General features: G+C 50.3%; 4 protein-coding genes across 21 annotated transcripts; 2 read left to right on the top strand and 2 right to left on the bottom strand.

The window, feature by feature from the left end:
- Positions 1 to 5,927: 5,927 nt before the first annotated feature.
- APOBEC2 (apolipoprotein B mRNA editing enzyme catalytic subunit 2) lies at positions 5,928 to 22,314 on the top strand. Its single transcript, XM_030965976.1, has 6 exons — positions 5,928 to 6,042; positions 7,446 to 7,654; positions 8,622 to 8,760; positions 17,252 to 17,409; positions 20,749 to 21,296; positions 21,692 to 22,314. Exons 2-5 carry the CDS (start codon positions 7,482 to 7,484, stop codon positions 21,287 to 21,289), a joined length of 1,011 nt encoding a protein of 336 aa, XP_030821836.1. The 5' UTR covers positions 5,928 to 6,042; positions 7,446 to 7,481; the 3' UTR covers positions 21,290 to 21,296; positions 21,692 to 22,314.
- A 683-nt stretch (positions 22,315 to 22,997) lies between these two features.
- OARD1 (O-acyl-ADP-ribose deacylase 1) lies at positions 22,998 to 26,564 on the bottom strand. 8 transcript variants are annotated; one of them, XM_030965970.1, is made up of 6 exons: positions 26,354 to 26,564; positions 25,846 to 25,910; positions 25,008 to 25,197; positions 24,841 to 24,899; positions 24,047 to 24,159; positions 22,998 to 23,753 (listed from the first exon to the last, which is right to left on the bottom strand). In XM_030965970.1, the coding sequence occupies exons 2-6, from the start codon at positions 25,876 to 25,878 to the stop codon at positions 23,651 to 23,653; spliced, it is 498 nt and encodes a 165-aa protein (XP_030821830.1). In that variant the 5' UTR covers positions 25,879 to 25,910; positions 26,354 to 26,564; the 3' UTR covers positions 22,998 to 23,650. The 8 variants fall into 8 exon arrangements, with proteins under 8 accessions (XP_030821830.1, XP_030821832.1, XP_030821831.1 ...); XM_030965972.1 differs by having other exon boundaries at positions 25,008 to 25,152; XM_030965971.1 differs by having other exon boundaries at positions 26,429 to 26,562.
- A 199-nt stretch (positions 26,565 to 26,763) lies between these two features.
- On the top strand, positions 26,764 to 43,459 carry NFYA (nuclear transcription factor Y subunit alpha). 11 transcript variants are annotated; one of them, XM_030965893.1, is made up of 10 exons: positions 26,764 to 26,882; positions 29,216 to 29,302; positions 31,397 to 31,477; positions 33,723 to 33,869; positions 35,609 to 35,740; positions 36,422 to 36,527; positions 36,972 to 37,138; positions 38,644 to 38,817; positions 39,523 to 39,624; positions 40,406 to 43,459. In XM_030965893.1, the coding sequence occupies exons 2-10, from the start codon at positions 29,228 to 29,230 to the stop codon at positions 40,457 to 40,459; spliced, it is 1,038 nt and encodes a 345-aa protein (XP_030821753.1). In that variant the 5' UTR covers positions 26,764 to 26,882; positions 29,216 to 29,227; the 3' UTR covers positions 40,460 to 43,459. The 11 variants fall into 11 exon arrangements, with proteins under 11 accessions (XP_030821753.1, XP_030821750.1, XP_030821751.1 ...); XM_030965890.1 differs by having other exon boundaries at positions 31,397 to 31,480; XM_030965891.1 differs by having other exon boundaries at positions 31,394 to 31,477.
- A 2,609-nt stretch (positions 43,460 to 46,068) lies between these two features.
- On the bottom strand, positions 46,069 to 50,494 carry LOC115913724 (triggering receptor expressed on myeloid cells 2-like). Its single transcript, XM_030965915.1, is given in 5 exon segments — positions 46,069 to 46,488; positions 46,610 to 46,667; positions 47,526 to 47,864; positions 50,288 to 50,443; positions 50,446 to 50,494. Coding segments are annotated over 5 exon segments (816 nt in total). The 3' UTR covers positions 46,069 to 46,274.
- Between the last annotated feature and the right edge of the window lie 14,157 nt (positions 50,495 to 64,651).

The following is a 64,651-nucleotide window of genomic DNA, read 5'->3' as shown; positions in this document are numbered from 1 at the left end:
AAATAATTAAGGGCACACTGTCACTGCAGTGTTTGCCTTTGGCCATTCAGATTTGGGATTGACCCCAAAGAGAAACCAGGGCCGGGTGCCAAGGGAGGTCTGGAGATGGAATTTGAGTCAAGTGTCTCCAAAACTGGGTCACACCCCAAAAACCCCGAGTTTTGTGGGAATAAAGCTCTTTCAAACCCTAAAAGCCCTCAGTTTTGTGGGAATAAGGGTTTCTCAAACCCCAAAACTCCCAAGTTTTGTGGGAATAAAGGTTTCCATACTCCAAAACCCCTCAGTTTTTTGGGAATAAAGGCTTCTCAAACCCCAAAACTCCGTGTTCTGTGGGAATAAAGCTCTTTCAAACCCTAAAACACCCAAGTTTTATGAGAATGAAGCTTTTTCAAACTCCAAAATACCTGAGTTTTGCGCCAATAAAACTCTTTCAAACCCCCAAATCCCCCAAGTTTTGTGGGAATAAAGCTTTCCATATTCCAAAACCCCAAGTTTCTATGGGAATACAGATTTCCAAACCCCAAAACCCCCAAGTTTTGTGGGAATAAAGATTTCCAAACCCCAAAACCCTCAAGTTTTTATGGGAATAAAGGTTTTCCTAGATAATTTCCAGGGCACAAAGTGAAAGGCAGTGGGCAGGAGCTGGGAGAACACTCTTGTTTTTCTCATTTCCCTTTTCCAAACAGAATCCTTCCCTGCCAGGCACGTTTCCCTCATTGGCAAATGCCTGGAAATACAAGATATTTTTGTATATTTTTCTGCATTTTGTATATTTTTCTGCATTTTGTATATTTTTGAAATAAGGTGTGGCGACTGAAGGCCCTGGAATAGAAATGACATTGTTGAGAGACAGATCGAACTAAAAATAAGTTTTTAATAAGTTTTAAAAGACGCCTTTGCAAAAAAAGACCAGGTATTTTAGAGAATTAGAAATATTAGAAATATCTTTTAAACATTAAAAGATATTTATGTAAAAGATGTGCTGTAGCAGGACTAGGTGGGGTTAAAATACAGGTGATTGGGATTAGAAGTAATTTATTATTATAGTAATTATTATGACTAATATATAGTATATAATATATACTATATATTATATAGTAACAATAATTACTATAAATATATATAATAATTATTATAAATATATAATAATTATATTATATATAGTAATATTGTATACTATATAATATATAGTATATTTTATATATATATATAATATACTATATAATATATAGTATATTATATATATAATAATAATTACTATGCAAAAGATGCACTGTAGCAGGACTAGGTGGGGTTAAAATACAGGTGATTTGGGTTAGAAGTAATTTATTATTATAGTAATTATTATTACTATATAATATATAGTATATAATATATGCTATATATTATATAGTAATAATAATTACTATAAATATATATAATAATTATTATAAATATATATCAATTATATTATATATAGTAATATTATATACTATGTAATATATAGTATATAATATTACTATATATATGTATATATAAAATATAAATATATATAAAATATATTAAAATATATATGAATATATATATATAATTATTATAGTAATTAATATTACTGCACAAAAGCATTGTGCAGCAATGACAGGCAGGAGCCGGGGCCGCTGGAATTCGCCCCTGTGGCCGCGGAGCAGCGGCTCCTGCAGGCAGATAAGGGCGAGCCCGGCCCGGCGTTATCAGAGCACGCGCTCCTGCCAGCTCCTTTGTGTCCCCTCCAGCCCCTTTCTGTCCCTGAAGCCCCTTCCAGCCTCATGCAGCCAGCTCCAACCCATTTCCATTCCTCCCTTTCCATCCCACATTTCCATCCCCTCCTTTGCATCCGTCCCACCTTTCCATCTCCCCCTTTCCATCTCCCCCTTTCCATCTCCCCTTTCCATCCCTCATTTCCATCCCCTTTTTCCATCCCCCATTTTCATCCTCCCTTCCCATTCCTCCCTCTCTATCCCTCCTTTTCCCTCCCTCCCTTCTCATCCCTCATTTCCATCCCCCTTTCCATCTCTCCCTTCCCACCCCCCTTTCCATCCTCCCTTCCCCCCCCTTTCCATCCTCCCTTCCCATCCCTCCCTCTCCGTCTCTCCATCCTCCCTTTTCATTCCCCTCTTTCCATCTCCCCTTTCCCATCCCTTATTTCCATCCCCCCTTTCCAGCCCTTTCCAACCCCTGTGCACCCCAGCCCATCCCTTAGGCAGGGTTTCAGAGCGCACCAAAACTGAATTTTGTTTCAGAACACACCAAAACTGAACTTTCATCCCCAAAATCGATCCGTTCAAAACTCCCCTCCAGCGGGGAGGAGGTGGACATCCAGCTCCCTGCTCGTTCCACATCCAGTCTGAAGGGCTGGGGGCTTTTCCACATGGAAAAACCCCAACTGAACAGTTGGAAATTCCTGTATCCCTTCACATGAGCCGGGATTTTTGTGTCAGCATCACAAAAAAGAAAGCAAACACCGAAAAAAAAATTTAAAACCCTAAAAAAACCAAACCAAAATAAACAACAACACCAAAACAAGCATCCCTTCACGTGATCCAGGATTTTTATGTCAGCATCACACACACAAAAAAATTATAATATATATCATAATATAATATAATATATATTATAATATATTATAATATAATATATAATTATATGTTATATAATATATAATTATATATTATATAATATATAATTATATGTTATATGTTATATGTTATATTTTTATTATTATGTATATTATATATTATAATATATTATATTACATATTATATAATATACAATATATATATAATATAAATTAAAAAAATTTAAAAAACAAAAAAAAACCCAAAACCAAACAACAAAAAGAAATACCAACAAAAGACCCCACAAAACAAATAAAATATTTTAAGAAAATTAAAAGTATGGTGGTGCTTTGGTTTGTTTTTGAGTTTTTTTTCCAGTGCAGCACAAGGAAACGTTTCCTGCCGCAGTGTTGGGGCTGGCAGGTCACAGGGGTGGCCACCAGGGTCCTGCCTGTCCCTGCCACGTCCTTGGTGGCAGCCAGGAGTCCCCATCCCCATCCCCATCCCCATCCCGGTCCTTTATTGCCGCTGTAAATCAGGGAAGCTCCGGCGGCTTCCAGGAGCTCTGCAGATTTATGGCAGGAGCTGACCCTGCATCTCTATTTCCAAATCTAGGGCGGATTGAAATATGCTGCTTTTCAATCATATATTCAGGTTAACGGGGCCCTTCTGTGGGAGCGATGAATCCTGCGCGGAGCGAGCCCCGGCGGGCAGGACGTGCGGGGGTTGCTAAGGAGAGCAAAACAAACAGCGTTGTGTAACTGAGCTCCCTGCCCGGGATGCTGCACAGCCAGGATCCCAAATCCCTGCGGCCCCAGCCCCGGGGTGGACACGGTGCCACTGCAGAGCAGCCTCAGCCAAGCCTGGGTCGCTCACAAATCATCCAAAGATGGACTATCGAGGTGGAAATCCATGGGAAGAGGAGGAAACCATCTCCACATCCCCAAATTCCCCATCTTCCATCCCCCAGAATCTCCCATCTTCCATCCCCACAAATTCCCCATCTTCCATCCCCCAGAATCTCCCATCTTCCATCCCCACAAATTCCCCATCTTCCATCCCCACAAATTCCCCATCTTCCATCCCTGTAAATCCCCATCTCCATCCCCACAAATTCCCCATCTCCATTCCCAAAATCTCCCATCTTCCATCCCCACAAATTCCCCATCTCCATCCCACAAATCTCTCCCTCTCCATCCTCACAAATTTCCCATCTCCATCCCGACAAATCCCCCTTTTCCAGAGCATTCCCAGGGCTGTTTCCTGCTCCAGCACGTGCAGGAGGAACTTTTAGGCCTGGAACTGCCCCTGTTGTTTTTTCCCTCCTCCCATTTTCTGTTCCCCCATCACCAGCAGCATTCCCAGCTCCACACATTCACAGATCCTTGGGATTTGACCCTCAGCTTCTCCATCTTCAATTCCACACATTCCATTCCAAACCAGCCTGGCCACACTCCTGCCAAACCTGTGGGATTGGGACAAAAATCTCCAGCTGAAAATTGTCAAATTTTGTGCTTTTTCTTTTTTTGCCAGAGCTGGTGGGGGCAGCAGGGGCTGACTGGGATGGAAACCGTTTGGGCTCTTTTAGGAGCTGCATGGTTCCATGACACAAATTTCCAGTCACAAATAGCAACAGGCTCTGGGAGGAGATGCAGGAGGCTGGGCTGTGATTAACGAGCTCTGCATCTGTCACTGGAGCTGGGAATTCCACTGGAGCAACCCACGGCAGGGCAGCATTCAGGCTGGCTGAAAATCTGGCTTTTCACAGCAGTTTTTTCGCCCTCTTTCTCTCTCCTCCCATGAAAAAAAAATCATTGCCTTGGGAGCTCAGTGAAAGAGGAGATTTTCCTGATTCCTGTTGCAGCAGCAAAATCCCAGCGTGTGAGGAGCCAGCCCTGCTCCTTCCTCCATGAAATCCAGGTAATGACCCAGAACTGCTGGGAATTAGTGTTTCATTTTGCCAGCCCTGCCAGACAGCTCCCTAATGGAAATTGATTTCTGGCTTCTCCCTCTGCCATTTCACACACCCCTGGAGCAGCTTCGTTTTACCTGCCAGGGAAAGTTCGGCCAAAGAGCTGCACAGGTGGTCCCAGGAAGCACCTGGTTAATTATTGGGGTGTTAATGAGGGCCTGGGGGAGGCTGGGACAGGCCAGGAGGGTGGCAGGGACACCCCATGAGTGTGACAAGGACACAGAGGGAATTTGACAGGGACACCCTGTGGATGTGGCAGGGACACCCCAGAATGTGACAGTGACATTCCATGTCTATGGCAGGGACGCTCTTCACATGCAGAAGGGTCACCCATGAGTGTGACAGGGACATCCCGTGAGTGTGACAGGCAGGGACAGCCCCTGAATGTGATGGTGACACCCTGTGAAGTGCCAGGACACCCCCTGAATGTGACGGGGACACCCCACAGTGCAGCAGCTCCTGCCCTGTGCCCACAGCAGGGACACACTCTGGGATGTGCCCTCAGCTGCAGGATCTGGGTCCATCCTGGTGGTGACAGCTCCAAAGCCACCGTGCCCTTGCTGGGCTCCACCATCCCGAATTCCTGGTGATTGTCCCCGGCTCCAACATCCTGAATTCCCAATGATTGTCCCTGGGTCCCAGCACAACAAATTCCCAGTGATTGTCCCCGGATTCCACCATCCCAAACTCCCAGAGATTGTCCTGGGGCTCCACCATCCCAAACTCCTAATGATTGTCCCCAGGCTCCACCATCCTGAATTCCCAATGATTGTCCCTGGGTCCCAGCACCCCAAACTCCCGGAGATTGTCCTGGGGCTCCAGCCCATCCCAAATTCCCAGTGAGCGTCCCCAGGCTCCACCATCCTGAATTCCCAATGATTGTCCCTGGATCCCAGAACCCCAAATTCCTGGCAATTGTCCCCAAGCTCCACCATCTCAAATTCCCAGTGATTGTCCCCAAGCTCCATTACCCCAACTCCCAGTGACTGTCCCCAGAGCTCCAGCAGCCCAAATTCCCAATCATCGTCCCCAGAGCTCCAGCACCCCAAATTCCCAGCGATTGTCCCCAGGTTCCAGCACCCAAAATTCCCAATAACTGTCCCCAAGCTCCACTACCCCAAATTCCCAGCAATTGTCCCCAAGCTCCAGCACCCCAAACTCTCAATGATTTTCCCCAGGCTTCACCATCCCAAATTCCCAGTGATTGTCCCCAGGTTCCAGCACCCCAAACTCCCAATAATTGTCCCCAGGTTCCATTACCCCAAATTCCCAGCGACTGTCCCCAAGCTCCAGCATCCCAAACTCCCAGTGCTGTCCCCAGCAGCAGCTCCCAGTTTAATCAGCCCCAGCCCCAGCTCCCCGCCCAGTTTGGGGCCGTTTGGGGCCGTTTGGGTAAAACGCGGCTGCAGCTGCAGCGCTCGGGGTTCGCAGCGGGGACAGCCCGTCCTGGATGTCCCAGCCCTTCCCTCGGCCAGGCACAGCGAGGCACTGACCCAGGTAAGGCTCAGGCAGCTGAGAAAAACCGAAAGAAGGTTTTCCAACCCTCCTTCCCCTCTGCAGCCCCAAAGGATTTGGGGGAAATTCGGTATTTTCCCATATTCCGTCCCTGCGGTGTGTGTGGGGAGCAGAACGGGGCAGGGCTGGGTCACAATTAGAGCAGAACTGGATTTGGGGCAGTTTTCAGAACTGAATTTGGGGCAGCTTTCAGAACTGAATTTGGGGCAGTTTTCAGAACTGAATTTGGGGCAGTTTTCAGAAGTGAATTTGGGGCAGTTTTCAGAACTGAATTTGGGGCAGAACTGAATTTGGGGCAGCTTTCAGAACTGAATTTGGGGCAGCTTTCAGAACTGAATTTGGGTCAGTTTTCAGCAGTTTCCTGGTTCTGTGGGTACTTTGAGAGCGCCATGAACTGTCAGGTGAAGGGATTGTCGCTTGAGGCGGTGTTCGGGGTGTTTGTTCCTCGGTGAGGTGGGAATTTGGCATTCCCAAGCACGGTGTGGTGACAACAATAACAATGAGCTAATTAGCAGAGTGTTAATTGTGAGCTGAAATCCAAGCAGAGCCGGTGGAGCTCAGTCCCATCCTCTATTCCCCATTTCCCTGGGACGTGCTCCGGGACATTTCCCTGGCTCAGGGGCTGCTCCTCCTGCATTCCTAAATCCCAAACCCTCCCAGGTGCGTTTGGTGCCCGTGCTGAGAGCTCAGAACTGCTCTGCTGGCAGCTCCTGCCTGGCATTCCTGACGAATCTTAATGGGGCTTTCATTCCTGCGCGGATCCCAAGGGAAGGGGAATTTGGGGAGGATGGAAGAGTGGCAGGTTTGGAGCTCTGCAGGGGAAGATGCAGGACAGACACTGAATTCTGGATGTGTCCTGGTCTTACCCTGCATTGTGTGGGAACAGTTTTATTATTAAAGAAAATTTCCCTTATTTTTATACAAAAGGAACTCAAATTCAGAACCTCCCCCTGCGCAAAGGTGAGAGCTCTCTCTGCTGTGGGTTCCTGAAGCTGCTGGAAGGGTTTTTCTGTCACAGGCCTCTTTTAAAATAGAACTTAAAATAGAAATCCACGTTGAAAAATCGTGGGGAAGTCTGGATGGAGTTTGGGTTTTCATCCTGAGGGCAGCAGAGAAGGGGGAGCAGCTCCAGGAGGCGCCTCAGAGCCTGCCAGCCCCAGGAGCAGGGATGGGGACAGCCCAAACACCAGAATATTGCAGGAAAGAGTGGAAAAATCAGGGGGAAAACATCCCAGACTGGAATAATCCCCGTTTCACAGAGGGCTGAACACATTAAATCATTTCCGCCTGCCTTAGGGGATGAAGCGCAACACGGAATTAGAGGATGGAAGTAGGGAAAAAAACCATCCTTGAAAAGTGATGCTGTGAATTTGCTTTTAACTTAGAGCACAAGAAGAGCAATTTCAAGCTCCTGAGGGAGGATGTGGGCTTACACCGTGGGCTTCACCGTCCTGCCCCACGTTGGAGGATTCCTTGGCTGGTTCCTGAACAGGAAGGAGATCCCAGCGTGGTACGAGAAGCTGAAAAAACCTTCCTGGTGCCCGTCCCGCAGGGTGTTCCCTGTGGCCTGGACCATGCTGTACACGGGCATGGGGTGAGTGTCCTGTCCTGCTGTCCTGCTGTCCTGCTGTCCTGCTGGCCCTGGCACAGCCCTGAGCCCTGCCAGGCTCTGCCCCAGCTTTGGGGTGTCCTGTCCCAGCCAGGTGTGACCCTGTCAGATGTGTCCCTGTCACAGCCAGGTGTGACCCCATCCCTGCCAGGTATGACCCCATCCCTGCCAGGTGTGTCCCTGTCCCAGCCAGGTGTGTCCCAGCCAGGTGTGTCCCCAGGTGTGGCCCTGTCCCAGCCAGGTGTGACCCCATCCCAGCCAGGTGTGTCCCAGCCAGGTGTGTCCCAGCCAGGTGTGTCCCAGCCAGGTGTGTCCCAGCCAGGTGTGTGTCCCAGCCAGGTGTGTCCCTGCCAGGTGTGGCCCTGTCCCAGCCAGGTGTGACCCATCCCAGCCAGGTGTGTCCCAGCCAGGTGTGTGCCAGCCAGGTGTGGCCCTGTCCCTGCCAGGTGTGTGCCAGCCAGGTGTGTCCCTGCCAGGTGTGGCCCTGGCACGCTGCAGGCAGGGACACAGCCTGGGGGATGCCACCACCAGCCGTGGCACTGGGCAGGGGCCAGGAGCCGCTCTGGTGGGACAGGGGAGATTTGGGAGGAAGGGAGGGACAGGGAATTGTGGAATGGAACCAAGGAAGAGCCCGAGCTGCAAGCCCAGTGCAGATGGATGATCCCAAAATCCCTCCCTGGAGTGATGTCCAAACTCTCTGGAGCTCTGGCAGCCCCGGGGCTGTGCCCATCCCTGGGGAGCCTGGGCAGTGCCCAGCACCCTCTGGGGGAAGATTTCCAACCCAATTCCCCTGATTTCCAACCTAACCCAGCCCAGAGCTGTGCCCTGGGCCCTGTCCCTGCTCCCAGCACCTGGATCCTGCTCTGCTGCCAGTCTCTGCTGGGGCAAACACAGCAGCAGGAGGGGCTCTGTCCCTGCCCAGGCTGGCACTAACCGCTGTCCCTCCCCACAGCTACGCCTCCTACCTGGTGTGGAACGACCTGGGGGGCTGCAGCAGCAAGGCCATCGTCCCCATGGGGCTCTACGGGGCTCAGCTGGTGCTCAACTGGGCATGGCCACCCTTGTTCTTCGGTGCCCACAACCTCAACATGGTAATGGGGCTTCCCTGCCTGCTTTGGGGCGCTTTGGGGCCGTGCTGAGGGGAATGATGTGGGAATTTGGGGCTGCAGCCCCACACAGGGTATCAGCCCCTCCAGGTTCGCTGTGATAGCCGGGGTGGGGATGGGGCTGGGCCCTGCCAGGGCTGCACCCCCCAGTTAAGGGTCGGGGCTGGGAGATAAAGCCCTTTGTGGGGTCACACCCTGGGTGACAACAGCGCTGTCACATCCCCACGGGGAGCAGCTCTGGGCGTTTATCGGGCACAGCCAGGGCGGGGCTGGGCACTGCCACACCCGGGCTGGGCCACCAGGTGTGATCAGAGCCCAGGGACAACATCGACGGTCGGGGTCTCTCCAGTGCCAGCCCCCCATCCCCGTCCCACTTCCCCAGGTGTTTTGGAGAATTTGTTCAGTGGCCACCATCAGGAGCAGGTTGTGTCAGCAAAGGGGACATGGCCATGAGCAGGGTGTTCATCTGCAGGACGTGATAATGAGATGAGCAGAGAGGAGCACATTAATTATTCATGATATGACACACTCCGATGTCACTGAGCAGAGCCCAGGGACAACACTGGGGATCGGGGTCTCTCCAGTGCTAGCCCCCCATCCCTGCCCCAGTTCCCCCACCTGTACCCGGGTATTTTGGAAAGTTTGTTCAGTGGCCACTGTCAGGAGCAGGTTGTGTCAGCAAAGGGGACACTGGCCATGAGCAGGGTGTTCATCTGCAGGATTCCATAACGAGCGGAGATGAGCACATTAATTAATGTGGGCTCGTGTTGTGACACACTCAGATGTCACTGAGCAGAGCCCAGGGACAACACTGGGGGTCGGGGTCTCTCCAGCGCCAGTCCCCCAATCCCTGCCCCAGCTCTCCCAATCCCTGCCCCAGTTCCCCCATCCCTGCCCCATCCCTGCCCCAGTTCCTCCATCCCTGCCCCATCCCTGCCCCAGTTCCCCATCCCTGCCCCATCCCTCCCCGTCCCCCATCCCTGCCCCCAGTTCCCCATCCCTGCCCCAGTTCCTCCATCCCTGCCCCAGTTCCCCATCCCTGCCCCAGTTCCCTGCCCCATCCCTGCCCCAGTTCCTCCATCCCTGCCCCAGTTTCCCCATCCCTGCCCCATCCCTGCCCCAGTTCCTCCATCCCTGCCCCAGTTCCTCCATCCCTGCCCCAGTTCCCCCATCCCTGCCCCAGTTCCCCCATCCCTGCCCCATCCCTGCCCCAGTTCCCCCCCTGCCCCATCCCTGCCCCAGTTCCCCCATCCCTGCCCCAGTTCCTCCATCCCTGCCCCAGTTCCCCCATCCCTGCCCCAGTTCCCCCATCCCTGCCCCATCCCTGCCCCAGTTCCCCCATCCCTGCCCCAGTTCCCCATCCCTGCCCCAGTTCCCCCATCCCTGCCCCAGTTCCTCCATCCCTGCCCCAGTTCCCCCATCCCTGCCCCAGTTCCCCATCCCTGCCCCAGTTCCCCCATCCCTGCCCCAGTTCCCCATCCCTGCCCCCGTTCCTCCATCCCTGCCCCAGTTCCCCATCCCCCCCTGCCCCAGTTCCCCCATCCCTTCCCCATCCCTGCCCCAGTTCCCCTCCATCCCTGCCCCAGTTCCCCCATCCCTGCCCCAGTTCCTCCATCCCTTCCCCATCCCTGCCCCAGTTCCCCATCCATCCCTGCCCCAGTTCCCCATCCCTGCCCCAGTTCCCCCATCCCTGCCCCAGTTCCCCATCCCTGCCCCAGTTCCCCCATCCCTGCCCCAGTTCCCCATCCCTGCCCCAGTTCCCCCATCCCTGCCCCATCCCTGCCGCAGCTCCCGCGGTGCCGGGGCCGTTCTGGCAGCCCCGGGCGGGGCCGTGCCGCGTTGCCCAGCCCTGTGTGACCCCCCTGTCCCCCGGCAGGCTGTGATCGATGTGCTGTGCCTGGACGGGCTGGCCCTGGGCACGCTGTGCTCCTGGTACCGCATCAACCGGCTGGCAGCGCTGCTGCTGCTGCCCTACCTGGGCTGGCTGGCCATGGCCACCTGCCTCAGCATCCGCATCTGGAAGGACAACCCCCAGCAGAAATCGGCCAAGAGCGACTAAAATCCCTTTTTGTGTCCTTAACCGGCCTGAGGTGTGCCGAATTTTCAGGGGGGAAAAAAGTGTGTTCACTTTGTCCCTCGATGAGGGGGAGAGAGAAATGATGCATTTGACTTTATCTTTTTTATATATAAATATATATATAACTTGATTTTTAAAAAGAAATTACTTGATTTTTTTTAAAGTGGATCTTCTCCCCGGCACTGGCTGTAATTAATTGGGGCTTGTAATTAATTTGGGCTGTGACTGGGGCTGTAATTGGGGTTGGGGGGGCTCAACTGGGGCTGTAAAATTGTAATAAATGGTATTTGCTTTGAATAAAACAAGCCATTGGTTCTTTGGAGAAGAAATAAATAAATCTGAGTTTTTTCTCATTGGACTGGTTTGGGGTGAGGCTCCCAAAAGGGATCCAGGGATGGGATTTGGGAAGGCTCCAGAGGTGGATTCATTCCTGGGGCAGCTTTGGAACAACCAAGCTGCCCAAAGTCCCTCCTTGGGGACATCCCTGTCACAGGCTCCTCTGTGCCACCAGCCCAGCAAAAATTTGGTGATTCTGTCACTTTGATCCATTATTTTTTCCCCCCCTGGCTCGGGATTTCTCTCCCCAGGGCTGCGTGTCCCAAGGAGAAGCTGCAGGAAAAGGCTGGGAGTCTTTTTGATGCAGCACCGGTGACATCAAGGAAAAAAAAAGAAAATAGGAGAAGAAAATAAAAGAAAAAAAAAAGAAAAAAATAAGATTAAAAAAAGAAAAAAAAAGAAAAGAAAAAAAAAATTAAAAATAAATTAAAAATAAATAAAATAAATTTTTAAAAAAATAAATAAAAAAAATAAATAAAATAAATTTTAAAAAAGAAATAAAAAAGAAATCCTATAACACTTCAGGGCTTTCTCTTCTGGGCTCTGGCTGCACGTTGGATTTGGGGGAGTTCAGGCTGATTTTGGCTGTGCCCATCCTGAACAGGGATGAGCAGGGCCATGCAGAGAAGGCAGGGGGATTAAAGGAGCCTTTATCTCCTTTTGGAAAGGGGAGAGAATTATTTAAATCCCATTTAAATTGATGCCTCTGGATCTGGCTCATACCTGCAACCCTTTAATAACATTTCCAATTAGATATAGAATGCATATTTGATCAGCTTTCATAAATTGGGTCGATCTCCTCTTCCCATTTTTTTCCTGCAGGCAAAGGAAAATCTGAAATGAAGATTAATAGATTTTTTTTCCAGCTGCTGGGACTGGCTGCCTTGTTCTTGTTTTCCTTCCAGTTTCTCCTCTTCCCAGCCCACCTGTAAATGCAGAAAGAGCTTTTCTTTGCCTCCTGCCTCTTCTCACAGGCAGCAAAAATAGCAAATATTCCTCCCTGTGCTATCCAGAGCAACTTGAAATCAATTGGGAAAATTAAATTCAGTCAGACACCCTCCTGTATTAATATTTAAAGCATCATTTGGTGCATTTGCTGTTTAAACAGATACACTGAACCCCCTTGCATAAAAATAACTTTAATGACATCTCAAAGTCATCGGGAAGGTTTCTTGCCCAGACTTTGCAGCGCAGCCCCAAAGCAGCTTTGGTTCCACAGAATCCTGGAATTCTGGAATGGTTTGGGATGGAAGGGAAATGAAGGATCACCCCCTGGCAGGGGCAGGGACCCCTCCCACTGTCCCAGGTCTGTCCAAGCCCTGTCCAAGCTCTTGTTTGTACAGCCCCAACCCCAGATTTGCCTTTGGAATGGGCAAATTCCTTTTCCCTTTTCCCTTTCCTTTTCCCTTTCCTTTTCCCTTTCCCTTTCCCTTTCCCTTTCCCTTTCCCTTTCCCTTTTCCTTTCCTTTCCTTTCCTTTCCTTTCCTTTCCTTTCCTTTCCTTTCCTTTCCTTTCCTTTCCTTTCCTTTCCTTTCCTTTCCTTTCCTTTCCTTTCCTTTCCTTTCCTTTCCTTTCCTTTCCTTTCCTTTCCTTTCCTTTCCTTTCCTTTCCTTTCCTTTCCTTTCCTTTCCTTTCCTTTCCTTCCCTTTCCTTTCCTTTCCTTTCCTTTCCTTTCCTTCCCTTTCCTTCCCTTCCCTTCCTTTCCTTCCCTTCCCTTCCCTTCCCTTCCCTTCCCTTCCCTTCCCTTCCCTTTCCTTCCCTTTCCCCCCTTTTTCCTTTTCCCCCCTTTTCCTTCCCCCCTTTTTCCCTTGCCATTTCTCTCTCCTTTCCCCCTTTTTCCTTCTGCTTTTCCCTTTCCTATTTTCCCTTTCCTTTCCCCCTTTTTCCTCTCCCCATTTCCCTTTCCCCATTTCCCTTTCCCCCTTTTTCCTTTCCCTTTTCTCTTTCCTATTTTCCCTTTCCTTCCCCCCCTTCCTTCCATCTGAGAAGGACTCAGAACTCTTCAGTTCTCGTTCTCAAGGTTGTTTATTGTTTCTTATCGATAAAATTCTTTCTCCCACCCGCCGAGGTCTGTCTGGCAGGTCGGGTTGAGGCACACTGGTGTTATCTTTTTATACTAAAAACTACATGTACATTATTTACAATAACTTCCCAATACCTATCACCTGTGTTAGACAGTGAGCTTCTGCTCTAAACCAATCTAAAAGTGCCAGCATCACAGCAGAAGATGGAGGCCAGGAAGAAGAAGGAAAAAGGACAAGGCACACCCAAATTCCTCCATCTTGGGACCCCGAGCCCCCATTCTAAAAACCCAAAAAATCGATTTTTCACCCTGTGATAAGCTATTATTCTACTTCAACTTTCTTGACTTGTAATCCTTCATATAAAGGTTGCTAATTGTTTTTTTCCATGGGTCAAAATCAAAGGCACAGCGACCCCGAGACCCCATTCTAAAAACCCCAAAAATTTATTTTTCACCCCGTGACAAACTAACTGTCATTCTACTTAGACTTTCTTGTAATCCTTCATATAAAGGTTGCTAATTGTTTTTTCCAAGGGCTACATCAAAGGCACAGGGGTCTTGGGCTCTGTGCCAAGGTCTCTGAGCCCCCTGGGCAGCCAGAGGAATTTCCTGGGTTCTGACAAGGCAGGAGGAGAGGGCCAAAGGAAGGGAGGAAGGAAGGGAAGGTGTCAGTGTTTATTTATTTATTTGTCCCGTAGTTACAGCTGGAAAAAGCAGGAGAGGGCTGGCTGCCAGGCAGTGTCTCCAGGGAGACATTTGTTAGTGCCACCAGCTGTCCCCTCGGCATGGAGAGCAGGCCTGAGCCGTGACTCACCCCGCCAGGCTCCTGTTTCGCTCTCCCATCCATCCCGAAATGTTCCTCTGGCCCCACGATGCCATAAAAGCTCCCTGTTCCTGGCAGGGCCCGTGGCAGGCAGGTGGGGGTGATGGGGACAGCCAGGTTAACCCCAGGACCTGCTGCTGCAGGGACAGGGACAGCTGTCACTGTGGGACACGAAGTGCCACAGACACGCAGCTCTCTCAAGGGTAAAAAGAGAGAATGCTTAATTTCTGACTGCAACGTTTCTAGATTTCCAACGGTTAGAGATTTAGTTTACAGATTTAGATTTCATTTCTGACTCCCAACATTTAGAGATTTCCAAAAGTGACAGCGGGTTGGAGGGTGACAGTGCCACCTCTCCAGTGACACTGGTCAAACCAACAGCCCATCAAATTTCTCCTCCTCCACAAAAGAATGCAAAACAACAAGTTATTTACATAAAGTGTGTGAGAAAGTTCGTTACGAGAATGTAAACATCAGAAGGCTTAGAAAACCTTAAAAAATCAGGGTGACAGCCAGCCACGACCTGCAGGGGACACAGGGCTGCAGAGATCCCTGTTTGGGGATCAGAGGGCTCAGAGGTGCCTCTAAAGCCACTGAAGAAGCTGCTCTGGACTTGGATGGATGCAGGATCCTCAAAATCCAAAATTCCAGCAGAGCCTGGAAGTTTCTCCCAGCACAGGCTGTCCCTTAGGCCTGTCCTGGTGTACCCTGTGGCTGAACTGTGATCCCATGGCAGGGCTGAGGGAGCTGGGGAAGGGTTTGGAGAAACCTGGGAAGGGTTTGGAGAGTCCTGAGGGAGCTGGGCAGGGGCTCAGCCTGCAGCAAAGGAGGCTCAGGGGGAATTTCTGGCTCTGCACAACTCCCTGCCAGGAGGGGACAGCCGGGGGGATTTGGGATCTTATCCCAGGGAACAGGGACAGGAGGAGAGGGAACGGCCTCAGGCTGGGCTGGGGAGGCTCAGGTTGGACATCAGCAGGAATTTCCTCATGGAAAGGGCTGGGAGGGGCTGCCCAGGGGGGTTTGGAGTGCCCATCCCTGGTGGTGGCACCTGGAGGTGGCACTGAGTGCTCAGGGTGGGACTCAATGATCCCACATGGATTTTATGAACAAATTCAGAGCCAAGCGGGTAAAATATGAAATCAGCGGGGACAGGGACAGGTGGAGGGGAACCTCAGTACAAACTCTGCAATTTGGACCCCCGAGGGGACACATTTGGGGCCACAAGCAGCCCCCAGAGCCCTCACCCACCCCCAGCTCGGATGCAGCAGCTCCGTGGTGCCCTTTTATATTTTTGGCTGCAGTGGGGGTTGGATCATGGCCGTTCCAAGCACTGCCCTAGATGGAGCTGGGGAGCAGCTGGGCAAGGCTGGAGAGAGGGGCAGCCTCGGTGCCACATTCCCCAGATTAGATTAGAGCTCAGCCCTCGCAGGGGCCAGGCTGAAGCTGCAGCAAAACTGGGACCCCAGCCATGAAGAGCTTCCAAAAATAAAGCAGAGTGGGTCAGAGGGACTGCAGAGGGGCTGAGATGCTGCTCGAAAAGATCAGGATTAGGAGGAAATGAGCTGTCAGTCATTGGGAGAGGATTCCCACCCTAAAAGCAGCCCCTGAAATGTCAGAGGTGACAGCAATTGGACAGGGGAGGTGGAATCTGAGCGTTGTCACCACACAGGAGGCAAAACACCACCCCAGCCCTGCAGGAAAGTATTCTAGGCTTAAAAAGAAATAAAATCCTGCGCCGTGGAAGATATATGTTCCATGGATAGGATGTCTTGAAATTTGTCAAATCCTTGGTTGGGCTGTCAACACTGCCAGCTCTGTCACCCAAACAACACCACCCAAACAACAACTCTTCAAAGGGGGGCTCTGTCCCCAAAAACTGCATCCATGGTGGCACTGGGGAAAAGCTGCAAAGGATATCCAGCCCAGCAAAGGCAGGGTGATGGCAAGGGGGCTGGGAAGAGCAGCCAGAATTAATTATCTGTGATAATTTGTTATTAATTTCCTCTGATAATAAATGACCTGCCTGATGGTGTGGATTTATTTCACTTTGAGATGGTGCAGCCTCCTGCCAAGGCTCTAAAGAGCTGAATTTAACAGGATCACAAAGGCTGGCTTGGCTCCAAAGCAGATATTCCCACTGATTTGATTTTTATGGAATACTTCTTTTCCTCCTCAAACTAAGAGCAGGTTTTCCACTAATACTGACTGAATACTCCATCAAATACAGCTGAATATTTCACATTTACTCAGAGTTTGCTGGTGGTGGGTTCAAACCCACAGGTTTGATTTCCAGTGTGCTTTGATTCCAAACTCCTGCCCAGCCACACTTTTCCCACCTCCTTTGCCTCCATGGCCAGGATTGGTCCCTGGGAAAACCTCACCCAGGTTTTTAATTAAACTCGGCTCAGGCAGGATTGGTACAAATTGTAAATTACTGAAACTGAGAGGGAGACTCTGGGAGAGTTTCATATAATCCTGAGGGGAACAAAAAAGAGAGGGAAAAACTCCTCCAACCCAGATACACCCAGTGCACTGGGAACTCCTGGAACACTCAGGAGGAAAATGCAGAACAATGGGAGAAGCAGCCCTGCTGCCCACTGGGAATTCCAGCAGGACTTCCAAATATTTGGGAGAAGGTTCTGGCTTGGATTTACAGCTCCAGCCAGGAGATTTCCCCCTCAGGGTCCTGCATGAGCAGGGTGGGAGGAACCACGGGATGCTCCAGGTGATCCAGGAAGCCAAACCCACCAAAACCAGAGATTTTCCCCCAAAATGACCACGACTCCTTTCCCCTCTTGCCTGGGCCAGGCCAGGCTGAGCTGGTCCTTCAAGGTCAGCCATGGAATCCACTGGCAGAGGAGGGAGAGGGCTGTGAGAGCAGGGAGTGCCCCGTGCCTCGGGATACATACACCCCAGAGCTTCCAGGATTTTCCATCAGGGAAAATGATGGGCTCATCCCGCCCACTGAGACGTTGTCACTTGGTTTGACATGAAAAGGGGAGCAAAAGGGGCTGCTGAAAGGAGCTGGAGAGAGCAGGGGAAGGAGGTGACACCTGAGAGCCCTGGGTCACCCAACCCTGTCCAGCCCCTGCCACCGGCGCCGCTTTGTTCCATATTTAGTTCCTGACAACTGCGCCTGGGGCAGGAACTCCCAGCTCTGTTTTCCCTCCTCCCTCGGCTCCCAGAGCTCTCAGAAATCGCTCTTTCTCTCTCCCAGCGGCCACAGCTCGGTCCCAGTGTCCCGGGGAAGATGGCAGAGAAGCAGGAGGAGCCCAGCAATGCCCAGAACGGGGAACCCGACAACGCCGAGGAGGGCGAGGGGAAGAAGAAGAAGGTGAAGAGGGAGGACCTGCCACCCTTTGAGATTGTCACAGGGTAAGAGATTGGGATTTAAATATGAGATTGGGGGAGTTCAGTGAGCTCTGTCTCGGCTTTTAGGTCGAGCAACACAAGCAGCATCTTCTGCAGCGCGTTTTGGAAGAATCTGAAATGGTTTGGATTTATCGTGGGATTTTGTTCTAAGTTTTGCTGACTTTGAGAGGATGGACTCCCACCAGGCAGGCAGAAAAGTGCACTTGTTTTGCAGGAACAGCTCTGTTTCTGCAGTGCTGGCTCCCTCCCAGCCCCACAGACAGGATGGGGATGGAGGTGTTGGCTTTGATGAGAGCTCAGTATCGATTTCTTGCTGTGATCAATGGCTCTTGTCTGAGAGTTTCTCCACCTGTGGATCAGGAAAAAACACCCCTGCTATGGCTGATTGGCTTGATGGGCCTGAGGGACAGATTTTTCAAGAGACCTAAAGGTTCACATTTTCAAGAGCTCCACAGCCACAGCTGGAACCTGACTTTCATAAAGAAACCAAAAAGCCCAACTTGCAGAAAGGCTCCAAAACAAGAGGCAGTTTTGAAGGCAGCAGGGCAGCAGGGAGCCTGGCCTTTGGAAAAGCAGGATATCCCAGGGCTCTGGTGGAAGCTGAACTCAGCCATAATTGACAGCTGCAAGTAGGAAAAGCCCTGGGTGTCTGTCCCTGGAGGAGCAGCAGGATGAGTCCTTCTCCCCTCATATTTCCCCAAAGGAGTGTCCCAGCAAATAAACCAAACCTAGGATTTCTTCCAGCTCCTTAAAACTAAAACTTAAACTTAAAACTTAAAACTCAGGCCTCCAAAATATCCCCTGGAATCCTCCTGGCAGTGCCATGGGCCCTGCAGGTGAAATTTGGCTGCTTGTTCTGACCAGGATGAGTGAGGCAGCAGCCCTGCAACAAAATTGGGTTCCATTCCAGCTCAGGGCAGGAAAAATCTCCATTCTCTCCTCAAAATGTGAAAAAAATCCCTTCTTGGGGTAGTCTCTGCCACACATAATCATAGAAATAAATGATTAGCGGTGGCTTTTAAGGAAAGAACATCCCTCTGCTAGGAATGGAGCTACATTGTGGATATAAACCACTGGGCCAAATTCTGAACACTTAAGACATGTCCTAAAATGAATTTTAATGAGGGAATGGGGTTTTCTAGCCTTGGAGCACTCAGCCTGCAGTTAGGAGTGCCGAGGGACTGAGCAGGATGTCCAAACTTCCCTGCTAAGCCCAAGGCTCTGGGCTAACCATGGCTGGAAAAGTCCCTTAGCACCATCCTGCAGTTAAATCCTTTATTGCAATGCCATGGGCATTCCAGGATTTGACAGGATTTTCCACCCTGCAAAGGGGACAGTGAGGAAGTGAAACAAAAATCCTAAAGGAGCCCCAAAGAGGCGGAGAAACCCCAGGGATTTTTTTTTAGTTTCATTTTAAGGAGGACACCAGGAGATCAGGCCAGGCTGTGACCTGGGATCACCACCAGGGTTTTTCCAGTGATTTACAAATTCCCAGCCAATCAAGGCAGTTATGGGAGTGATGGGGAAACACAAGTGCAGCCAGGGAAGAAGCACTTAAACCTAATTATGTTGCATTTCAGCTTTAGCCCTTGGATCAGGGGCATCTCAGGACTCCCAGCCAAGTTCTCTCTCTGCTGCTCACAGCTCCAGGAGGAGTCTGGCTTCCAGGAATCCCTGGGAAGCCAATTACTCCCTTTAAGAATATTATCCCCCTTTTTTTTTTTTTGGCTGAACACAGTCTGTAATCCCAATCCGGGAGCATTTCCTGCCACATTTATTTCCACTTTCCCCAGGTGTAAATGAGGCTCCTTGTAGGAATAATTCCTTGTTACTCTTTTAGATAATTCACGTTCTTATTTCCTCATTAGATGTTTTCCTTCTCTCCTGTGTGACAGTGCCAGGGTCACACTGGGTAGCTGCTCTTTCCTCCAGCCCATCTGATTTCAGCAACTTCAAGCCCAGATTGAAGATTCTTTCTCAAAATTCAATTTTTTTTTGGTCACAATGTGATCTATCACTTTGCTACCCAGAGAAAACTGATAAATTAGGTTGGAGCATGGAGTAATCCCTAAAACATGTCATTTAATGATGCTTTTCAGGGGAGGTTTCAATTTTGACCTTTCCTCTCCTCAGATGAGCTGTGCCACCCCAGCCTGGTGTCAGAGCAGGGGTTTATATTGAGAATATTGGGGAATTCGGAGTCTGTGAACAGTTTTTAAATTATTTCCATAAACATTTTCACTCTCCAGGAGGCTGGAGCCAGGTGGGGATCAGCCTCTTCTCCCAGACAACAGGATGAGGGGAAATGGCCTCAAATTGTGCCAGGGGAGGACATCAGGGGGAATTTCTTCACAGCAAAGGTTGCCAGGCACTGGAATAGACTCCGAGTGTTGTTTCTATTCCTTCTTGGGACGTTATTAATTGAACTAATGCAGATTCCAAAGTGCTGGCAGCAGAATGGAGGTGAACATCCCAGCTAAGCCCAGGCACACGCCGAGATAAGCAAGAAAATCCATCAGGAAGGGCTGGCTAAATGCAGCTCCCAGTCAATCCAGCCTGAGTCAATCCATCCTGGAGCAGGTTGCTGCTGCTTCAGCTGTTCCATGAAAAGCCAGAGCCAACCTCGTCACTGCTGTGACCCCTTTGCTGTCAGAGAGTTAAATCAGGGATGAAATTCCCTGTGCCTCTGATGTATTTAAAAACCTGATGTTATTGGGAAACCACTCATTGCAGACATTGCTCTGGAATGGGTGTCTCATGTCTGCCCTTCAAAGAATCATCAATTAAAGAATCCTTAGCCAAAGAAGCACTCATTATCCAGGATACCAAGCAGTAAATGTGCTATTCTGGAAAGCACATGGATTTTTTTTCCCACTTTTCCATCTCTTTCCCTTCCCATCTCCAGAGCCATCCCATGAGATGTTCCACCACGAGGTGATCTTGGAGTCACAGAAGGGAAGATGTGGACAATAAATTAAAAGAGTAGGTGAAGTTTATCAGTAAGGAATCCAGCAGGAAATCCACATTTTCACAGCAAAGTTGAATTTGATCCTGGATGTTTTCTAACCTAAACCTTGGAACACAGAGAAATCAGTGGCAATGCAGTGATTTGCTCATGGGATTTGGGTTATGGGTAGAGGTGATCCAAAGGGTGATCCTTACCTAAATCTGAGCTTCCTCTCTGCTCTCTCCTCTCAGGGAACACCTCCCAAACTAAACCTTGGAACACAGAGATATCAGAGGTGATGCAGTGATTTGCTCATGGGTAAAGGTGACCCAAAAGTGTGACCCTCATCTAAATCTGCCTCTGAGCCTCCTCTCTGCTCTCTCCTCTCCCCTCAGGGAACGCCTCCCAGCCATCTTCTTCAAATTCCAGTTCAGGAACGTGGAGTACAGCTCGGGCAGGAACAAAACCTTCCTGTGCTACGTGGTGGAGACGCAGGGCAAGGAGCCGGTGACCAGCCGGGGGTACCTGGAGGACGAGCATGCGGCCGCCCACGCCGAGATGGCTTTCTTCAACACCATCCTGCCCACGTGCCAGGCCGGTGCCCGCCACGATGTCACCTGGTACGTGTCCTCCAGCCCCTGTGTCACCTGCGCCCAGAGGATCTGCGAGGCCCTGCGCAAGAACAAGGGGCTGCGCCTCACCATCATGGTGGGCAGGCTCTTCATGTGGGAGGAGCCCGAGATGCAGGCAGCCCTCAGGAGCATGAAGGAGGCCGGCTGCAAGCTGAGGATTATGAAGCCTCAAGACTTTGAGTATGTCTGGAAGAACTTTGTGGAGCAGGAGGAAGGGGAGGAGGCCAAGTCCTTTGTGCCCTGGGAGGATATTCAGGAGAATTTTCAGTACTATGAGGAGAAGCTGGCGGAGATCTTGCACTGAGGCTCAGGTGAGTGACGGGGTCACTGATTAACTCTCCTCTCTTTAATTTGGGTTCCAATTTCTCTTATTGTCAGCTGAATATTGCTAACAATCCCAGGCAGTGGGTTTCCCCTTCCAGGGGCTCCCCCACAGCATATTCCCAAGGGATTTAGTGCTTTTCTGTCTTCTCCTCCAGGAATAAATAATAAAAAGGTTCTAGGGCCACCAGAACACCCCCCTGCTCCCCACAGGGATGATGTTCAGGACAACAGGGAGAGGATGGGGATTGAAGGGGATTTTACTCACACCCCAAAGTCTAAAAAACACCAATAAAGGAAATCCCAGTGGTTGCAGAATTCCCTTCTCTATGGGGTACTGAAGAGTCACCTCTGAGTCTCTGGGATGTCTCTTTTTCCTCCCCAGGATCAGAAAGGATCCATGAAGAGATGTGACAGACCTGGACACCTGGGACAGTCCTGCTTCCCAAAGCTTTGATTCCAGCAGGATGGAGAACCAGGCTCTGGGAGACAAGGCCCTGTGGGACTCCAAACACACACACACACACACAACACAGACCTCTGGTGTTTGGGATTTTTTGGGTGTTTTTTGTTCCTCCCCCTCCCTGCCCCAACCAAACCCATGCTGTGGTGAAAGGGATGGCAGTGATCCACAGGCAGGCTGTGGGATCACGTTCTGGGAATATTTCATGGGAAGAGACCTTAGAACAAAGCTGCTGGTTAGATAAATGGATTAGAAAGGGGAAAAGAAACAGATTTAAAGGTGAAAAATCAGTTTTCTCCCTCTGTTCTCCTCAATAGTCAGAGCTGTGATTTAATTCGGGGCCAACAGCTCTCTTCCAAATCATGATGGAGCCCAAGAATTCGATATCAAACAATGTTGTTTGGGATATAAACCTGGGAAAGCAGAGTGAAATAAAATGGGAAGCCACTGCAAAAGCCAAAACACTGTTTATTCCTTCTTCTCTACTTGCAAGAAGTCCTAAATTGAACCTGACAAGTCTGAGTTCAAGGACATCCCAGGACAGCCACACAGGGAATATTTTGTAGCTGGGAAGGGAGAACTAAATGCCAAAAAAATTTCCAGAGTACACACAACTGCTGGAGAGCAGGATCATTTTCCATGTACAACAAAGCTCACGGGGATGCGATGAGTAAGGAACCAGAACAAAAACCCAGACACAAATAAGGGGAAAGACTGAATCCATGAGCAGCCTCCATGCCTGTTCTGGATCAGCTCATTGCTCCCAATTCCTCTGTTGTTTTTCCCAGCTACAGCAATTCCCCACCAAACAGGTTTACAAAATATGGGCAAGGAACAAGGAAGAGTAAGGATAAAGACAAACAGAACTGAGTAACCCAGTCCCTTCCCAAGGAATCCAATCAGGAACCCTGTCATGTTACCAAATTCCCAACTCTTATGTCCCATTTTTGTATTTCTTCAACACACCTGGCACTTTTCTGGGCATGCAGAATGACAGAAGTCCCAAAGATTTGTTATTGTGGGAGGGTTTAAAAACCAAACATGAAGGGAAGGGAAGGGAAGGTCTGTGGCGGTTTCTTAGTTCTGGAACAAACTCTGCCAAATCAGGAGATTTCCATGGATCTCAGAAGCAGGGGTGGTGCTGATTTGCTTTAGTTTTGGGTGACAAACACCAACCTTTGTGTAACACCTGGACTACAAATGCAACAAAGAAAGAAATGTGAAAAGCCCACCTTAAACCCCATCCTGTGAGTTTTTAGAGCACACCAGCCTGTTTGGATCCTCACCAAACAGAGCTCTGCAGACTATAAATTACAGAGCTGTTGAATAAAACACACCCACCAGGTGTATTTACCCCCCTCCAGCATTCCCTGCAATCCCAGGCTGTCCCCAGAAGAGCCACAGGTACCAGTCCAACATCAGGGCAGTGTTTATTTCACATCACACCATGATCCTGAGTGAGCACGACCTCAGCAAACCCAATTTGTGGCAGGAAGGGAGAAATGAAACCGTTCCAGTGTGAGTGACCCCAGTGGCAGGCAGGACATCGCAAACAGAACAAAGCAGAGGTGCCAGCGCCACCAGAAACCCCGAGTCCCCAACGGCAGCGGCTCCGTTTCACTGCGTGGAGCCCCAGTGACACCTGGTGGCTGCAGGGACACACTGGGAGCTCCCCCAGGGTTTGCACAGCGCCGCTGCCCCCTGCTAATTAACAGCCCAAATGAACTTCTGTGGAGCTTGTCGCTGCTGGAAGCCCCTGTCACTGTCACACGAGTGAGTGACACCCGAATGCAGAACGTGCTCCACACACAGGTCCCCCCTTGTCCGTTCAGAGGTTCTGCTCCCAAAACTGGGGGAAATGGGGATCTTGGACTGCGCTGCTCACAGGCTGTACACTGTGATCTTGATGTCAGTGTTCTCAAACACCTCCTCAAGGATGGCTGACACCTTTTCCCACTGCAGGCCGTCGAGTCCACATCCAATCCTGGAAGACAGAGCACCAAAAGAGCCTTGTTGGGCCTTGTGCTGTGCCAAACCAACCCTGGGAGCAGCTGCAGTTTGAGGTGGCCCTGCCACAGCTCCCCATGAACCCACAGAACATGGGGAGAACAAGGAAACAAATGTACAGGGAAATGCAAAATAAATTTCCTCAATTGAACAGAGGAGTTGGATAGAGGTGGGTGCTTGAATTCTTATTTCACAGCAGGGGATCATCCCTCAGACATCCTTCTAGAAACTGAACACCCAACACTGGCATCCAGCTGCTGAGCCCCTCACCTGGGCATGGAGATGTCGGTGACTCCGTTGTTCAGGCAGTGAGCTTTCATGGCTTCCAAACTTTTCTGCATGCTCTCATAGGTGGGCTTGTGAGAAACCTTCTGCTTTGTAATCTACAGAAAAACAGAAAAGCTCAGCTGTGCCTTGGGCATGACCCCTGCAAACTTCTGTCTGTTATAAATACAAAATACACATTCCCTGATATCCTGAAACACCACCAGACTTGTCTCTGTGGAAAGACCTGAGCAAAGAACATTTCACAGCTTAAAACACTCTAATTTAGCAGCCAGTTCTGCCCATGTAAAGGTGAAATGCAGGTGCACACAACAGCTTGGCTCCTCCTCACAGGCAATGTTTGAGGACACATCTCTTATTGAGAGGAACATTCCAGAAACTCCCTTCCAGTGCCCAAAGGGAGCCAACAAGACAGAGACAATTTATTTACAGGGGCCTGGAGTGACAGGACAACAGGAATGGCTTCACATTGTCAGAGGGCTGGGTTAGATGGGGTATTGGGAAGGAATTGTTCCCTGTGAGGGTGGTGAAGCCCTGGCACAGGCTGCCCAGAGCAGCTGTGGCTCTCTCATCCCTGGAGGTGTCCAAGGCCAGGCTGGATGGGGCTTGGAGCACCCTGGGACAGGGGAAGGTGTCCCTGCTCAGGATGAGATTTAAAGTCCCTTCTCACCCCATCATTCTGTGATTCCCTGATTCCATGAATACAACCAAAACCTCCAGAGCTATTAATGTGACAGTTTAGCTCCAGGGAGGTGTCCCAGTGCCACCCCAGCCCTTACCAGGTAGTAAATGTAGCGGTCATCCCTCTGCAGAACCGCCACCTCCCCCGTCTTCTTCTCTAAAGCACAAAAACCAAGGTGTTTTTACAACAGCCATGCTCCATAACCCCAAACAGCTCCAACACCCTCCCTGCTAGAAATCAGGAGCTCCTTCAAGCACCACTCACTTTGATCCAGGAGCTCCTGGACGCCTCCAAACTTCTTCTTGAAGAGCACGGCGATGCCGGCGCCCATGCGGCAATCCTCGCTGATGCAGTGAGCCAGGGCGTCCGTGCCCGGGCACGAGAACAGGTCCCCCTTGACACACCTGATCTGCAGGGCAGGGCAACAGCACCTCCTCAGAGAGCACACAGGGCTCTGGTGACCAGGGAATGGGCAGCAAGAGGGGCAGGGTTTGAGTTTGCTGTGCAGGGAGTAAGTGTTTGAGCTGGCATGGGCTACAAACCCAAGGGGGGGAATCACCAACCCATGTGGAATTACAAACTCCACAGACAGAACTACAAACCAAATTCACAGCACTACAACCCCAATTCAGAGAATAACAAACTTAATATAGAGAATTACAAACCAAATATAGAGAATTACAAACCAAATATAGAGAATTACAAACCCACTGCAGAGAATTACAAAGCCACTACAGAGAATTACACATCCCGTACACAGAATTACAAACCCACTACACCTCCTCAACAAGATCATTTATGAGCATCATGTGCCAGCTCAGCGGGTAATCTTACAAAATCAAAGCTTGAAAGGGTAATTATGTGACAGGGAGCACAGCTGGATTAGTGAAACCCCTCCAGCACCACCAGGCAGGCAGGTGAGCTCTCTGCTGCTGCACAGCATCTGCCCCACTGACATTCCACACAAAAAGCACACGGATTTCAGCACTGGCAGCTCTCAGAAGCTGCAGGATGCAGCCAGTGCCGTGCTGTCAGGGCTGTAATGAGAGGAAAGCCTCTTTGCACAGACAATAATATCCCATGTAACCCATTTCCTACGCACTCTCTCCTGATCCTTGGAGAAGTGGGTGGCCATGGTAACGTGGGGTATGGAGAAGGCTCCTCCGGCTGGAAAGATGAGAGAAAAACAATTATTAGGAACCTCAAGCTAGGCAGTAAGAGTGTGTTAGAGGGGGCGAGGCTGAGCCTAATTATATCTGTGACAGCGGGACAACCATGGCACCCCTGAAGATGCCCCGGTCCCGCTGCGCCTACAGCTCCGGCCCGGGAGGAGGCCCCAGCCCTGGGTCACTGCACAATGAGCACCCCCAGGCTGCCTCCCTCCTCCTAATCACCATCACCATCATCACCCTCCTCCTCCTTACTCCCCTCCCACCCCTCAGCGCCACTCGGCCGCCGCACCCGCGGGGCGCACAGCGATCAACCGGGCCGGGCCCACGGCCTGCGCCACGCCGAGCCTGCCCAGCGCCGCCCACATCGCTCCGGCCGAGCCGCAAGGGCGGCCCCGCCTCAGCCTCAGCTGCTCCGCCTCAGGGGGCCATTGGCGGTACCGCCTCAGCCTCAGCTGCTCCGCCTCGCGGCGAAATGGCGGATCGTCCTCAGCCCTCACGGCGGTATCGCCTCACACAACACGGGGGTATCGCCTCACGCAACGCGGCGGTACGGCCGCACATAACATGGCGGTGTCGCCTCACACAATCCGCCGGTATTGCCTCACACAACACGCCGGTACGGCCGCACACAACATGGCGGCCCCGCCCCACACAACATGGCGGCGGCGCGCGCGGGCGGACCCTGTCCATGGTCCCGGCCAGAGCATTCCGGCCAGGGGGCGGAGCTTAGGGCTGGGCGTGGCCCGCCCCGCGCGCGCGCGCCGCTGCCCCCGCGCAGGCGCAGCGGCGCCGGCTAGAGCGAGGCGCGCGGTTGGGCGGCCGCGGCCGGGCGGGGCCCCGCCCCTCGCCCCCTTTGTCCGCGGTTGGGCGCCATTTTGCGCGGCGGGCGAGTGCGGGCGCTGATTGGGCTTCGGGGCCCCGCGGCGGAGCCAATCAGCGCGGGGCGCGGACCGGGCAGCGCGGCACGGTGAGCGCGAGCGGCCAATATGGAGCCCCCGCGCGCCGGGATTGGCGGGGCCGCGGCCACTCAGGGGCTGAGGGGGGAAACCGGGGCCGGGCTCGGTTCGGCCGCGCCGGGGCCGCGGGGCGAGCTGGGCCGCGAGCAGCGGGGTCGGGTAGTCCGCGGCGGGGCGGGGGGCGCGGGGCCCAGCGCCGCAGCGGGGCCCGGCCTGTTCCCCCGGCGCGCTCCGCCCCGGGAGCCTCCCCCGTCCGGTGCCGGTGTGCGCGGCGCTGCTGCCCTGATGTGTCCGGCGGCCGGGCCGGGGGCTCGAGCTCACCGGGAGACCCCCGGGCCGGGGCTTCCCGTAGTGCAACAACAGCCCCGGTTCATGCCTGGCTTCCACAGCCCGGGCTCCACATGTCGTGCTCAGCCCGCCCCCGTGTTAAATCCTAAATCGCGCTCCGGTGTGGGCGTGCGGTGTCCCGGGAGCGCCGGGATCCCGCGGAACGGAGCTCGGGGACGCGGTTCGAGCGATGCTCCGGTGCTCTCGGGCTGTTCGTGGCGCTGGTTTGCTCTTGGTGTGGGTTGGTTGTTGAGGAAACTGCTCCTGGTGCGGCTAGATTTGTATAAATATAAATGATGTGTGTTTTATATGTTTATGTATAAATATTTGTATGTATTTGTGGAGCTGTCCTGTGCAGGGGCAGGAGTTTGATGATCCTAATGAGTCCCATACAATTCAGTACGTATATATATATATATATTTTTATATATATAAATATATATTTATATATATTAGATATATTAAAAATATTTATATAAAATATATTATATATATTTGTATGTATATTTAGATACAATATATTTTCTATATTTTTGTATATTTATATATAATATATTTGTATATATATATATATATATATATATATGTATATATGTATATAACTATATGCTGCTATATATATATATATATATATATATATATATATATATGTGGTGTGTATATAACTATCTGCTGCTGGGCCTGGAACGCTCCCTGGTTCCCAGAGCATTCCCGGTGAGGAGGAGCTGCCCATGAGCTCACTGGGGGAGGAGCTGCCATCATCTGCCTCTGATTGATCCCTGATCATTAATATTTAACTTGGCTGTGTTTAATGAAGGGGATGAGATAATCCCTTGGATGGTGAGGATCCAAAACCTCATCCAGAACTTCAGGCAGCTGCTGCAGAGTGTTGGGATTACAGAGCTGTTAATATTTTTATTAAAAATTTTAATTTGAGGCAGAAATTAAGTATCCAGTGTGAAATTGAAATGGGAACCTGACAGCAGCATTTTCAGAAAGAATATTTATCTTCTCTTATTCTGGCTGTGAAAAAGTCTCAGGAAATGGGCAAAGGATGGGACTCAAACAGCAGCAGTAACCACAGCAACGGGTACAGAGAGTCTGTGACTTAATCCTGTGAGCATTCCTTGAAAAATGGAGGGAGCCAGAGGTTTTGTTGCTTTAGACTTGGAAAATTAAAGTTCCAGGCTGTGGTTTCATTCAGCAGTGTAGCAGGAACTTGTTCAGTCGTGGCATAAATCAAACACCTCACTAAAGCAGGAATTCTGCTGCTGCTGGGCCAGCGAGGAGAGAAGCAGTGGCAGGGAAGAGCTGTTTTTATTTCAGCACAGTGGTGGTGATGTGTGCAGGGAAAGGGCCAAGGAATGAGGGGCAGCAGGAGGATGGAGGTGCTGAGAAATCTGCTTCCCAAAATCCATGAAGGCTCTGTTTGAGTACAGAAATGCTTGTTTAGAGAAGAAATTCTTCCCTGTGAGGATTGGGGAGCTGAGGCTGCCCCTGGATCCCTGGAAGTGCCCAAGGCCAGGTTGGGATGGTGGAAGGTGTCCCTGCCCACAGAGGGGGTGGCACTGAATGGTCCTTAAAGTCCCTTCCCACCCAAACCATTCCATGAGAGTAGGAGAAGGAAGAAAAATGAGGAGAGAAACCTTCACACCTGAAGGTTCAATTTCACACCTGAAGGTTTTGCATTTCCTGAGCTTTCCCAGCAGTGCCGCTCCCCTGTGTGGGCACCAGGCTGTGCAGACTCACAGAACTGGTGGAGTCCACGAAATCTGGGCCAGAACCGAGGTGCTTTTGCTGCTCGCTCAGGTTGGATGTGCCTGAAGGGTTTCCTCTGTTTATTGCTGAGTTGGAGCAGCTCTGCCCTGGGGCAGCTCCTGGTTTGCTTGGCTTGGCAGCTGTTGGGGCACAGTGGGGACTGCCAGGCCTGGGGACAGTGGGGACTGCCAGGCCTGGGGACAGTGGGGACTGCCAGACCTGGGGACAGCAGATCCCCTGATTTTTGTTTTTCTTGCAGGGCTGAGGCACCATGGAGCAGTACACAGCCAACAGCAGCAGCTCCACGGAGCAGATCGTGGTGCAGGCAGGGCAGATCCAGCAGCAGGTATGGAATGGGGGAATGGGGGAGTCCTGTGCAGCCCTCAGAGGGGCACAGTGTGAGGAGGGAACAGTTGGGATAAACCCCAAAGATTTCCTGTAATTCTAAGGAAATGAGGGATCTGAGCTCTTCCCTGAGGGGAGGTGGTGCCAGAGCTGAGCTTGGAGAGTGGAACCTTCTCAGCTGGGACTGAAAGGGCACCTGGGGACAACACTGGCCTCTGTGGCACTGAGAGATCCAATTTCTTATTTACCTGTGAACAACACAGGAGCCATGTGGATCCAAACAGCAAATACATCCCAGTTTGGAAAGAAATTAGTTTCAGCAGCACAATCCTGATCCTCCTGGGTACCTGTTCACCTGACTTCTGTCAATTTGTACTGATGGCATCTGCCTGGAAGTCAGAGTAAATGTGGTTTTTAGAATACACTTACTATATTTTTAAATTAAATAAAATTTATAAAATTTTATTTAAATGCAAACATTTATATAAAATTAAAATGAAAATGCAGGTGTACAAGTGACCAAATTTCAGTGTAGCAGGGAGTTTGCAGAATGGCAGCGACATGGGGAAAGTAAAATAAAAAAATATATTAACACATCTCTGAAAATGGAGGAAACAGAATATTAACAGAAACAATCAGTTGTCCACAAGAAAAATTCCCCCAAAGTTGAAATAGATTTTGTTCAAGCCCACAGAGGTTTCCTCCAGCTTTGCCAAATGAACATTTATAGAGATTCTTTGTTTCAGAACAACACATGGAGCAAGAAAACCACACAGACCAGGAATTCAACCAACCAAGTAGCTTTGGATGAACTCATCCATCCCACAAAGAAATTCATGTTTCAGTGTGCAAAACACCAGGGCTGAGTTTAGAGGGCTTACTGATTTTGGCTGTTCAGCTTTCCATATCCAGATGTGGGGATGTGTTTTCAGCTGCTGCTGAATTTTTGTGGCATCTTCTGCTCTAGTTTGAGGGGGTTTGGTGGTTTGCCATGCAAAGGGCTGAGCCACTGGATGATGTTTTCAGGGAGCTCTGCTTTGCTTTGGCCTCAGGAGGGACCAAATCCTTCCCCTGGGTTTAGCTGGAGTTGATTTTTCCAGCCAGAACAAGATTGCACTTGAGATTAAAACGTTTTCTATTAAGGATTATCTGAAATACCTGTTTGCAGCAGATAACCAAAGATGTAGTTGGTTTATTGACATTTTCCAGGTGAAAAGGAGATAAAACCAACTCATGGCTTTCATTTTCAGTACAACTTCTTAAAGCCTGTGTCTGATGTGAAACATTTTGCTAAAATAAGTTGTTTTACCAGGCTGTTGCAGCACTTGGGAAGGAGCTGTCCTTCATCTCCCCATGCTAACACAGTTACTGGGAGTATTTTGGGACTCTTAGCAAAGAGGCTAAAGATAGAAAAGTATCTTTTAGCTCTGACTGCTCCTGCAGCCTCTCCAGACTGTCCCTCGGGGTCACTGGTGGGCACACACCAGCACAGGGGTGGCAGAGATGAGCTCAGACTGTGCTGCAGGAAGGGCTTTGTTGGACAAACCAGTGGGCCCAAAATCTGGAACCCTTCACTGTGCCAAAACCTGGGCAGTGAGCAGACTGAAACCCTGAAACTGGGCTTGAAATCCTGCAAAATGCCCTGTCCTGTTCCCTGTGAGGTGGAATATTGAAGCTTGAAACTTCAAAACTAAACCCCTGAAACTGAGCTTGAAATCCTCCAAAATGCCCTGTCCTGTTCCCTGTGAGGTGGAATATTGAAGCTTGAAACTTCAAAACTAAACCCCTGAAACTGAGCTTGAAATCCTGCAAAATGCCCCTGTCCTGTTCCCCTGTGAGGTGGAATATTGAAGCTTGAAACTTCAAAACTAAACCCCTGAAACTGAGCTTGAAATCCTGCAAAATCACCTGTCCTGTTCCCTGTGAGGTGGAATACTGAACCTGGCAGTGCAGTTCCAGGGAACTCCATCCCTAGGTTTGCTAAAACTCCCATTCCTTGTGTTCCTGGAGCAGTGTGTGTGATCCCCACCCCCTGTCCCAGCAGTGTGTTGTGCATTTCCATGTTTCAAGCTCTCCCTGTTCCTGTTCCCAGCAGCAGGGAGGTGTCACAGCTGTCCAGCTGCAGACTGAGGCCCAGGTGGCATCGGCCTCAGGCCAGCAAGTCCAGACCCTCCAGGTAGTGGTGACCTCTCTGATTGTGTTTCTGAGCACTGCATGACCCTCCCCAGCAGCACATATCTAATGCTGTGTTTTCCCAGGGTTTCCAGGAGGAGCAGGGGGATGTGGAGCAGGAATTTCTGCCGGGTGCTGCCTCTGGGGTTTGCCATGGCATTGGAGCTGTTCCCGTTGGTGCATGGCAGGAATTCTGGGAGGGAATAAAGTTCAGGGAGATTTCAAAAGTTCTAAACAGCAAAATGAGGAAGGAGTAGTTGGGATAAAGCCCAAAGATTTCCTGTAATTCCAAGGAAATGAGGGTGCTGAGCTCTTCCCTGAGGAGGCCTCTGCCTTCACCACACAGAGGTGGTGCCAGAGCTGAGCTTGGACAGTGGAACCTTCTCAGCTGGGACTGAAAGGGCACCTGGGGACAACATTGGCCTCTGTGGCACTGAGAGATCCAATTTCTTATTTACCTGTGAACAACACAGGGAAGCCCAGGAGCCATGTGGATCCAAACAGCAAATACATCCCAGTTTGGAGAGAAATTGGTTTCAGTGTGAAGTGTTTCCTGTCTTGCAGCCTCCACTTCCTTAACTCACCCAGGCTTTCCAGGAGCCCTTTGTAGAGCAGTTGACAGACCCTGGGCAGCTTTGGCAGTTTTGTACTCAGGATTTTGGTTTTGTTTGGTTTGTAATTCTTCAGAGCAGGGTGGTTCCGAGGGGCTGGGATGGCCCTGCCAGCTGCAGAATTAACACAGCATTTTTTATGTTCAGAGTTCAACTCTCAGATGCTGCCTCACTTGGATTGCTGGGCTCACTGGGGTCTCTGGTTGTTGTTATGTTCTTCCCACCTTTATTTTTTTTCCGGTTTGCCTTGCTGTGATTCATTAACAAAAATCCTGGAATGTCTCTTGTTTTCCTTTCTGCTTCTTGGATATTGTGCTGCTGCCTGTGCTTCTCTGTGCTGACCTGAGCATGCTCCTCCCTGTGTGACCCAGCCCAGGGGCTGAGGGCTTTGGATGGGACATGGACAGGCTGAGGGACAGAGTGGGGACCTGCAAACTCCAATTCCCAGGGCAGGATTGGCTCCTCACCCCCTGGGGTGTGAAACCCAGGAACTTGGTGGCTTTACCACATTGTGATATTCTTGTTCCTAAACAAATCAGATTTTGTGATCCCCGAGTTCATGAGACTGATTTTGCATTTAAACTTTGGAGGTAGAGTATTTTTTAAGATGTGTTTGGGGAATTTGGGGGCTTGGCAGGTGAGAGGGTTCAAACAGAGAGGTTTTCCCCTTGTTTTTGTTTTCTTGGGCATTTTTCCCAGTGACCAGAGAGATACCAGGTCCAAGAGTCCAGAGATTCTCAGGCCAAAGTTACCTCAGAATCCCAGACTGGTTTGGGTGGGAAGGGACCTTAAAGCTCACCCAGTTTCCACCCCAACACCTTCCCCTATCCCAGGGTGCTCCCAGCCCTGTCCAGCCTGGCCTTGGACACTTCCAGGGATCCAGGGGCAGCCACGGCTTCTCTGAGAATTCTGTGCCAGGGCCTGCCCACCCTCACACTTTATATTTATATTTATATTTATATTTATATTTATATTTATATTTATATTTATATTTATATTTATATTTATATTTATATTTATATTATTCATATTATTTATATTATTTATATTATTTATATTATTTATATTATTTATATTTATATCCAATCGAAACCTTTTTAGGCCCAGAAGTGGCTGCTGCTCATCCACTTTGACTTTTCCTCCCTGAACTCCATTTTGTGTTGCTCCAGTTACAATTTCCCTCGATAACCATGGAAAATTTCTTCTCCAGCACATCCCATGCTCCATCCATGTCAGTTTGGAAATGGGAATGTTGTAGGCATGAAATTGGAGAGAACTGAAGCCACCTCAGAACCTCCCTGTCAGAACAGAGTTCTCTCAGTAGAAACCTCAACTAAAAAATTTTAAAAAATCTCAATAGGAACCCCAATTAAAAATCAGCAATTGTGAGGTGAATAATGAAGTTTTTTATCCCACTTTGCTCTTGGGCTGTGCATGAAAAATGTGGCTGAAAAACGTGATTTTCATGCTTTATAACAACTAGACTGCAAGAGAAGCAGATAAGTCACTAAATCCCTAGCACTGGAAGCCAGAGCTGGCTTGAAGCAGCTCAGTGCCCGTTCCCCACAGACAGGGTTGGGCAGGGGTGGGCTCTGGGGCTGCTCTGGTGGGTTTTTCATTGTTGTTTTGTTGTTGCAGGTGCAGGGGCAGCCTCTGATGGTGCAGGTGAGCGGGGGGCAGCTCATCACCTCCACGGGCCAGCCCATCATGGTGCAGGCCGTGCCCGGGGGCCAGGGCCAGACCATCATGCAGGTGCCCGTGTCTGGCACACAGGGGCTGCAGCAGGTGAGACACTCTGGGGGCCCTGCACAGCTCTGGGATGCTGCCACTGCCACACAGGGCTCTGCTCAGCACCCCAAAACCAGGCTGAGCTGGTGCTGGGTGGCTCTGGCACGGTGGGAATGAGTGGAAGTCCTTTATGAACTGGTTTTTTATGGCCTGGTGCAAAGATTTTAGTGCTAAAACACAGCTGGGTTGGTTTGGGGTTTTTCATCATGGAATGGGGTGGATTAGACCTTAAAGCTCATCCAGTTGTACCCCCCTGCCAGAGGTGGGGATACCTTCCTAAGGGGTTTTTCATCATGGAATGATTTGGGTTGGATGAGACCTTAAAGCTCATCCAGTTGCACCTTCCTGGCATAGGCAGGGATGCCTTCCTGTGGGAATAGGGATACCTGTGATAAGGATATCTGTCATGTGGGATACCTTCCCACAGAGCAGGATTTTTGTTTGTTGAGCAAAAGCAGGCTGAGGTGGTGCTTGGTAGCTCTGGCACAGTGGGAATGAGTGGAAGTCCTTAATGAGCTCAGTTTTTATGGTTTATGGCCTGGTGCAAAGATTTTAGTGCTAAAACACAGCTGGGTTGGTTTGGGATTTTTTATTGGAGTATGATGCAACACACTGCAACAGTTTTTCATCATGGAATGATTTGGGTTGGATGAGACCGTAAAGCTCATCCAGTTGCACCTTCCTGGCATAGGCAGGGATACTTTCCTATGGGAATAGGGATACCTATGATGGGGATGTAGGATACCTTCCCACAGAGCAGGATTTTTGTCTCTTGGGATATTTTTATCTGGCCTTTGCAATCTAGTTGGGGATCTGGTGCCTGTTCAATTTATGGCTCAGAAAGAGGATTTTAAAAAAAAATTATTTAAGAAAGCTTCTTGCAGGTAATTTGTCCTTGAGCCCATCTAATGTGTGATGGCTGAAGGGGGATTTAAACATCCCTGTTGCACAGAAGGCAGTAGTGAAGGAGGTACAGAAAATGGATTTTTTTTGGGAGTAATTACTTGTTTAAAAGACAGTTGGTAAATTTAAGGAGGTGGTTGAAGTGTTAATGAAAAGCAAAGGGAAGAACTGTAACCATGGCATAATGAAAGTGTCCTGATGATTTAGGGTGGGATTTAGGAACCCAGCACAGTCCAGGAAGGCAAACGATGTCTTGGTGTTTTGAGAGGTTTATTTAATATTTCCTTTGTTGCAAACCACTGTAATTTGTATGAGGTTCTTCTCAGTCTGGTTGGTGGAGGAAAATCAATAACTATGTTTTTAAACACAAACTTCAAACCGTATTCCAGCTCTTCTTTTTTAATCTAAGAATGTTCCACAGTGGTGGAAAGACTGCAAAGCTGAGGCCAACTTTATAAATCCCAGAAATACTTCTGAGTGCTGGATAATTAACACCCCCTAGATGTCTTAAATCTCAGTCCTCCTCTTCCACCTGCCTGTTTGTTCCCAGTGGATGTGAATAATTGATTTCTCCTGCGTGATTTATTGTGTAAGCAGTGCAGAGCTGCTGGAGCACGGTGACACAGCCCGCTGCTCCCTCTGCCCTGGGTGGCTGTGTCACAGGGAGCAATCCATCCCAACTCCTCACTCTCAACTGGAAAAAGAGAAGACTCCCTGCTTCCTTTTTCTGTGCAACAGTAAATCACCCTCAGAGATGACTTGGTCATGCTGAGGCTGAGGAGGGAGAAATCAGAGGCATAGTTAATGTTCCTTTCTGACTCTTTCTTCCACAGATTCAGTTGGTCCAGCCAGGTCAGATTCAGATTCAAGGTGGGCAGGCTGTGCAGGTACAGGGGCAGCAGGGCCAGACCCAGCAGATCATTATACAGCAGCCCCAGACTGCAGTTACTGCTGGCCAGACACAGGTAACTGCACCAGCATGAAAGGCTTTTCTGCAGAGGAACAGGAAGAGAAATTTTTAAAGATGTGGTTAAGTTAAAAAAAAAAAAAAAAAAAAAAAAAAAAAAAAAAAAAAAAAAAAAAAAAAAAAAAAAAAAGGAATTATTAATATTGAGGAGAACTTGAGAATAAGTGTCATGTTTTTGTAGTGTTTCATACATGACTCTGGGGCAGAAAAATCAGATTGCATGTTTTTCTCCATCGTGTTTCTGTATTTTATTGGTTCGTGGTTGTTTTTGTCTCTTTGTTGGATTTTGAAAACATGAAGCATTGCTAATTCCATACTTGGGCCATTGTGTGCAGCAGTCCAGTCACACCTGGGGTTTCTGCTGATGCTTTTGGTTAGGGGCCAAAATTAAATTTTGGAGCAGAACAGTTCTTCCTTTCACATCTTCATAGTGAGACAGGAAACTTAGAATTTGGGGTTTTTTTCATTATTGAACTGTTGGAAAATGCATCGTACATGTGCTTCAGGTGTTTGATCTCCAGGTGTTTGCTCTGTGCTCCAGCCTATTTCTTACTGCTGCTAATGAGGCAGCAGAAATAGACACCTGGAACACCTCAAGCACCATGTGTTCATTCAGGAATTGTAAATACTGTGAAAAAGAGGCAATTTGTAACGTTTCTGTGCTCTTTGTTTTGTTCAGACCCAGCAGCAGATTGCAGTGCAAGGCCAGCAGGTTGCCCAGGCTGCTGAGGGCCAGACCATCGTGTACCAGCCTGTGAATGCTGATGGAACCATCCTGCAGCAAGGTAGGAGGGCTGGGAGGAGCCAGGACACCTCTTGGAGAGGCTTTTTATTTATTGAGGTGTTTGTGTGCCCTGCAGGGATTCATTCCAGGGTTCTTTGCCCAGAAACAGAAAATCTCCTTGTCTCTGGCAAGGGCTGGTAGAATAAAACCCCTGAATTTTGCTTTCCCACCTCAAGAGTACATGGTTACTCACAATGAGGTTACAAATGCAAAAACCAGGAATTCTGATGGAATTTAATCCCCCACTGTAGCACTTTCTGACTCTCTGCATGTTTTGAAAGGATGAATGAGTAAAACACAGAAGTGGGACTAATGCTGTTCCCTTCTTTTTTGTGTGCGTGTTTCTGTTTCTTTTCTCTTTCTCTCTCTCTCTCTCTTTTTTTTTTTTTGGTCTCGTTTTTTCTTTTTCTTTTTTCCTTTCCTTTTGTTTTCTACTTCCTTAAAGTTACAGTCCCTGTTACAGGCATGATCACCATTCCTGCAGCCAGCCTGGCTGGAGCCCAGATTGTCCAAACAGGAGCCAACACCAACACCACCAGCAGTGGCCAGGGGACGGTGACAGTGACACTGCCGGTGGCTGGGAACGTGGTCAATTCAGGGGGAATGGTCATGGTAGGTGTGAAATCCCCACTGCTGCCTCTGGAGGCTGAGCTTTGAGGTGTTTTGTACTCAAATCTAGCAGGATTTGCACAGGGGTAGGGATGGGATGGTGGGAATGGCTTTAAGTGGAAGGAGGGCAGGGTTGGGTGGGATACTGGGGAGGAATTTCTCCCTGGAGGTGGGGAGGTCCTGGCACAGGGACCCCAGAGAAGCTGTGGCTGCTCCATCCCTGCCTGGAGCACCCTGGGATAGTGGAGGTGTCCCTGAAGGTTGGAATTGGGGGATCCTAAAGATCCCTTCCACCCCAAACCATCCTTTGGTTCCCTGGTTCTCTGATAAACTCTTGTCTGAGATTGAGATACCATGGTCACTGCTCTTTGTAAGTTCCATTAGTTTAAAGTTTAAACAATACAAATTATCAGCTTCAAAGGCCTGGATCCTGCTGTGATCTTTGCTCTGGACTTTCTCCCACAGCAGCTCTAGAAACTGAAATCCAAATCTAGAAACTGAAATCCAAACTGAGCTGCAAGCTGATCAGCAAAGGTTTAAATAGATTGAGTCACTTCTGGTTTTCTTGAGGATCCCTTAGGATTTGTTTCCATCATTTATAGAGATTTTTCCTGCCAGTTCCTGTTTCTTTGTAGTGTGAGCCTCTTGAATGTTGCTGGTCCCCACTAGATGTCAGCAGCTCTGCAGTGTTGGCTTAGAGGTGCTCTGAAATGAAATAATTGAAATAAAAGATCACCCAAAAGAAAGGGAAGCACCAGCCATGTCCTGTTTGTTTCATTGTCCAAGAAGCAGCAACACAAGGAATTGTACTGAAATGTCACCTTTATTGGCACAGACATATTCTATGAAAAATCCTTTTGCTGGGTTTTTTTTCTCCTAAGAAGCTGAGAGGCCTCAGAAACAAAATCTAAACAATGATTATCTGCTGCTTGGGGATGCAACAGGTGCATCTTTGATTGGTCTCATGTGGTTGTTTTTAATTAATAGCCAATCACAGTCCAGCTGTCTCAGACTCTCTGAGAGTCACAAGATTTTATTATCATTTCATTCCTTTCCTATCAAGCCTTCTGATAAAATCCTTTTTATATTCTTTTTACTAAAAGTTTACTATAGTTTTAATATCATATATATATCATAAAATAATAAATCAGCCTTCTGAAACGTGGAGTCAAGATTCTCATCTCTTCCCTTGTCCTGGGACCCCTGTGAACACTGCCACACTTTTTATCAGGAAAACCCAGCAGGATTGATGGGGAATTGTTGGTTTAGATTGGTTTTGCATAGGCTTAGATTGGTTTTGCAAAGGTTTAGATTGGTTTTTCATAGGTTTTTAGATTGGTTTTAGATGTGTTTGCAGTTTGAGAGCAGCTTCATTGCTCCTTTTCATTTAAGCAGCTGCACTACCCGAGCAAAACCAACTTTGGATTTCAATATTGGGCTTTTTAATGCCGTTTTTGTGTGGGGTTTGTGTGCTGAGCTGCAAGCACTAAACCCCCCTGTGTGTACAGATGGTGCCTGGAGCTGGCTCAGTCCCAGCCATCCAGAGGATCCCCTTGCCTGGAGCAGAGATGCTGGAAGAGGAGCCCCTCTATGTCAATGCCAAGCAGTACCACCGCATCCTGAAGAGGAGGCAGGCACGGGCCAAGCTGGAAGCAGAGGGAAAAATCCCCAAAGAGAGAAGGGTGAGGGTAAAACTCAGGTTTAACACGGGGTTGCTCTGTGGCAAAGGCACAGAATCCCACTTGGGCTGGAAAACGAGGGTTGGAATGTTGGTGTTCCTCAGTTTTACAGTGGTTTTGTTGTTGTTAATGAGCTGCATCAGAGGAAATTTTTTTAAGTCCCTTGAGGATAATTCTGCTTATTTTGGGAGTGTTTGGAGCTGTGTGTGAGCATGTACTGACTGTCAGCACAGTGTCTGTGGGGCAGGGGATGGATGGGCACTGGGAATTTCCCCTGGGAAGGCAGTGAGTGGGAGTCTCTGGGACAGAAGATGAATAGGGACTGGGAATTTCCCCTGGGAAGGCAGTGACTGGGAATTTCTTCTGGGAAAGCAGTAACTGGGAGTTTGTGGGGCAGGGGATGGATGGGACTGAGAGTTTCCTTTGAGAAACCAGTGACTGGGAATCTGTGGGACTGGGAATTTTCTCTGGAGAGGCAGTGACTGGGAATATGTAGGGCAGAGGATGGATGAGAACTGGAATTTCCCTTGGAGAGGCAGTGACTGGGAGTCTGTGGGGCAGAGGATGGATGGATGGATGGATGGATGGATGGATGGATGGATGGATGGATGGACGGGCGGGCGGGCGGGCGGGCGGGCACTGGGAATTACCCCTGGGAAAGCAGAGTGGCTGCTCCCTGAGCTGCCCTCCCTCCCTCCCTCCCTGCAGAAATACCTGCACGAGTCCCGGCACCGGCACGCCATGGCCAGGAAACGGGGAGAGGGCGGTCGCTTCTTCTCCCCCAAGGAAAAGGACAGCCCTCACATGCAGGTGAGTGGGGTTTGGGGCAATTCCCCTTTTCAACCCTTCAGGACACACACCAGAAGTGTCTGTGCTGCTTTGTTTGGGTTTTTGGGCTTGGCTGCTTGTCCCTCCCTGCCTCTGAATTTGTCATCTGCTGCCCCTTGGCCCTCCCTGCCTTTCGATTTATTCCAAGCATGAAATAAATAAAACCTGGGAATAAAACCTCCTGTCACTGCTTGTGGAGAGCAAGGGGTGTTTGCCCTGAGGAATTAAATGACAATAATGTGGATAGAAGCGTGTTCACTTTGTAGTTCTTGGGATAAATGCACACAAACATTGTGTGTTTGTAAAACAGCCTTTCTGGCTGGGTACTGGGGTGTTCTTTCAGGACATGAATTAAAGGTAGAGACTCCTTAGCTTTGCATCTGATGGAAAATTAAAAAATGGGAATATCTGATTCTTAGCTGCATCTTGATTTGCATAAAAACTGCAAGGCATTTTTCAAAGGAAGGGACATAATGGAGTAGAATGAGCAGGTTCTGTGGTTGCTCAGTGCTTTAGACCAGCCCTATGCCTTTAAGGAGTGTTTCTTATTTTGAGCCAAAATAATTCCTAAATACTGGTCCTAAATACCAGAAACAACAAATTCCTGGGAGGTCTTTAGGATTTTTGTGGCCTGTAAAACCCAGGAAAAGCAGGACAGTTTTGGGGATCAAGGGAAGTGCAGGAGTGTGTCCTCCTGATGGTGGTGTGTGGGTCTCTCTGCTTCATGGCAAAATGTGGCATTTCCACCCTTTTGTGTCTGCAGGATCCATCTCAAAGCAACGAAGAAGCAATGACACAGATGATCAGGGTCTCCTAACCCCTGCTTCCAGGGAAAAACACCTGAAGGGAATTCCCATCCCTCCTGCCAGCCTGCCCTGCCTGCCCAGAGTGCCCAGTGAACCCTGGAGTGGGACAATCTCCATGTCACAGCCTGTCCTTTTCCACAGAGCAAGCACCACGTGTTGAGGACGTGCTTGAGGTTCCAACTCATCCAACAGAACCTTTCAGACTCCTTGGTGCCCTCTCCTGATCCAGCACAGGGAATTCAGAGTCCGAGCGCTCATCTCTGGTTTTCCTTCATTTTCCCACCTCAGTCCCTGTGGCTGGTGCAGCTCAGCCCTGTCCAGGGACAGATTCCAGCTCCTCCAGCAGCACTGAGGGCTGGGGTTGAGATTTGTTATTCCATCCACTCCTCTCCCCTTTGGACTTGGTTTTCCCTGAGCTGGGCATTGCTGTTGCACTTCTGGCCCTGGCAGAAACTGAAGGGGATTCTTTTCAATTCCACCTTGTACATGTGTAAAGAAGCTCTTCTCTGGGAAAGGTTCAGCCATCCAATCAATGCTAGAAATAGTCAAGATTACTGCAGGACTTGATGTGTTGTGTCTCTGTTGCAAGTGGGGTGGGAGAGGGAGATGTGGGGGGGATTGGGTCAGTAAATCAGTCTCTGGCTGGGTTTGGATGTTCATTGCCAGTACTTGTTGCTTTGGAAGAAAACTGGATGTGAGTATAGAAAGGATTGAAACTTTTCAGTGACTCTCTTCCAAAGAATTTTTTTTTTTAATCCTTTTTTTCTCAACTGCCAGTGAAGTGCATGGTTCCTCCAAGAGATGTGGAACCCTCAGTGTCACAGTGGTGGCACTTGGCCGTGGCCGGGATGGAGTTTCTGATGCCTAAATCATTTCTACAGTTGCAGAGTGAGGGCTGATTCAGGACAGCAGCAGCTGGGGCAGCTCAGCCTGAGCTACCTGAAGGACTCAGCAGATACTGATGAACCTTTCATGCTTTTTATAAATTAAGCTCTTAAAAACAAAACAGAAGTTGCACTTAGCAAAGGAGCAATACTTACATTATTAAAAAATAGGATTTTTCCCATGACCTACAGCTGGCTTTGTCTGAGCATCTCCACAGAACAGAGTTTTAATTTAGATTCTAAGCCTGCTCTGTTATAATTTGAATTTTGGTGATGGGAGCAGTAGTTAAAAGCATTTAACAGGTGATTGCTCACCTTGATGAGTTACACAGCTGCTCTGGGGATCATCTGCCTGCTGGAGTCCCAGAATTTCCAGTTTTTTGTGTCCTGTAGCTCAAACTGGATCACAGCAGTGAAATTTGGGGTGGGGAATGTGCTGGGTGAATGTGAACCTGGCCAGGGGAAGCTGAAGAGTGAGGAAATGCTGCCAGGGATGGGTGAGACTGGGTTCAGTCCAGTGAATGCTGAATTCAAGTGACAAGGAAATGCAGCTTGGAAATGATATTTCCTCCCTCCCATCTTTTCCCATTTACTGGAACCTTATGGCTAAAGACAAAGTGGAGGACAAATCGAGAGGATACAAAAGAACAGAGCCTGGAAAATGCAATTTCCTTTGGATGAAATAAAAATACTGAGAAGGGAGGAGGAATGTTGGATCCTTGGAGTGAGCAGGCAGTCCTGGAGGAAGAGGGAGCCTGTTGAGGTGGAAGAACAAGGAGCAGCTGCAGAGGGGTTTGGGATTGGATCTCCAAAAGCAGCTCAGCTCCTTGCTGTGCTCCTGGTTCCTGTCCCTCCCCACAGCTGGGAAGGACACTCAGGGACACCTGCAGGAGGAGCTGGCCTGGCTCCTGGCAGGCAAATAAATCTCCTTCCTTTCAGTTTTTGTCCCAGGTTAGATGAGTAATCTGCCACTCTGCTCACGGCTCTTAATTAGGATTTATTTCTAATAATTCCAAGGGCATTTTTAACGTTGATGGATCCTCAGGGCCTTGGTTGCTTCTGCCTTAAATCCTTGTCCAGTTCCAGTGCTGGTTTTGCTCAGCTGGCACCTGAAACTCACCCAGCATTTCCTGGGCTCTCCCCATGCCAGGAATGTGCAGCTCTCCTTAAGGGATTTTAGTTGAATTTGCAGCATTACTGTAAATATTTTTTTTGGAGCATCTGTACATTTTGTTGGTGGAATATTTGCGTGCTGGAGTAAGACTCTCTCCGTGATATTTTTTGCTCTTCAGTTGATGTTAAATCTCTGTCCTGAAACATCTTTATGAGAGCTGGAAATTCAGGAAGCAAGATTATTGCTCTGACATAGATTTTGTTTCATTTTTAAAATAAAAATTTACTTTTCTTAAAGAACTTGTAAACTTTTTCCCAATATCCCTTCATATCTAGGTTCTCTGATCTGCTGTTGTAGGTTGTGTGTGAAGAAATAAGGATTTGTGTTCTAGAAAGTCTTACTGTTAATATTTTTAAATAGTGATGTGAAAGCCCAAGTGCTCCTATCATTTTTTTTTAATTTGTTTTGTGTTCTGTGTATCACTGCTGAAAGTTGTGTTTATTTGGTGAGGTTGGAGCCAGCAGTCAACACCACGGTACCAGAAATATCTGTTTTCTTTTCCAGGCAAATCTGTGAAAACTGGAGACATGTTCAGTTCAAAACCTCCCTAGTAATTAAATTAAAATTCTTTGTAGATTGGCTACACTTGAGTAAAAACTTCACTTTAGGGGTGAGGATGAAAGAAGAGGTTTGGGGAGAAATGTGTTTGATTGACCCAGAGCAGTGAAGCATCAAAACCCAGATTTATAGGAGTGTAAAGATCAGGATTTGGAAGAAAATGGTCCTCAAGTGATGCTAAATGCATGTTAAAAAAGAGGGAAAAAAATAAACTTTTCTTTGTGAAGGGGCGTGGGAGGGTCCTGAGCTTAACATAATGTCAGGCAAAGTTTGTACATAGTTCAAAGTTTTTAATTTTTTTTATATGATGCATTTTTTCAAGTGTATTTTGGTCTTTAATAGATGCAATTGTAAGTACTGTGTACACTCTCCAGCTAATAAAATTTATAAACTGAGAAGCTTTTGCTCTTTGTTGGGAATTTTGTGTTGGGCCGTGGGAGGGCAGCACAAACTCCACACCAACATTTCACCATCTCAAAACCCCCCAGAGCACAGAGCTGGCAGTTGTGAATTCCTTCCAGAATTGGTCAACACAGTGATGATCACACACACACAAAAAAAAAAAACCCTAATGCAAACAAACAAAAAAAAAGAAGGAAATGACAGCATGTAAGCTCAGAGAATGGGAAGCTGGGCAGGAAATGAGGAGAACAATCATGCAAGCCTGTTTAGGAAGTCAGAAATCAGTTTTTTTAGCTATTATGATGTAATTTTCTAGCTTTTTTCTTCAGACAATTTGCAGTAGAATAATAAAATAATCTCAGATACAATGGTTAAAAAACTTGGTATTGTGTAGCCACATCAAAGCAGTCACCAAGAGTTTACTTTTCTCTCTCACCCTCACCTTCAGAACTGCAGAATCGCTCAGAGAGCAGAGTTTATCCAATCCATGATGTATTCCCTGCCTTCCCACCTTCTTCCCTCCCCTGCCACCCACTACCCAGGCTGGAATCTTCCTGCAATCTTGATATCCAAAAATCAAACCCAATTTTGTGCCCTGTTCAGCATCCTCGGTCTGTAGCTCACGGAATTAAGAGGAAAATCTCAGTCAGCTGAATTTGGGGATTTCTCCATAATCCCTGAGGGATGTTTGCTCGTATCACCACGATCACAGCATTCTGCAGTCGGATCAACAGGGGTGTAATTTGTAATAAAGTCAAGCTGGATTTATCCTGGAGGACAGGTGTGTGTTAATCAACAACAAACAGGGAAATACAGAGTTATTTCTTTGGAAAACAAATCACTAAATTGGAGTGTAAATTCCACCCCAGGAGCTCAAACTGATGACAATTGATACTATAAAGTAGACAAATATTTTCCAAGAATCTCCTTGTTTATTAGAACATGTCGAAATGCATTACTTGTCTCTCTGAAGCCCAGGAAAAATCTCATAGGTTTAAAATAAAGCAGATTTTTTACCACTTTGCTGAATCTCATCAGAATGGGCAGTAATTGATACTTTTTTTGGTGAATATTTAGGCCCAGAGGAAGGAGGTCACTTGGCCTGGCTGTGGTGCTGTATCAGCTGCTGCCAGACACGAGCAGTTTCCTGTATTTGGGTTTATAGCTCCCTGCTATTTAAAAAACAGAGTAATTTGGAAAAGCAAATGCACCACAGCTTTCCTCTGGGTTTGCCCACCTGTGCTGTTAGAAAAGTGCAGTTATTTTCCAGAATTCTGCATCCAGGTCTTTCTTTTCTCTCACTCCATCCCCACCCTCAGCAGCTGGGTACAAACCGAGCTGGGTGGTTTTAACTGAAGTGGTTTTGGCTTCTGGACATCAGCCTCGGTTCATCTACAGCTGCAAATGTTTCCTCCTTGCCTCATGAAACTGGGGAAGAGCAGAGGGGATGTGTGGTAAAAGGGAATGTGAGCTTTAATGGGGCTTTGATCGGAGTTGCCTTGAATTTGGGACAGAATTTTGCACCAAACACAGGGCTGGAGTTTCCTGCTGGCTCTCACAGGATGGGAGCACTGAGGGACAGGGAGTTCCTTTTTTTGTTTTTTTTTGCAAACAGCCCCAAAAGTTCTTGATGAACCTCGAGTTGTGATTCATTGAGGGGGAAGAGAGGAAAAAACAATCCCCACAGGTCACAGAGCCAACGTCAGCACAGAGGGAACAGGGGAAGGGAAGGACAGAACCAGCCCCAGAAATGTTTCTGCCCCAAACCCATTTGGTTTTGATTAATACAATCCTACCAAATTACATTAATCGTTTTTGATGGTAATCAGTAAGTTATTCATTATTTCTTTTTATTTCCTTGGAGATATTTTTATTTCAGATGGCAAATTCTTCTCTGTGGATGCAATCATACAGCAAGTCACTGTTCAGACCAGAAGACAGCAACAAACACAGAATTTCTTCCCCAAAAGTTGCTGATTTAAGACTGAGAACCTCACAGTGGTGGGAGGGAAAGACCTTGGAAGGTCAAAAGTTGCCAGATGTCCCACCATGAATTTCAATTTCTGGACAAAACACAGAACTACTCTAAAAATGAGAACCCAAAGTGTAATTAAAATAAGCAAATTTCAGTTATTGCTTCTGTGGGCAATGAGAGGTTGGGCTCTGAGCTGCTGCTCCTGCTGGCTCTGGATGTTCCAGCCTGTCCTGCAGGCTCTGAGTGTTCCTGGATGTTCTGAACACCCCGGGGTGTCCCAAGCATCACCTCTGCTCTGGGACACAACTGTCACCTGCTGTCCTGCAGGAATCCACACCAAGCCAGAGAATCAGCTGGATTTTATTCAGTTTTGCAGGGAAAAAGAAACGTGAGTGCCCATGGGTTTGGAGCCTGTGTTCACAAAGTCCCTTCAGAGAGGAGAAGCTGGCTCAGGGATGCAAGGAGACCCCATCCCTGTCCTGGTGTGTCCTGCAGTTCCTCACACATTTCCACAGGGATTTTCTCCAAGCATCCCCACTGCCCAAAGGAGCTTTTGGGAGCTGCTCTTCCTCACCTTGGAAAGACAGAATCTGCCACCTGAGGTGACAGGAAGCTGATGGGTGTCAGTTCAGACTGTGAGGGAATGGTCCTGGGAATGAGGTCTGCAATAACTGCCTGGGGATGACACACCAAGGGGAAGAGGTGATGAAGAAGATGGGAACCTCTCCAGAGTGACAGGTTCTTCCAGACCTGTGTTTAGTAGTGGTCCTTTTCTTATGGCAGGCGGCCTTTTCCATGGATTTGCCTTTTCCCTGGATTCCCTTTGGCTTGGCTCACGCAGAGCTCTCCCAGGAGAGGCCGATCCCATCATGTCCAAGGTCAGCAGGGAGTGGGAGCTCCTGCTGCTCACCCAGCTCTGGGTTCTGCCCTCTCTTGCTGTTCTTCCTGCTGTGGGCGACAGCACCGACCAGCACGGCCACCATGAACTTGGCCACCAGGAATCCAGCCAGGATGTAGAAAACAGTGAAATCCACGTCAGGAGGGGTCCTGTGGGGAACCAGAATAACAACCATGAAGGGGATGGGCTCAACCTTGTAAAAAATCTCTCGTGGTGCTGGCTTAGTCCTAGGAAGACGAGAGATCTCAGCACGAGGAGTTGTGGGCTCACCTGGAGATGCTCTGCACAGCTCTGGGCTCCTCTGGCACGTGGGTCACCAGGTCAGCTGCTGATGGAAACACAAGAGTTTAGTCTGCAGATGTTTCTGGGTGATGTTCAGCTGGGCAGGGAGCCCAGGGGCACTGGGAGCAATAAGGAGGGGACGTGTCAGATACTCTCTAACGGTGAGGTTACACTGCTGAAAATCAGGAATAAAGAGAAGCAATGAAACACAGAACCTCCTTAGAGCGAGACAAAAGTAGATGTTGACTCAAGTGGGCCCTTGGCAGCTGCAGACACCCATGAAATTCCAATAGGAACCTGTGAAATTCCAGTAGGAACCCGTGAAATTCCAGTAGGGACACATGAGATTCTAGTAGGAACCCATGAAATTCCAATAGGAACCCCTGAAATTTCAGTAGGAACATGTGAAATTCCAGTAGGAACCTCTGAAATTCCAACAGGAACCCATTAAATTTCAATACAAACCCATGAAATTCCAGTAGGAACCTGTGAAATTCCAGTAGGGACACATGAGATTCTAGTAGGAACCCATGAAATTCCAATAGAAACGCATAAAATTCCAGTAGGGACATGCGAAATTCCTTGAGGAACCCATGAAATTCCCACAGGAACCCATGAAATTCCAGTAGGGACATGTGAAATTCCTTGAGGAACCTGTGAAATTCCCACAGGAACCCATGAAATTCCAGTAGGGACATGTGAAATTCCTTGAGGAACCCGTGAAATTCCCACAGGAACCCATGAAATTCCAGTAGGGACACGTGAAATTCCTTGAGGAACCCCTGAAATTCCAATACGAACCTGTGAAATTCCAATACGAACCCATGAAATTCCAGTAGGGACACGTGAAATTCCTTGAGGAACCCATGAAATTCCATGAGGAAGCCTCCAAACTTGGACATACCTGCCAGCACTTCCACCTGCACCCTCCTGAGGCTCCGTGTGTGGCCCAGGAACTCTGTCTGGCACTGGTAGAGCCCCGCGTCCTCCCGGCGCAGGCCCCTGATGGTGACGGTGAGGAGCCCGGCGCGGGCGTCGTCCCTGATGGAGGTGCTGCCCCTGCTGGGTCTGGGCACGGGCAGCCAGGCGGGCGGGGCGCTCGCCACGGGCTGGCAGCGCCGCTGCCCCAGCTGCCGGCACCAGCTCTTCTGCCGCCACCACTGCCGCGCGTCGTACGAGCAGTTGACGGAAATGGTGTCGCCCTCCACGGCCACCACGGTGATGTTCTCGGCAGCGCAGGATGCTACGAGGGACGGAGGGATGGAGGGATGGAGGGACGGAGGGATGGAGGGACGGAGGGATGGAGGGATGGAGGGACGGAGGGATGGAGGGATGGAGGGACGGAGGGATGGAGGGACGGAGGGATGGAGGGACGGAGGGATGGAGGGATGGAGGGATGGAGGGATGGAGGGATGGAGGAGGGAGGGACGGAGGGACGGAGGGACGGAGGGATGGAGGGACGGAGGGACGGAGGGACGGAGGGATGGAGGGATGGAGGGATGGAGGGATGGAGGAACGGAGGGATGGAGGGACAGAGGGATGGAGGGATGGAGGGAGAGAGGGACGGAGGGACAGAGGGAGAAAGGGACGGAGGGACGGAGGGACGGAGGGACGGAGGGAGGGGTGAGCCAAGGCTCTTTCACATCTATCCCTCATTGTGGGGAACATCATTTCTATCCTCTTGTGATGTCACCTGTCACCCTGTTTTTTTAAGATTCTCTAAGCCTTCTGATGTTTACATACTTATAACAAACTTTCTCACAGCCTTTTTGTAAATAACTCATTGTTTTGCATTCTTTTTATAGAAGAAGAGAAATTTGATGGACTGTTGGTTTGTCCAGCGTCATTGGAGAGGTGGCACTGTCACCCTCTAATCCACTGTCACTTTTAGAAAACTATAAATGTTAAAGTCAGAAAATAAACTTCCCTTTTTTCTTCACCTTAAGAGCAGTGGTGTGCGCTTGTGTTCTTTCGTGTCCTGTAGTGACAGTCACCTGTAGGGCTATCACCCATAGGGATGTCACCTGTGGAGTGTCACCCATAGGGCTGTCACCTCTGGAACGTCGCCTGTGGGGTTGCACCTGTAGGGCTGTCACCTGTAGGGATGTCACCTGGGAGGTTATCCCCTGTAGGTGTGTCTCTGCAGGGCTGTCACCCATAGGCTGTCACCTGAAGGACTGTCACTTATGAGGCTGTCACCCTCAGGGCTGTCACCTGTGGGATGTCACCTGTCCACTTTCCCCACGACCAACCCACTGTGCTCAGATCTTGGCTCAGATATTCTGGAATTTGTCCCAGTGACACCTCCAAACCAGCCCCCTGCTCACTGGTTCCTTCTGAATCCCACTCATCAAATCCAGTTTAACTTTTTTTTCCACCCTATCTTTTAATACCTTACTAATTTTAACCATGTTGACAACTGGTCTTTGTCTGCTTTACTTTTTTTTTTTTTAATTGTCTTGGTTCCTTATTTTTAATTTCCATTCCTCTTTGTGACAGGCAGAGGGGACAGTCTGAGCTATTAATACTTCCAGAGAGACGTGCAGTGTGGTATTTGTGGAAATCTCTATTTCTAGTGAAAAAAAGTCACAGGCAAATGCTTCTGTGAGATCATAAATAATGACAAAACAGAAGGAAATTTAAAAATAGGCTCTTGTGAGGACTTTGTGCTGGCTGAGCCTTTTAATAACACTTCTTACAATAATTTCAACAATTGTAAGTGAATTGTAAACTAAAGACCATGAAGTTCTTTCAGCTTGACTAGAAGATCTAAAACGGATCTCCGCAATCCAACAGCGACAGGGCTTTATCCTGATGTGTTGCTCCATTTGATTGTTCCAGTCAGAGTTTACCTCATGGAATATCCATCCCAGTCCTGTTCAATCCCTCCAAAACTCTTTAACTGCTTCTCCCATTTCCCCTTCCCTCCTCCAGCTCTGCCCCTTCAGCCCCAGAATTCCCACAGCACTGCAAAACATCTCTCAAACAGAATCGCTGACGGATTCCCTGACGTCCCCCTGGACAATTTGTCATTCTCTTTTCAACCAACTCTGCTGACAGATCATAAACTCTTGATGCTCCTCCTCTCTTCTTGGGCGCAAAGCACAGTGAACTTTTCCCAAACTCATCCCAATTTTTGGGACAGGTCCCTGTGCTCCCTCAGCCTGAGTCTGTTGCCTTTCCCTGCTCTGCTGCGAGGATCTGGGACCCCCAAAGTGCTGCAGAGAGCCCCAGCTGGGCCCTGCGCCTCATTTCAGATGGGCATTCCTTTCCAAGCTGGAAATGGACATTCCTTTCAGATGGACACTCCTTTCCAAGCTGGAAACCCCAAGTGTGTGGGATTTCAGAGCTGTGCCCTTCATTTGGTTTCATTTCCCTGCCCCTGAGCCCCACCTGTGGTCATTTGCATCTATGTGAATCCCATTTGCTAATGCAAACAACCTGGAATTTTGCAATTTCACGTTGCACACAAGACTTCTCTCATCAGTGTTTCCTGTTCTGACTCAAAAGGATCCCTGTGGGGAAACCTGGGAGCTCTGGGATCACCCTTTGATGGGTGGTTTGCTAAATAGAGGGAAAACTGAGGACGGAACCGTCAGACAGAGCCAAAGCTTTGCCTTAATCCTTCCCCCTTTACCTGACCCCAAAACCACGTGTGGATCTTACCTGACAGCAAGACCAAGGTGAGGTTCAGGAGCTTCTCCATGGGGCTGAGTGGAGAAGGAGCAGGAGAGGAGCAGGAGAGGAGCAGGAGAGGAGCAGGGAGCAGGGAGCAGCGAGCTGGCTCAGCCCAGGGGCAGCTCCTCTCCCCCTGTGCTTCCTGTGACGGAAGGAAGGAGCACAGGAACTTGGCATCTTCTTCATCCTGCACATTGAGCAATTCTCCAGGGACAGGCATTGCCCTCGTGGGCCGAAAACTCAGGCATCAGCACTGCCCAGCTCGCGCGGCCTGGGAGGGAGCAGCACGTGGTGGGCTGGAGCCACAGGCCGGGTGTCTGCTCCCACCAGAGCCGGATTTCATGGAATTATGGAATCACAGAGTGGTTTGGGTTGGAAGGACCTTAAAGCTCATCCAGCTCCATCCCTGCCATGGCAGAGACACTTTCCACCATCCCAGGCTGCTCCAAGCCCCATCCAGCCTGGCCTGGACATTTCCAGGGATCCATGGGCAGGGACACCTTCCACCATCCCAGGTTGCTCCAAGCCCCATCCAGCCTGGCCTTGGACACTGCCAGGGATCCAGGGGCAGCCACAGCCTCTCTGGGCACCCTGTGCCAGGGCCTGCCCACCCTCCCAGGGAACAATTCCTGCCCAAAATCCCTGTGGTGGTGGGAATCCACCCCCTCGTGCTGGCACTCCAAGCGCGATGGAGATAAATCATAAATTATAAATGAATTATTTACAGGAGCTGTGCACGGAGGGAATTTCTGGAAAGATGAAAGGGAGGATCTCCTGGTAGCTCTGGCAGCATCCTGGGGGTGAAGAAGAATAATCTTCCCAAAAATGCCTCTCTTCCACTCCACTGTTTTTTGCTATTACTCTTCCACAGCTTGACCCAGTGCAAGTGCACGAAGAGCAAATTGTTGGGGGAGTGTTGGGCTGAATGAACCATTTCCAGAAACGTTTTCTTTTTTCTTTCTGTCAGGTCAACTCTGAAAAAATGTCAAAAACATTTCCATCAGCCTCCCTGCTGCAGGCCTGGCAAGAGGAGCCTGGTGGATGTGAATGAGGGCTGGGTCAGGCTCCTTTGGTCTGTCAGCTCCAGCAGGGCCTGGGGCAGGGAAATCAGGAGTGGTATTTGTGGAAATCTCCGTTTCTAGTGAAAAAAAGTCACAGGCAAATGCTTCTGTGAGATCATAACAGAAGTAAATTTAAAAATAGGCTCTTGTGAGGACTCTGTGCTGGCTGAGCCTTTTAATAACACTTCTTACAATAATTTCAACAATTGTAAGTGAATTGTAAACTAAAAACTATGAAGTTCTTTCTGCTCAACTAGAAGAAGACCTAAAATGGATCTCTGCAATCCAAAAACTGAGCCCCAAAACCACATTTCACGTTGCTTGCCCATGTGACTGTTAAATAAAATGTGTCATTTGGAGCGTTTCCAGCAGAGACAGGGAAGTGCAGGAGCTGGTTCTGCTTTTTCTTGGAATCCAGCACATCCCCAGCCCATTCCATGAAAATGAACCCAGCCACAGCAAGGTTTGAGTTTGGTCCCTGCAGCACTGGAATGGGTTTGTTTGGCCACAGGAGCTGAATTCATGGGATTGGGGCAGGGTTTGCACCAGGATATCCCACCCAGCCACGTCCACACTGCTCCTTTGCACACCTGCCTCTCCAAGGTTCTGCACTTTAATGGCATTGGAAAAGCAGATGTACAAGAGATCCTGGGAATGCCCCCACAGCTCTGCCTGACCTGAGGCAATCTGCCACAAGAGTGGCAAAACCTCTGCTTCCTAAAACAGGAGAGAGGGCTGAAAATGCTCAGGCAACACCACACACACAGCAGCAAAACTCAGCATGTCCATCCACACACCTCCTATCCTCATTCCCACTGCGTATTCCAGTCCCTTCCTCCCATTCCCGGCTCGTTTGGGATTCTGTGCTTCATTCCCTGCTGCTCCTTGGGGACTGGTTGAAGGCAATGATGGCATATTCCACGTGCTGGGGGTTCCTGGGAGCCTGGCTCGGTTCCACATTGCAGTAAAGAGGATCCTCAGGGCTGGGCTGGGATTGCACATCCAGGTTGATGTATGCTGGCCCTTTGCTGCCATCCGGAGAACTTTCCCTCCTCCCAGCGCTGCCAGGCTGGGAAAAAAAAAAACGGGAAAACACTTTTGTTAGCATGAGTCAGTGCCAGGGCACAGCTGCTGCCAGGAGAAGGAGATTTTCCCACAAGGAAAGGGAGAAGCTGTGCCAAATTTTACCTCTGATTTTCCTTCCCAAGGAAAGGAGAAGCTCTGTCCAATTTTACCTCTGATTTTCCTTCCCAAGGAAAGGAGAAGCTCTGTCCAATTTTACCTCTGGTCATGACAGAGGTGAAGGAACAGAGAGTTCTTTTCTTCCCCACCTCTCCTGGATACAAGTGGAGCCTCATGCTCTGACCCTGCTTGCTACTCCTTGAGTCTCTTCTCAGGAGTTACCAGAATTTCTCCACTGGGTTTGTTCCTCCTTGTATTAATTACCCCCCTTTCTCTCCAGCTATGAATATTCCTCTCTCTGCTGCCATTAAATACAATTCCCCTCCTGTTTATGAGCTCCAAGTTCCTCTACCAGGTGGGTCTGACAGTTCCTCCCAGACTGCTGGTCAGGGGTTTGGCACCATGTGGGAAATGTTTCATTTTCCTTACCTGTGCTGTGCCCTCTGCTCTGTCACTGGTGCCCTCTGCTTCTGCGATACCTTGGAATGAGGCAAAATCAGAGCGTTCAGATGAGGAGAAATCCATGTAAAACGCTGCATGAGGAGGTTTGGGAGGGCTGTGGGGCTGCCCAGGATGGATGTGCCTCTGTCCTGGGCCTGGGGAACACTTTTTGCTCTCTTTACTCCTCCTCTAAGGTGTTTGCACCTCTGGAGGAACCTGGGTTTGATTTATTCAGAGGGGAGGCAGGGAGGAGCCTGCCTTGAGACCTCCAACTTGACTGTTGAAGATTGCAATGCAAGATGTTTTCAATTGCCATCTGTATGGCAGATTACCTTTGTCAAGTGGGCAGTTTGCCTTATCTCTCTCTCTGAGTGACCACAATCACTCCTCCCTCAGGGGAGAGATCTGCTGATAACAGACTATTGGATGTCACTGCATGGCTGATAAGAACTACAGCATCCCATTGGGAGATGTGAGCCCAGAGGGAGGAGCCAAGCATTGCTACCCGGATATAATCTGGAGATTTCAAACATTCCTGCCTGGATATAATCTGGAGATTCTGGAACACCAGCACGGCTTCTGCACTGGATTCCCCAGAGGAACAGCAGCTGCCTCTTCTTCCACTGGATCTTCAGAGGAAGAATCCATCCTTCTCTACAGGATCCCTGCTCCAGCAGAACCACCCCTGACACTGCAGGAGGGCTGAGCCACAATTCCAATGGGACTGCTACCAACACCCAGGGCTCTGAGCTCACCTGGCACAATCCCAGCCCCACGTACCTGTTCTCAGGAGCAGCCTGTAGTACCTGACAGCCAGGGCTGTGCAGGTGAGCAGGGCCAGGAGCAGCAGGAGGAGCAGCACCACGGACAGGATGAGGAAGGTGTTCCCACTGCAGCTGGAGGGGAGGAAGGCAGTTACCAGGGTGGGATGGTTTAACAGCCCATCACCAAACAGGCACCAAAAGAGGGACAGGGACAGGTTTTATGTGCTCAGTTGGAAGGAGGGTCTGGTTCTCCTGCAAGAGAGATCCTGCAGGGTCCTCCATCTATGAGCTTGGGCAAGTCCCTGCTGATTCAGAAGGGGAAAAAAGCACTGGGGACCTTCCCTGGTTCCTGATTCTTGATTTTTCTACTTGGCTGTATCTTCTGAGCTTTTTCTAAACCATTCTCCAGGCTTTAGAAACAAGCCACTGTTCAGAGCTCCGAGCACAATTCCAGGCTCTCTGGAGCAGGGATGATTCTGCTCTTAGGTGCTGCTGTGGCATTGATGACAGCAGATGTACAAAGGGAGAAAAATCCTTTACATTTAACTGGTAAATGGAGTAATAACAGACAAGGACTGTCCCATTGTTAAATACTCAGACAGGAGGGAATAAAGTTGAGGCTGAGGGGCAGAATTTGGGGGTTCTGTTCATGTGAAATGCAGAGCCCAAAGAGAGACGAGACGAGACGAGACGAGACGAGACGAGACGAGACGAGACGAGACGAGACGAGACGAGACGAGACGAGACGAGAAGAGAAGAGAAGAGAAGAGAAGAGAAGAGAAGAGAAGAGAAGAGAAGAGAAGAGAAGAGAAGAGAAGAGAAGAGAAGAGAAGAGAAGAGAAGAGAAGAGAAGAGAAGAGAAGAGAAGAGAAGAGAAGAGAAGAGAAGAGAAGAGAAGAGAAGAGGAGGCACCTGCAGAAGGCTCTGACATGATTTTACCAATCTGCCTCTTTGGAATCAGGGTTAGGGCAGGAGCTGGAGGAGGAGAGGCCACCTTTGGTGAGGATCCTGTCATATCCAATTCCTCTACAGGCACCCAGGGCCTGCCTGCCCCAGGTGTACAACACGAGTAACCTGTGAGTGCTCAGGCTCAGGGATTCATTTAGGCCTTACCTGTCATCCAGAGGAGTTTCTTCACTTTGGTTTTCAGAGCCTGGAAAACCTCTTCGAGGCAACGCTGCAATCACAGACACGAGGAGAGGAATGGTCACTGTGGGGCTGCTCTGCATTCAGCAGTGAAACCTCTGCCCCTGCATTCCCATGGCCCTGATCCCCTGGGTTTGTCCAGAGCATCCCAATGTCCCCTCTCATCATCTGCACTGCTTGTTCTTGGTGCTGCAGGAGCCAGGCTGCAGCCTGGTGCTGCCCTGCCATGACCAGGGCCCTCAGTGCCTTCCCTTACCATTGAAACATTGTCTGACAGAGAACCCACAAGCCACAGATCTGTAAAATCCCAGTCTAAAGTTGTTCCCTTGACAACCCACGGGAAGATCTCTGAAAGCCAAAGGATGAATCACTCTAAAAGGGCTCTAAAGTCACTCTAAAGAACTGATCCAAACCCTCCATCAGAACCGACTCCTTTCCTTCACCATCGCCTTAAACCTTTTCCAGTGGAGTTGTACAACGCCCAAGCAGCACCGACCCTGTTATGGGGGAAGCACCACACAGCACCACCAAAGTCCTGTAGGCTGGATTGTCCCACACAGCGCCAGCCAAATCTGTGGGGTGACACCACACACCCAGCCAGCCAAAAGTGTCTGTGGGGTGAAACACCACACACCCAGCCAGCCAAAAGTGTCTGTGGGTGAAACACCACACAGCCAGCCAGCCAAAAGTGTCTGTGGGGTGAAACACCACAGCTGCCACTGTTTAGTTCAGCAGCAAGGGCCAGACAAGCTCAGGCACGTCCTGTCCAGCTGGATTGGTAAAAATACCAACACCCACCCTTGGAAACGTTGAGTGTGATCTCCTCCATGCGGAGCAGCCTGGAGCCGTCCTGCAGTGCGCACCAGTACACGCCCGAGTCCTGCACCTGCAGCTGCTCCATGGTGACGGTCACAATGCCCTGCTGGGTGTCATCCTGGATCCTGACACCTTTCTGAGCTGTGCTGTTTGCTGCTGGGGACTCTGACCTGGTGGTGACCAGCACGTTGCACGTTTTCCCCTCTTCTCTTTTGCACCAGGCTTTGCTGACAGCGCTGTAGTCGGCGATCTTGTAGAGACACTTGACAGTGATGTCGTCTGACTCCTTGGCTGTGAGCTTCTGGGTCCCTGCAAAACACCCAGGATGCGTGCTGAGACCCCAAAGGGGGATCCCACAGTGGGACACCCCCTCCCCAGCACTGCAATACCTCTGGGTCCCTGCAAAACACCCAGGATGTGTGCTGAGACCCCAAAGAGAGCATGGCAGGTACTCACTCTTGGACACAGAGAACATGGCAAGTACTCATAGAGACACAAGAACATGGCAGGTACTCACTCTTGGACACAGAGAACACGGCAGGTACTCACAGAGACACAGAGAACAGGGCAAGTACTCACAGAGACACAGAGAACAGGGCAGGTACTCACAGAGACACAGAGAACACGGCAGGTACTCACAGAGACACAGAGAACACAGCAGGTACTCACAGAGACACAGAGAGCATGGCAGGTACTCACTCTTGAACACAGAGAGCACGACCTCCATTTTCCTGGTGTGCCCATAGTCCAGCGCACACCAGTACACACCAGAGTCCTGGATCTGCAGGTTCTTCATGGTGACAACGAGAGCCCCTTGAGCATTTTGCTGTATTGACACTCTGTCCTGCAGGGATTTCGTTTCGCTCTGTTTTGAAGATCTTTGTCTCCTCACCGGGGCTGTGCAGTTAGTCTGCCCCTGGCACCAGGCATTACTCCACGCTGGGCACTGCACTGTCAGGGTGTCCAGCTCCCACTGGAGCAGCTCTGTGAAACACCAAAGGTGGCATTGCCCAGTCAGTGCTGGGCAAACACCATGCCCTGGGGCAATTCCCTCAGGAGGTGGGGCAGGAGCTGGGAGCCAGGAGGACCAGGCAGGGCTGTGGGGCTCCTTCTCTCCCTGTGTGGAAGGGAAAGCAGGGAGCAAGGCTGGGGGGACCAGGGGAAGCTGCTCAGCTGTGGGGGAGAGGGGGGTAGAGCAGGGGAAGGAGTGATGTTGCTTCCCGACAAGTTTTGGCTTTGGGTGGGGTGCAGGTACTCACCCCTGAAAACAATCAGTGAGATCATCCTTAGCCGTGGATATTCATTGTAATATTTGTAAATAGCACAGAAATATGTGCCTGAGTCCTCTGCCTTGAGGCCACTCATGGTGACAGAAACAGTCTCAGTAGCGGTGTCATCCTTTATTTGAATTCTCCCATCCTGGGATTGTTTCCTGTATGTGTTCACTAAGTCTTTACATCCTCCATTTTCCAGGAGGCACCAGTATTTTGTCTGCTGGCCAATAATCCGCCCTGCATAAGGACACTGGATGTACAGAGTGTCCCCTTCCCGTCGTCTCTGGGCTCCTGGGGCTTGGCCTTGGAGACCTGGAAGGATCAGATGTGGTGAGGGAGAGGGGAGCTGATCACAGAACCACAGAATTGCAGCACGACAGAATCACAGAACCAACAGGGCTGGAAAAGACCTTTGAGATCACCTCCCATGTCCTCACACCACCCTGCCGCCCAGACCATGGCACTCAGTGCCACAACCAGTCTGTTCTTGAACACCTGCAGGGGCGGTGACTCCACCAGCCCCCTGGGCAGCCCTTTCCCTTCCCCATCACCCTTTCTGTGAAGGTGCAGAGCTGCCCCTCAGGGCACACAGCAAAACTCTGCCTCCAACCTCCCCCCGTGGACCCTGGCGGCTGGAAGGACTCCAGAACCCAAAATCCCTTCCCCATGCTGAATTCACCTGCTTGGAAACGGCAAGGGCAGCATTGAGATTTGAGCTGGGGATTAAATCTGCTCCAGCTGCAGCTGGCAGCTCCCAGCAGGGCCCTGCACCCAGGCCCTTTGCAATAAACCCCAAATTCCACGACCAGAAGAAGATTTATTGTAACGGGAACCTTGCCCTCTGATCCTCTCTTTTACTCTCCTATCCTCTCTTTACCACGCTCTTGCCTTCTCTCTCTTTACCTCTTTGGGGGCTGCTCTGAGCTGCGGCTGGCAGCTCCCAGCAGGGCTCTGCACCCAGGCCCTTTGCAATAACCCCAAGTTTCACAACCTGGCTTCAGAGATCTCTCATCTCCATCCATCCCCGCTGTGCTACCCCCTGATGCTCCTACAGCCAGGGAACTGGGGCTGCCCTTCCCTGCCACCCACTGTCCTTCCCTGCCACCCACTGCTCTTCCCTGCCACCCACCGCCCAGCTCAGAGCCTGGTGCTGCTGCTGGAGGAGCTCCCGGGGCAGCAGGAAGGAAGTGGGGAAGGTTCTCCCCGTCCCCAGGGACACCCCCAGCCCTTCCCCTACCTGGGAAGCAGAGTGGCAGCAGGAACAGGGCTCTGAGCTCCATGGCCACGCTCAGGCCCAGGGAAGGGGCATCACTGGGGGCTGCCCAGCGTGTGCCGTGCCAGCCTGGGTGCCCCTGGCCTCTCCTGCCTGGCAGTGACACAGCTGGGCGGGGAGTGCTGAGTTCTCGCTCTTGCCTCAAGCGGAAACACCTCCCCATGTTTTGTTACAAAATTAATATGACAGCAATCTCAGGGCGCTTTTGGGGAAGTGGCTGAGCCTAAAGCACAACCTCTCCTGGCGCCAAAGGCTGTTGCTGCTCTCGCCTGGGTGGTGGCATTGGTTTTGTCACCCTCCTGTCCCCTCCAAGCCTGTGGTGAGGTCGACACACCTGGCTCCTCTTCCTCCCTGGCTGGTGAGAGAGAAATGTTCCAGGGTTTGAAATTTCAAATTCCGAATTTGAAGTTTGAATTTCACACGAGTTTCCTGCAGCTGATTGTGCACCCGGGTGCTCTGCAGTCAGCCAGGGCTAACAGAGGGAATGAGGAACGGCTTCTTTCCCTCCTTTTCTCCAGCCTCTGAGGAACTCTGCCTCCTACAAACCCACACAAAGCTCCCGTGCAATCCTCCAGGTGAGTCCTGGAGCTGCTGTGTGTGCATCCCACCACCACAGTTCCCTCTGGGGGCAGCTGCCCCAGCTCTGGGGGGCTCCCTCATGATCCCCCACACCTGCTTCTGTCCCAAACAGCTGCCTGGGGAAGCAGGAGCAGTGCCAGGGCTTATCTGCCTCGAGGCCACGCTTCCCTGGCTGTAGGAGTGCCAGGGGGTGGGATGGTGGGGATGGATGGAGACCAGAGATCTCTGAAGCCAGGTCATGGAATTTGGGGTTTATTGCAAAGGGTCAAGTGCAGGGCCCTGCTGGGAGCTGCCAGCCACAGCTGGAGCAGGACTGAGAGAAGAGAGGGGGAGAGAGGATGAGAGAGAGAGAGAGGGTGAGAGGGTAAGAGGGTAAGAGAGCGAGGTTCCCGTTACAATACCATAAATCTTCTTCTGTGCTGAATATTCTAATTCTCATTAACCAATCTAGCACAACATACAAATCCTATGGCATTTACATACAGCCTGTAAGAATCATTACATTACCATACTGTGTTAAATTTTAAACCCTAAAAACTCCTCTTTGGGTCTCTTCTGCCAAGCCTAAAAACTCCTCTTTGGAAACCCTAAAAACTGCTCTTTGAAAACCCTAAAAACTCCTCTTTGGGACCCTTCTGCCAAGCTGGCAGGCTCTGCTCTGACCCTTGGGCCTGTCTGCAAGCAGAGGGTGTTGTTCCACCAAAAGGGGATCACCTTCAGCCGGCCACACCATTGTTTTCTCGTTGTTCAGTAACTAAGATATCTCAAAGCTTGCTTTCAATTCAATCTCACTTATAGTTTCTATATTTTCAAAACATTAGAATATAGAAACTATATTATTTTCTATATTCTCAAAATCTTTTGCCAGACAATCATATTTATAAGGCTTTCCTGTTCCACCTTCCCCAGCACCTGCCCTTTCTCTGGGTGCTGTAAGGAGAAGGCCTGTGCTTTTCCCTGCTCCCAGACACCCCGTGCTTCCACACTGGGAATGGTGTCCCTCACCAGCAGGGCTTGGCTGAGCCTTTCTGCCTCTCCTTCACCTCCCTGTGTCCTTCCCTGCCCTTGAAGGAGGAGCAGGAGCTGCTGTGCCAGCACGGCGTCCCCTGGGCCGGTACCTGCCCCGCTCCAGCAGAGCAGCACACTCAGGCTCCACTGACACCCCAGCTGCAAAGAATTTCCAATTAGATGAATAAGCAGCTTATTAACAATACATTCCGGCTAATCATTTTGTGCTAGATATCTCTGCATTGTCTCGTCCCCAAATCCCTCTCTCATCAGGCACTTGATGCTCGGTAACGAGAAGGGGGAACACGCTCGGGCTCTGCTGAACAAATCCCAGGAGGCTGCAATTAGTTCAGTTCCTGCAACTGGTTGCCTCCAAACTGAGCCAAGAGCTGCTCCTCAGCCCTTCCCACGGCGTTTGCTGCATCCGTGGGAGGTCCTGGCCCAGGGGAGAGGCTCTGTGGGGCAGGACAGGCCGTGAGGAGGTGCCCATCCAGGGCCTGGCATCTTGGAGCAGCAGGAATGTGATGAAGTTGGGCCTTTTGCTGCATCTCTGGCAGAGGATCAATGTGATTTTAATTATAGAATCGCAGGGAAGAAGATGAACGTTGTTTCAGGAGGTCACTTCAGCCAGCCCAGTGACACAGCAGGAGCAGGCCTGCCCATGGCATTTCTAAAGATCTCTTTAAGGAGTTGAAGTTGCAGCATTTTCCTGTTCCAGTGAGGCACCAGCCCCATCTGAACACTCCTCCCGGCTCTGCCTCTCCCTGCCCTTTGATGCCTTGCTCCACTTTAATGCTCTTGTACCCACTGTGACCTTGGAGATCATTCCCATTCCCATTCCCATTCTCCCCTCAGTCCTTCCACTCCAGACTGACTCCAGACAGTTGCATCCCAAATATTTTGATTTTCCCTCCTCAGCTGTGTTCCTGACAACTCGGATCATTTTCTCCCCCTTTCTCTGAGCTCTGTTATCAATCCACCTCTTCTCTGTCTTCTTGGATTCCCCAAAGCTCCTTTGGAGCTTGAGGATGGAGCCATCCCCTCTCTGCTGCCTCCCAGCAAACCCTGGAACTGCAGCTGATTGCAGCTGATTGACTCTGGCTGCTCTCACACCCACAGAAGCTTCTCTGGGTTAGACTTTTCTGAAAATATCAGAAATATTTGGGATTTGGGGTTTTTGGGGGTTTTTGGAGCAGAGGGGGCTGCAGTGGCAGAGCGGGGCCGCCAGGGGGCGGGGGAGGCTCAGGAATGAGCCCCGGTGACACCCGCGAGTGCCCCGGGCCGGGGACAGCAGCGAGAGCCCGGGGCCCCCTCAGGGCCACCCTGGGACCCCGACACTGCCCCCAGGGCCATCCTCAGGGCCACCCTGGGACCCCGACACTGCCCCCAGGCCACCCTGGGACCCCGACACTGCCCCCAGTGCCACTCTGGGACCCCGGCACTGCCCCCAGTGCCACCCTCAGAGCCACCCTGGGCCCCGCCCCCAGGGCCACCTGGCCCCGCACTGCCCCCACTGCCACTCTGGGACCCCGACACTGCCCCCAGTGCCACTCTGGGACCCTGACACTGCCCCCAGGGCCACCCTGGGACCCCGACACTGCCCCCAGTGCCACTCTGGGACCGCGGCACTGCCCCCAGTGCCACCCTCAGAGCCACCCTGGGACCCCGACACTGCCCCCAGTGCCACTCTGAGACCATACTGAGCCACTGAGCCTGCAGTGCCACCCTGGGACCCCTGACACTGCCCCCAGTGCCACTCTGGGACCCCTGACACAGCCCCCAGGGCCACCCTGGAACTCCGACACTGCCCCCAGTGCCACTCTGGGACTGCACCGAGCCCCTTGTGCCACCCTGGGACCCCCGACACAGCCCCCAGTGCCACCTTGTCATGGCAGGGACACCTCCCACAGCCCCCAGTGCCAGCCTGGGACTACACTGAGCTCCCACTGCCACCCTGGAACCCCTGCCACAGCTCCCACTGCCACCTTGGGATCCCTGCCACAGCCCCCAGTCCCTGGCCCACTTGTCCCTGTCACCTGCTCGCTGCAGGCAGGTCCCCAAACATGGCAGTTTGTGCCCCCCAAGCCCGGCTTATCCACGCTGCAAACTTTGGAGAGGAGGTGCACGGAAATTCTGTGAGACATCAGAGCAGCTGTGGCTGCCCCATCCCTGGCAGTGCCCAAGGCCAGGCTGGACTGGGCTTGGAGCAGCCTGGGATGGTGGAAGGTGTCCCTGCCCACGGCACAGGGTGGCACTGGGTGATCTTTCACATCCCTTCCAACCCAAACCATTCCTCAGTTCAAAGAGATTCTTGCCTCACCTGCAGTGGGCTTTACAAAACTCTTCTCTCCCAAACTCTGAGCTGATTGCAGACCCAGCACCGGAGTGCTGAGCTGGGGGAGCCCACCAGGCCCTCCCTGGGACATCACCACGAGTTGCATCAACATGGAGCAGCCCCTCACCCTCACCCAGCTCTGCAGGGACTGGGGGGAACCGATCCCAAACCATCCTGGGAAAGGGGGATAATGGGATGAGGGAGACTCTCAGAATAAAGTGCTGAAAGATGGCTCAGGAAGGAGCAGAGGCAGTGAGAGGGGGGAGCTGGGAGTGCAGGGGCTGCTGGACCCTGCTCAGGAGCTGGACACTGCTCAGGGCTCCTGAGGAGGAGGAGAGGCCCCACAGCAGCAGCTTAGTGAGGGGCCTGGTGTTTGGTCTGTTCCACATCAATGGGGCATCCAGCTGTGGCTGAGGATGAAAGCGAGAGAGAGAGAGAGAGAGAGAGAGAGAGAGAGAGAGAGAGAGATTAAAGGCTCCCAGGGTCTCCTCTAACCCGCCTCAGACTCGCCAAGAGGGCAGTGTGAGGCTTCAGGAAGGCTTCTTCATATGGAAAATATTATGGGAGGGAGAGAAAGAGGAGGGGGAAGGGAGCAGGGAGAGAGGGAGACTCTGTCCAGGGAGTGCTGGGGGAGGACTGACCACTGAAAGGCTCTTGGAGCCACAGGAGAAAGTGCTGAGCTCTGCTGGTGGGGCACAGGTGAGATGAGCCTGGGAGGCCTGGAGACAAGAGAGACACAGCAAGGGGAAAAAAGGGATGAAAGGAAAGTGGAGAATGGGAGCAAAAGGGAGGAGAGAGGGGAGAGGTGGCAGGGGAGGTGGTGAAAGGTGGGCTGGGGGCTGGCAGGGGATGTCAGGCAGCTGGGGGGGCCAGGTAGGGAGCCCCTGCCTGCTGGGAATGTTCCAGGGGTGGGGAAGGAATTTCTCCCAGCACTGAGACATTCTGCACCGAGTTTCCAGCACAGGGTTTCCTGTCAGAGGTGTGGAGCCCTCTGGGGCAGGATAATCCCGGGATGGTCCAGGGATGGAGAATGAATTTCTACCAGGCAGCTCTCTGCTCCTTGCTATGGGGGCCAGGTGGGAGCCCACCTGCCTGCTGCTCTGCTCCCAGGAATGTTCCAGGGATGGAGAATGAATTTCTCCCAGCACTGAGACATTCTGCACCCAGCACCAGCGAGTTTCCACCAGGGTTTGCTGTCAGAGGCGTGGAGCTCTCCTGCCTCTGGGGCAGGATAATCCCAGGATGTTCCAGGGATGGAGAATGAATTTCTACCAGGCAGCTCTCTGCTCCTTGCTGTGGGGGCCAGGTGAGAGCCCACCTACCTGCTGCTCTGCTCCCAGGAATGTTCCAGAAATGGGGAAGGAATTTCTCCCAGCACTGAGACATTCTGCACCGAGTTTCCAGCAGGGTTTCCTGTCAGAGGTGTGGAGCCCTCCTGCCTCCGGGGCAGGATAATCCCGGGAGTTAACACCCAGCCCTGCTTATGGCCAGGATGAGGGACCTTTCCTGCCTCCTGTTCTGGCTGCCACCGTTTCCCTGCTCCCATTCCTGGGATTTTCTGCTCCCCCACGTGTGGCATTCCCGTTCTCATCAGCCATTCCTCCCCCACCACTGCTGAGAGCTCCCTGGCATCCACAGGCTCCCACTCCACTCCCCGCCTTGGTTTATCCTGAATGACCTTCCTCACCCTCATTTCCAGCACACAGGGCACTGGAGGAGGGCAGTTTGTCCTTCCCTTGCTGTCCTGCTGCTGCTCACACCAGGCTGGGTGTCCAGCACCCAAATCTGCAGCACCCTGCACACCAGGGTCAGGGATATTGGAAGATTTGGGCTGAAAAACACAGCTTTTCCACTTCCACCCTGTGCCATGGGCAGGGACACCTCCCACCATCCCAGGCTGCTCCAGCCTGGTCTTGGGCACTGCCAGGGATCCAGGGGCAGCCCCAGCTGCTCTGGGCATCCCTGTGCCTCACCAGCCTCACGAGGAGAAATGTCCAGCCTGGCCTGGGTTGCTGTGTTCTTGGCCATCCCTGCAGCAGCTGAAGTCATTCCAGACAGTCCAGAAATTCCAAATGCAGAGCTGGGAGATGTGCCCTGACCCCCCAGTATGGACACACCTGCCAGGTGAGGGGATTCCTATGACCAGGAATGTCCTGGTGCCTCGTGACTCCTCACAGGATGAGTGGATTTTAACAGCAGAGAGATCACTTCTCCCTCCTCCCTAGAAAACACTTCTCAGTGTCTGCTCCGGGGTCTGAGGGATTTCAAAATAAAATCTCAAGTCAAGATCTCAAAATCTCACGTTTCAGATGAAAATCTCAAGTCTGAAGTGTCATTGGAGCAGCCACCCCAAAGGTGCTGCTGGGTTTGGGGGCAGCAGCTCAGCTCTGATCCTTTTGGGCACTCAGCTGCTCCCTTCACATCCCAAAGCTGAGTCTCTTCCACACTTCTCCTACAGAGCTGGCAAAGCTTT

This window comes from Camarhynchus parvulus, chromosome 26, assembly GCF_901933205.1.
Source record: "Camarhynchus parvulus chromosome 26, STF_HiC, whole genome shotgun sequence".
Taxonomy (NCBI): domain Eukaryota; kingdom Metazoa; phylum Chordata; class Aves; order Passeriformes; family Thraupidae; genus Camarhynchus; species Camarhynchus parvulus.
This window is presented reverse-complemented; position numbering and strand designations above follow the sequence as displayed.

Excerpts from the sequence above, each read along its gene's own strand:
- NFYA (XM_030965888.1), top strand. The coding sequence starts at position 29,228 with ATGGAGCAGTACACAGCCAACAGCAGCAGCTCCACGGAGCAGATCGTG. Across the intron at positions 33,870-35,608 it reads GCACACAGGGGCTGCAGCAG|ATTCAGTTGGTCCAGCCAGG; the intron begins GTGAGACACTCT and ends TTTCTTCCACAG. Across the intron at positions 36,528-36,971 it reads TGGAACCATCCTGCAGCAAG|TTACAGTCCCTGTTACAGGC; the intron begins GTAGGAGGGCTG and ends ACTTCCTTAAAG.
- APOBEC2 (XM_030965976.1), top strand. The coding sequence starts at position 7,482 with ATGTGGGCTTACACCGTGGGCTTCACCGTCCTGCCCCACGTTGGAGGA. Across the intron at positions 7,655-8,621 it reads ATGCTGTACACGGGCATGGG|CTACGCCTCCTACCTGGTGT; the intron begins GTGAGTGTCCTG and ends CCCTCCCCACAG. Across the intron at positions 17,410-20,748 it reads CCCTTTGAGATTGTCACAGG|GGAACGCCTCCCAGCCATCT; the intron begins GTAAGAGATTGG and ends CTCTCCCCTCAG.
- OARD1 (XM_030965968.1), bottom strand. The coding sequence starts at position 26,280 with ATGTGGGCGGCGCTGGGCAGGCTCGGCGTGGCGCAGGCCGTGGGCCCG. Across the intron at positions 25,911-26,204 it reads GATCGCTGTGCGCCCCGCGG|CCGGAGGAGCCTTCTCCATA; the intron begins GTGCGGCGGCCG and ends TCATCTTTCCAG. Across the intron at positions 25,198-25,845 it reads TCTCCAAGGATCAGGAGAGA|AGCCCTGTGTGCTCTCTGAG; the intron begins GTGCGTAGGAAA and ends CCTGGTCACCAG.